We start from the raw sequence: 72,089 nt of genomic DNA on the forward strand, positions 1-72,089 counted from the left end.
TCTTCTGATTAGGAGTTCATTGCTATTTATTGTTGACAGTTTGAGGAACAGACTGACCTATCTGGTGCATCCAATTTGTCCTTGTGTTTGATGAGAAACACTTGTCTGGATAACAATATGCACTAAGTGGCCTTGGGTGCGATGAGAAGCATTTGTGGGGCCTGCAATGTGCGATGAGAAACGGCTTTGTGGCCTCCTACTCCCGGGAAACAATACACTCTTTCCCATGGGTAGCAAGTACTTACAGTTTAAGCAGCTCTGAATAAGGCCTCTTGTTCAGGGTGTCAACCCAAAGGGTAGCGTATTGGGCAGGGGGATTAGACCCAATGGAAAGAAGAGACCCTTTCTCTATCAAAATGCTTATGGCGGGCCGTATTTTAGAAAGCGTGCAGAAAACTGCCTGCCTTCAGTTGATGTACAACCGCCTGCTAGTTCCACAACAGCCCTCTCCCATGCAGTATGTGACAGACCCTGAAAGGTTACATCCTTTAATCAGGGGATTGTCTGATGCCTTGAAGCTGTATGCTGTCCAATTACAAGACCAGTTGCAGTCCCCAGCTGAGACAGAGGGGAGGACCCCCAACACAACTTGGGAAAAAGTAGTGCAAGAATTAATAAATTATGGGAGACACATGGGATTCACTGGCCAGGAGGAAACAAAATCTAAACCAGCTATTAGAAGGGTCGAGGGAAATGGGAAAACAAAAGCAGTAATCTTGAATAATCCGCCACAACCCCAGCCCAGGGAACGCTGCCGCAACACCCTCATAATAGGAGATAAATATTATGGATGGAGGGCATTTCAAAAGGAATTTCTTGTGAAGTTATGCATGGTTTACCCACTACCAATCCAGAAAAACTGATAACTAATTGGGGCAAGATAAAAGGGGATTCTCTCAAGATATCCTTGGCTCCCCAGACTCGGATACTCCATTCACTCCTCTCAAAGAGCCAATTACCCTGAAGTTGGGAAACCCGTCCTGCCATCCTCAGTGAGCCGGAGGATGGCCGGTGGAAATATCTGAGAAGGCTCACAGAGAATAACAGTGGAGATTTACTGATTTCCCTGGGCCCTTTCTGAACACCTGTTACCTTTTTAGTAGATACAGGAGTGCAGATGTCAGCTCTGTAAGTGAGTGAGGCCAATCGCTGTGGCATAATGGCCGATAAAAAGCAAATTTGGGTTACAGATGTGTTTGGAAATTCCCGACCCCAACCAACTGCTCGAGTAAAATGTTGGTTGCCTGGGAACAAATCCCTGACAGACGTCCTTATGATATTAGGGGATTTACCAACAAAAAAATTTGGGGTTTGATTTGTCAGAAGGGCATGCTTGGATAGATTCAAAGGGAAAAGAGTGGATGTTCAGCCTACTGACAGTCTCAGTATGATTGTTGCAACCAGCACCTGAATTGCCTCCCTCTAAGACTCTAAATGTTAAACCCTATCCTCTCCCTCCAGGAGCTAGAGAAGAAATTAACCCCATTATTTCAGATCTAAAGGAGAAGGGAATAATTATCCCTATATGCTTCCCCTATAATTCTCCCATTTGGCTTGTACACAAGCCGAATGGCAAATGGTGGCTAAGTTGAATACCGGCACCTGAACACCAATCCCTTAACCGCTGCTGTGCTGAATAGTGAAACTGATTGCAACTATTCAGGAACAAGCCCATTTTGGCAGCTATTGATGTAAACGGTATGTTTTTATGGTTCCCTTGCAGGATATGGACAAAGACCATTTTGATTTTACCTAGGAAGATATAGAATACACGTTTACCCATCTCCCCTATTTTCATTCACCGACTATCGCCCACTGTGCTTTAGCACAAGAGCTTGCCCAAGTTCCCCCCATGGAGGGAGTTAAAGTACATCAGTATATTGATGATGTGTTGATTGGTGGCCCTGATGTCTCTGTGGTGGGACAGGCTCAAAAGGATATAATTATCCATCTGAAAAATTTAGGAATCCAACGGAATAGATACAACTCCCATCCTCTGAGGTAAAATTTTTAGGCATCTGGTGGAGGTGAGTGATAGTGTGTATTCCTCCCTTCAACTTTAATTACCCTAACAGGTGAAAGTGCCTGGGAACAAAAAGGAACTTCAACATGTTTTAGGCCTATTGGTATACTGGAAGAAACACATTCCAGATTTTTCTATCATAGCTCGACCTATATATGATCTAACAAAAAGGAGGACCTCTTTGGATTGGACCCCCATCCATGACAAAACCTTAAAACCGCTGAGTTTTGAAGCTGGGGTACAACAGGCCCTAGGGCCAATCTACCTGACCAACCCTTTCCAAATCTGAGTGGGGCCTTGTGTAAGGAACTGTGTTAGATTTTGTTTGTCTCAACATTGCTGTTGCACCACCACCATTTCCTGGCCTCAGCACCCTGTTGCCACAGAGGAGTACGTTCTAAAGGAGACGAAGTGTCCCCGACAAAACCACGACATCCACCTGAAGCTAAATCGGGGTGCGGAAGACACACGGGCCAGCATGACCAGCGCCTGGGCATCCATGCATGGAGGACCACGGGACCAGGAGCCCCATGATCGGGATGAGACGTGCAGGCTGGCACGAAATGGGCAGACTCTTTGGAAAAGGTCGAGGGGACTGGGACAATAAAAGGACTGTGTACTCCTCCTTCGGGGCGCACCTTCTTCGACACCTGTTACTTGGAGCTGGGACCTCAGCAGAGCTTGGAGTCACCATCACCTGCACCGAGCCCGAGCCAACGGAACATCGCTGGATCCCTGGCGGTGGTGGTAATTAGCTGCATATCTACCATTTTTCTTGCTTAGGGATTCTGACTTTCCCCTTCTTTTCCTCTCCATCCTATCACTATTACTAATTGTTACAGCAAATAAAGTTCACAAGGTTATACAGCATCTGACCTCGTTTGTGTCTTAATCTCACTCTTGTGATCGTTTAAGAACCCTCCCCGATATTGGATCGGGACACCTTGCCACCCATGGGCTTTCAATTCATATGTGGCAGTGTGGACCCAGAGGTCCCACTTGCCCCACTGAATTTTACTCCCAAAGTTTCAAAGATGCTGAAAATTGCTACTCTACCTGGGAAAAAAGTCTATTTATAATCAATCTAGACTTACAGGAGGCTGACAAAATTATAAAATGGCAATCAATTAGTCTGTGAGGGCACTTCAAACTCCTAAAGTTGGTAACCACCAGCACTCCACCCCCTGCTGGAATAGCACAAAAGGAGACTGTGAGAAAATGGTACACACAAATAGATCACTGTTGTCATACCCATAAGATTGAGGAGGGAACACCTAAAATCCTCCCCATACAAGAACCAGCAGATGTTAAGCCAGATGAGAAACCCCCTTCCTCCCCCATTAAGCCTGCTCCCCAGTTTGAGCCTAATTTAAAGAACATATGGTTTACTGATGCATCCTCTAGAAGAGAAGGAAAAGCACAGAAATATTGATCAGTAGCAGTGCATGTTGATTTGGGAGACCAAGTTGTAACTGAGAGGGAAGAAAGTGCACAGGTGGGAGACCTGATAGCAGTATGGAGTGCAATAAAATGGTAAGTGGAAAACAAGGATCTGTTATACATTTATATGGATTCCTATTGTTATGGAGGCTCTCAAATAAAGAAACAACCACCAAAAGTTAAAAATTTATTGTAACTAGCCCTCCGCAACTATTCAATTAGAGGTTCGAATGCCTGTGAGAGAACAGAACAACTTCCTAGGGTTTAAGGACAACCCAAAACGCTCTATCACTCACCTAACAAGTGAGGACTCTCAACCTTGAGGACATGCTCAGGGCAGCGTCCTGACCCAAGTCACCTCAAGGAGTTTCCCTGGGTGCCATCCCGACCCTAGGGCAGGGTCCTTGACCGCAGCATGCTGCTCCAGGGGACAAGGTCAAAATGGCTCCTCGCGGGGACTCCACTGATACCCAGGCCAAATCTGATCTGCGGTGAAAAGAGGCTCCTATTGGCCAAAGGCCCCAACTGCCATGAAGCCCCAAGAACAAAGGCAATCAGTAGCTGCTACACTTCAGCAGCCAAGAAGCCCTGTTTTCACTGGGCGGGTGCACCTGCCACACCTATGCAGCGTTTAAAGGGAATGGCTTCCCTTTTAGGAGCAGAATGAGTGGGAAGTTAACCGGGTGCCAGTATGGCAAAAGGATAAATGGGAAGAAATTCTGGACATTGCTAAGCATAAGCCTATCTTAGTGGGGTTGGTTGCAGCTCATCAGAAAGGAAGTAATCCAGCTCACCTTGTTAATAACTGAGTGAATTCCCCAACTCGCTCGGCAGTGATGGTAATGACAGAAGAAGGAAGAGTAAAGAAGTGGGAACCCCTACTAGAGTGGTTGCGTGTTAAATGTGGCCACTTGGGAATTAAAGATCGTTTTAGAGAAGCACCGAGTTGAGAATAGCTGGTGACCTGGGAGCTATGTGGTGCTGTTATTTCTGCATGTGGTCAACGTCGGACATGTCTCAATCACCGTGACCCTGACCCTCCACTTCATCTGAGGGATAACAAGGGTCTATGGGAAACATGGCAAGTAGATTACCTAGATCCTTTCAAAAGGACAAAATTGCACAAAAGTTATCCATTGTACCCATGGCCCTGGGGCTCCTGCAGAGACATGGTACCTCACAGAACTTAGAATTCTCATTTGAGATACGTGTAATGTTGGGGATATTCCTCTATGGGATTTAAAAAATCTGACCCATGTTGTAATAGGACAACGAGGAACAAAAATGGTGGTATCCTAGAAGCATGTGGAATACCTTTCATGCACCCTCCTGAAGTAGAAGCAACTACAGATAAGAACTCTGATGCCATACTTTTGTCACTACCTGATCAATACAGTTGTAAAACTGTTCAGTATGCCCCTCCCTATGGCCTAGCCTGGGGATGCTCTGTGTAAAGATATATATGCATTTGAGAGTCCTTGAACAAGCAGGGCTGAAGTGCACAGGTGGAATACCAACCATGTGTCCTAAGAGGATTTTTCACTTTACCCCACCTCATAAAAGAAAGCATAAGGAAAGTGATAAACCCCAAGATTGACTTGATTGGGCTATACATGGAGATGAAATACCCAGTTATTATACCTGGGGAATGAAAATATCTCTGATGTTAGAAAATATATTTACCTCATATGTAATCCTTAAAAGACACCAAGTTGTCTTGGAAAATATTACATGGCAAATATATGTTTTAAGTAATTGGACTCAGTATGCTTTTGGGAAAATGGATACTCAATTACAACAGGTCTCTAAAATGACATTGCAAAACAGGTTAGCCTTAGATATGTTGTTATTAAAAGAACATGGAATTTGTGGTATATTGAATCATACTGAAGAAGAATGGTGTATTCACAACACCACTACCTCAGACTGAAGAAGCTCACGCTAAAATGAAGGAAGTTGCTGACCAAACTGGAGAACTATTCTATGCCATGCAGTCCAAGGACTGGTTTGATAGATAGAGTCCAAATTTGTGGCCAGGATCAATCCTAAAATTGTTGGGACTCACCAGATGGGGAAGGTGACTAATACTGTTATGTGGATTTTTATTTTTGATGATTGGCTTGGCAAGAGCTCAATGTATGATTAACAGTTTGGTCTCTTCAGCTTCTTCTCTCCTTTCACCCTCTATTTGCTATGCACCGATCGCCGCCCTAGAAGATGAACTCTACAGGAATGAGATTCGACCAACAAAGTTTGAGCCACAGAGCAATGTGAGAGACTGAAAGAGTTAATGTCTCAAACATTGTGGCTGGGAGGGGGGTCGATGGCACAGGATGCAGGGGGCGTGCCAGAAGGCAGGTAGTTCCGTGTTGTCAGGCAAGATGACTCACAGAGTTTATTTGAGGAAGGGGCTTCACGACCACCCAAAACACCCCTTATGTCCACCCCCCACTACGCAAGATCAAGAGTTATATAAGCCGCACAGGTGTTTGAGAGACATGTAAGTCCTCAAAGGGGCATGACTGGTGTGATCAAGAGGCGGCAACTGGCACCTGAACACTCACTCTTTCTCACCTCACATGTAAATAAGCCCAGGAAAGCCCACCCTTTTCCTCACCTTGTATGCAAATAAGCCAACCTATTTAAAGAACAGCAAGCCATAGCACCGTGCGCACCCACCACCGTCTCCAACAAGATCAGGAACTGGGCCAGAAGACATTGCTGGAACCCAGGGTGGTGATCCAGATCTCTCCTCTACGTCTATTTTTCTATCTTTCTCTCTCTCTTTCCGTCTTTTATGTGTTACAGGCCATTCAGCCCTTTATAGAATAACAGGGTTTAATATCCACTGTTGAAAACTGTTTACAGAGCTTTGAGGTCTAATTAGCTTTAAAAAGGTTTAATTGGCTTCTGTTAAAATAAGCTTCTGCCATTAATAAATTTTCCAAGGGTATCTCGACTATCAGAGTGGATTGTTCAAGGCAGCCCTCTCCGGCAATAATTGGCATACCTATTAAGAGATAAGTCCCGCCACCCTAGGCCCTCTAATCTTTGAGGACCAGCTAGAATGCAAGGGGATTTATCTCTTGCTAAATTAATCTGTCATCTTGAATGCAACACTTGCAAATCGTAAATGTGTTTATTGGACGTGGAAGAGGCAGATGCTGTGGGACTGCAGCTGCACTAGGGCCAGCCAGGTGCTCGCCTGTGCTTCTCAGGGTTGGCTCCTAAGAAGTGATGGGTATGGGAGCCTGCTGGGAGGTGGCGTTGGAGGGCCCCAGAGCTTGCCCTGCCTCTGTGCACTGTCAGTCTCTGGAGGTCCCTGTTCCTCAACCTGAGGGATGGCTATCAGTGGGACACTTGTGCAGGTTGTAGCGCTGCTGCAAGAACCGTTTTTGGTCCCTCTCTCAGGCCATCCTCCTGCGCAGGTGGGCGAGCAAGCCGAGCACATATTCCTCATACTTCTTGTCCTCTCGTGGCAGGTACAGCAGCTTGTTCAAAAGCTGCTTGCAGACTGGGCATTCATCTTTCTGCTTGGACCACCGGTCAATGCAGTTAAAGCGGAAGCAGTGCATGCAGTAGGCCACACAAGCTGTCTTTTTGATATTTCTCAGGCAGATGGGGCACTGGGGATCTGCCGCTGCCTCTGCCAGCCCTGCCTGGGGTGGCTGGCTTGTGCTGCTGTCCCTTGCAGCAGAGCTGCTCTCCTCCATGGCTTTCTTGGTACCTGATGCCATGTCCTGCCAAGAGAGACATGCAAAGTGCTGGAGCTTGTCTGGTGCTAGAAGTGGAAAAGCCAAGGAAGCCCCAGAAGGCTGTGGGAGAGGGGAGGCAAGGGCCTCCCAAGAGCTCTCCTTGCAAGCTGGAAAACATCAGCCATATCCCTGTGGGCCAGCTGGCCAGCCAGCCCCAAGGGCTGCCCTACACCCCTGCCTTCCCACATAGGCTCCCCTAGGCAGGCTGCCTGCCCTGGACAAAGACATGCTGGGGAAACCTCCTGCCCAGGCACCAGGAAAAGGCAAACTTGGACAAAGGGCCCTGGGTAGGGGGAGCACCTGTGGCTCTGAGGGGGAGAGGCTCCAGCTGGGGCTTGGCAGGAGCTGGGGCAGGGCAGAGAGATGTGGGGACAAGATGGGCCCCTATGTCTAGACCCCCTTGTAGGTGGGCTGTAGGAAGGAAGGAAGGGATGGGGAGCAGGAGGAGAAGCCTGCTGGGACCTCCTCAGCAGCTCCCCAGTGCTCAAGCCACATAATACAGACTCTGGTGAGGTGCACCCTGGGTGAACACCTGAAGCACCTGAGCCTTGAGCCCCATGCTTTCCCCCAAATGTCACCAGATTAGCACAGCATACCTGCAGAAGCCCATCTAGTACAGCAGAGAAACTCAGAAGAATCTAGTACTGGGTTTGCTTGTGTGTGGCTGTGGGGTGGGTTTTATAACAGGATAAGGGGCTACACCTGTGGCCCCTATAAGAGGCTTCTCAAAGCTCCCTGCCTCTGGCCAAGGCTGTGCCAATTAGCAACAGTGGCTGTGTCTCTCTGATAACTATTTAAGAAGGGCAACCTAGAGGAGGAGTAAGAGGCAACCAGGGTGGTGATCCAGATCTCTCCTCTACATCTATTTTTCTATCTTTCTCTCTGTCTCCCTCTTTTATATGTTACAGGCTATTCAGCCCTTTATAAAATAACAGGGTTTAATATCCACAGTTGAAAACTGTTTACAGAGCTTTGAGATCTAATTAGCTTTAAAAAGGTTTAACTGGCTACTGTTTAAATAAGCTTCAGCCATTAATACTTTTTCCACTGACTGTTTGGTGTTATGTCACCTCAATTTAGTCCAAGGGTATCTCGACTATTGGAGTGGGTTGTCCAGGACAGCCCTCTCCAGCGATAATTAGCCCACCTATTGAGAGATAAGTGGTTTCTGTTTCAAAGACACTGAATCTAAAGGCTGCCAAGACTTGAGCCTTAAAATAAAAGAGCAGATATGCAGAGCTACACCAAACTTCCACCTATCCCGCTTCTGAGACATTAGTGCGTACTTACAGAAAGAGTGGAAAATATGAGCAATGGCAGAGGGCTCTTCCAACAAACTCACTAACCTTTGTGCACTCAGCATCTTGGGGACTTTCTATTGCTTAATGGAGTTTTATTCCACAGATTTGTGTAATTGCCTTCTAAACCGCTTGTACTTTTGAGCCAAAATATCCCGTGGAAACAAGTTCCATGATTTAATGACAATTTGCCTGGAAAAACACTTGCTTCTGTTTTAAACTTGTTACCTGATCATTCCATTTAATGCCTCCTCTTCTTGCATTATAAGAGAACAGCAAGTAATGATAACAGGATTGTGTTAATTGCTATCGTATAGTTCCGTTACCTCAGTTACCTCTCACATACTCAAGACATTCCATGACTGCTCATCCTGGTCTCCATGTTCTACTTTTTTTTGTTGTTGTTGTTAATTACTTCCTTTTTGACATGGGGATGAGAACAGCATAGAGACTTCATGGATTCATGATATGTTGACATAGTATTTTCAACTTTTTTCTCATGTACTTATTTTCTAATAGTTTCAGAATTACTGTTTTCCTTTTTAACCACATCTGAGCATTCAGAAAACTATTTATACAGTTTCTAGTACCTTTCCTGAGTAGAAATAGCTAATTCAGTGTCTATAAACCCATTGACTAATTAGAATTATTTTCCTATAGATGACCTATCTTCATTCATCAACACTTTCAGCTGACATTTTAGCATTCACTAAAGTTCATTATATTCTTTTATAGCTCTTTATTTTTTTGATCATGCTGAAGAGCATTTTGTAATAAACTTTGTATCTTCATTATTAATACCCCTCCAGATAGTTTCAACATATTGCTTAGGAATATTCTAAAAAGCATAAAGCACAGAAATGAGAGGAAATGTACTAGTAATGGCTATTCATAAACTGAGTACTTATTCCTTCATTTTGTTTCCAGTTATTTGGTTAACGAGTTCTTAATAAATATTATATTCCTAGCTCAGCATGTGAACAAAATCTTTCCAACTTCAAAGTCTGTATGGCAGAAGGGCATAAAGACATAAAATTACTAGTAGCTGTCTATTGAGCCTGAATCCATAGCCATAAAAGTTGACAGAAGACTTTCTACTGCTCTGTATATGAATTGGATTAAATACCTATAGTGCTATATGTAAACATTTTAACACTGAAATTTTGAAAATACAATGACTTCAAGCAATACTTTTTACATGAACCTGATGTGGTAGCCAGAAACCTGTCTACCGACAAAAGCTGATATATTAAGCTTATAAATTCATACCTTTCTAACGGATGAATCTGTTTAAATTTAAAAAAATCTTGGTATTTTGAAGCCTGTTCATTAAAAGAAAAACCCCAAACACCTAAAACTGTAAGGGATGAAGTATCTTAATTTTCAAGTCAGCTGAGAAACAGTCAAGTCTTCAAAGGAGCAAAAATATATTACTATATTTCATAGTGGTGACTACTTTTGAAGAAATTAAAGGTTTTGTAAGGTTTCTAGGCTACCAGGACAAAAAAGTGGAAAGGAAGCATGACATTCTACATATAATTGGCTTGGGCTGGCTAGAAAAAGTAATTTTAAAGAATATGTGTTGATTTACTAATCCCTATGTAATAAATAGAATCTTGTGTATCTTAGTTCACAGTATCCAACATTCCTCTTAAAATGCTGATATTTAATTTAAACAAAACAGAGCTTCAAAAGAAAGTCATATAGAGAAATGCTTTCAGGTTAACAGATGCTACTTTGCTAAAAGAGAACGTCTATTAAATTGTTGTATAACATACTATAGAAGATAAATTTCACAATATGCTGTATTTAGCAAGTATTTTGGTTGTTATACACTGACAAAATACATACACAGCAAACAAAAAATGGCATTCAAAATTAGTGTTTATCATTATAGCAAACTGGGAACGTTCTGATCCTGTGAACAGCTTGTTACTTAGGGAACAACTGAGGTATCAGGGAAGACAGTGGCTTGACCCCAGTAACACGTCGAAGTGGAAGAGGCACTTGCAGGGTGAAAGCGTTAGCCGTGCGCAGCCGCTTTGAGCTCTCTGGCGCACAGCTTACTCTGGATGTGCCGCTGGGCTGCTGTACTGATTTTTTCATGGTCTGTTAGTAGTCACAATCTTTACTTCCACACTACATTATCTCAAAATACTCCATTTGCACACATTTGGTGAACTGAGAAGTAAGCAGTTCTACAGTACTTCCGTGGAACTGAGCTCTCAATTACACCTGCCCGACGACGGAGGGCTGAGGGGCCCAGCAAGCTTTAACGAAGCCACGCACGACGCTAGTGTGGAACGTTCAGTTTCCCGAGGGAGACTGGGAGCCGTCACCGGGCGCACCTCGGCGGGCAGGGCGGCCGGCTGGGCCTCGGCCGCTAACGGCCCCGCCGCGGGCACTTCCGTCCCCACCCGCCGCAGAGACGGGCGCGCGGCTGCCGGCCGCCGGGGCGCAGCTCCGCGAGGGGGCAGGGTGGGGTCGCGCGGTCACGTGGGCCCGGCGGCGGCGCCCCGCCCAGGCAGCGCGGCGGCGGCGGCGGCGGCGGCGGCGGCGGAGGAGGAGGCCGCTGTAGGCGCGGGCCGCCGCCGCCCCCAGCCCGCTTCGCACCCGCTGCTCCCCTGTCCCGGCCTCTCCGGGAGGATGGTAGGAGCGAGATGAGCCCCGAGCCGGAGCCGCCGCCAGCCCCGGCTCCGGAGAAGAAGGAGGAGGAGGAGGAGGAGGAGGAGGAAGCGGCGGTGGTAGTGTCGCCGCCGCCGCCGAGTGAGGGCGGCGGCGCCAGGCGTGGTGGCTGCACCATGCTGGTGAAGAGGGTCGGCCCCAAGTCCGGCGGCGGCAGCACGGTGAGCGCGGGGCGGAGCTGGGAGCGCTGATCTCGGCGGGGGGCGGGGGCGTGCGGGCGCGGTGCGGGCCGGGCCGGGCCGGGCTGGGCGGCCCATGGCGGCCGGTGCCCGCTCTGCCTCCGCGCCCCGCACAGCGTCCCGCGGGTGCCCCCGCGGCCCTAGAGCTTTCTGGAAGTTGGGGTGCGGCGGGGTGCCGGGCTTCCGCTAACTAGAGCTGGCGGCACCTCGGGCCGGGCCGGACCGGCTCTGGTCTTCCCGCCGCGCGCGCGCTGCCTCGTCTCTGCCAGCCCGGGACATTCGTTACATCCCGGGCAGAGGCGACATCTGTAAGCAGGTGGTTGTAAATAAGTTTTTCTTTTAAAATATATAAATCCGAGGTGCTTGGACGTAAAGCTTAGTTTTCCTTTGGAGTTCTGGGCGGTGCCTCTTGGTGAACTGAAACCGTTATCGTGCAGTTTTAATAGTTTTACTGCGCTTTCTGTTTCGTTTCTTCCCACTGTGTTAATCATTAAGACGTCTTTGTGTGAATAAAAGGAGCTGTGAAGTGGTCTGTGTGCTCACTTGAAAGCATCTCTGGGAAAGTTGTAAGTGTGGCAGTGGTGTGTAATTACTTCCCAGCAGAAACTACTTTTGAGTGGCTTAAGCCTTTCCCTTTGTACGTGCATGCTTGCAAGGTGGCTTAAAAACAAATCTGAGATGACACTCCCTGAGCTTTCATCAGTAGGTGGGGATTGGTGACTTGTTTCAGGCAGGATCGTTCCAGATGAGACGATATAACCAACCCTATTTTGTTGATGGTGAGCCCGGAACATAAGATGGGAGTAGAGGAAACGAGGGGAGTGCTCAAAGTAACATTGTCATTGACTGTTTTTGAAGGGGTACAGATACAACGCTAGAAGTCTTGCCACGATAAATCTCTTTTGGCAAGTTGAAATCATGTAAGTTGTATTTGTAACCTGACTTACTAGCTATTAATATTGTCTTAGCCTATATTCATGTTCCGGTGAATAATGTATTTAATATTAGTTTACTCACAAAATTGGATATGCTGAAAGCATTGCTTATGCAAGACGTTTTATAATGTTGAGTTTGTGTCAGGGAGCTGACATCTGCTACATGTGTCACGAACCCTCCCACAGATAAGCATCATCTGCTGTTAGAGAGAGGATAGTTTACTGTTTTATGTTAATGTGAAGTGAATGAACTTCTAATATGTTTAACTGAGTGTTAATAGTGTAGCATTAATGTGATATCATGCCTGGAGCTTAAAAATGTAAAAAAATAATCTTGAAAACATCTGTTTGATATCAGTAGGTTCTTTGTCCCTTACTCTTATCTGATGCAGGTGTTAAGGTACTTCTAGAGTGTGATTAACCCAGGGAAGATGTAAAAAAATGTTCTGTGGAATTAATTAGTGAAGTTATGTTATGTAAATTAATTCTGAAGTGACTGCTTCACGCTTCTTGTAACAGATCACTTCTGTATACGAGCCTTTCAGTTCTCTTTTAGAAATGGTTATGTCTTCCAAAAAGCAGATTGGACTCCTTCAAGAAGTGCGACTGATGTCTGCTGTATTTGCTGTTCTAGGTTTGTGTACAGCAGCTCCCATTTAGAACTAGATATATATGATGCAGTAACCCAATTGGAAGTCAGAACAGGAAGGTAACTTTAGAAGAAGCCTGTTAACTTTTTAGTTAAAAAATGTAAGCTTTCAATTCTATCTGGATGATGTGGTGAAAGAAATAAAGTATGTCATTATATAGAAGAAAAACAGATTAATTTAAATGAAGAGGAACAGATGGTAGTAAATGGAGGGTATGGGTAGAGAAATTTTTAAAAAATCAAAGAACTTTTGATTTCTTTACCTTTGAAGAAGAGTACAACTCAAATGGAAAATAAATCTGTAATTGACAAAGGCACTAACCTGTTTTTTTATTAATAGATGAAATGTGTGATATAGTTGGATTAAGGATTGAAATAATGCTTTTGAGTACTTCAAATATTCTATCAGTTTGAAAATTTAGATTCTCAATGACATAAATTCTTAATTTATGAAATTATCTCAGGTTTTGCTTCCTGGGTGGTTTTTTTGCCCCCTCCCTCCTAGTTGTGCCCTTAAGTGACTTTGTGTTCCCATAATACATCTCCTATAAGAAAGAGACATGGGGCTCTAGCCTTATCTTCTATACATTGGTATAGCAGTAATACAATTATACTTACATCAGCTTAGGGTGTCCTTCACAATTCCTGACTGAACAGGCTGTTTCCTGCTTTGTTATTGCAGTTCCTGCACCTTCCCGTGATTCTCATGTGGCTGTCACATTGCCAGAACTCTCTCTGCCTAGACTTTATTGAAAGAGCTTATTCAGACTTAAATCAGAGACCAGATCATGGCTTTAGATGTAATTGCAGAGATCTCATTCATATCAGTGGGAGCACATCTTTGGCATTTGAAAGTGGAAGCCTGCCTTTTGGGCTACTGCTGCTGAAGAAATGAAATTTTGGTTAGCTGCTGCTTTGGTCTCTGAAGGTTGTTTTAACTTTAATTTTTATTCTGATTATTTTGTTACATCAGATTGGTAGGACAAAGTGGAAGAGTATGACCAAGTCTATCAGGTTGCTCGAGGCTTTCTACCTCTACCCCTCCAGCTTGAGAGTAACAAGCTTCTGGTTGTTGATTTATCTGTAGCTAACTTCACCCTGTTGAATGCATTGACTTCACTGAATTGAACAACTCAAATGCTAAACAAATGACTCTATGAATTGAGTTACTGGCTCAAAACTGATAAGAACAGTAGTATGTTTAGGTAAATCCCACTGGAATTAAACCAGTTTCTGTTGGCTGTATCACACCAATTTCAGTGATCTTCAGCAGTTGAAGTAAATGATGCTGTGGATGTTTTGTTACTGGTTATGTAATCTTGTTCCACCTGAATTATGAACACGGGTAGTATAAAACTTAGCATGACATTCAGAAGATTCATACCACGTACTTCACTTCTATGCAACTTATTGTCAGTAATGCCATGCTAAGGAAGATTTTTAGTAAAGTACGGTACCGTACTGTCTAAATAAAGTGCTTCTAATGGGAGAAGTCCACACACCTATGTACCTCTTTGAGAATCAATCATACATTAGTTTCATGTTCTTGGACACTATAAAACGCCTCAGCTATGGTGAAGCTGAAGACCGCTGTGTTTTTTAGAAACATAATGAAAGCATTCTGAGGGTTAAAACTGTTCATCTTGGAAGTTTGCCAGCCATTATTCATTAAACTGTTTTACACAGCAAAGCACAACTGGTATACACCCAAATAATTGCCAAAGGTTTTTACCCTTACTGCTAGCATTTTTCTTTTTAATACTTCATTAAAAATATAGCATAGTGAAACTGAGGCAGCATGATTAGATGTTACGAGACTTTACTGAAGCACCTTCCAGTCCATTAAGCTGGTTCCTTAAATTTCTTGCTTGTAGGATTTTAACTGAATTGCTAGTTGACAGTTTAGCTATTAAGTCCTTTGTGGAGCACTGTTTTTCCTGTTAAATCAGGATAGTTAAGAGATGAACAGTGCTGCCTTCTCAGGGTTGCCAATATAATTCTGAATTTTCCCATGTTAAATTAACCTGAGCCTGAACCATTACCAGGAGTGATGAGCTGCTGTCTTTAAAAACAAGTCACTTTTGCTTATACTGATGCTTAGAGGGCACTTTTGCTTTTCCGAGTTTGCTGTTACTGATCCTCCAGGTTCTAGCAATCTGGAAGGTTTTGTGTTCAGAGAGAAGTATGCTAGGCTAGAGCAATAGAACCTTAATTATATAAATAAGACTTGATATTTTAATACTGAAGATCCAAACTTAACCACTGGGCAATGAGCTTGAGTAATTAATTGCCTGTCCCCTGGAGAAGCATGTGAATTAACTAAGCAGTCTGTGCTTTTTAGAGGAATTTCTCAGTGTCGTACATTCTTCTACATTTTAGGAGGAAAACTTCGGCAATGGATAAATCAGCTTGCAATTTGGTGTACTATAATATGCTGTTATATATTATTTCTGTAAGAAGTAGTTAGGCAATACAGTATTGTCTAAAGCTGAGCTTTCAGCATGTGACAGTGTGTATGGCAGTTGTTCTCTTTCTTGGATGCTCTTCCTACTCTTGATGGTGTCAGCCTCAAAGACTGAACCAGAAATTATATTTTCATGGTTTACACTCCTCAGAAGATTTCTGCTTTGTAAGCTTGTCCAGTCTAAACTTAAACAGGAATGTGTTTCCAGCAGAAAAAATGATGTGGCAAGACATTTTAGACTCTGGGAGTAAATTATGTGAAGTGCCATACAATTTAAACTTGCTGTCTTGGGTCCTGCTTTACTTATTTTCTTGTATTTTAGCATAAGGCGGCAGTGACAATTGTTTTCACACCCTTCATGTCATTCCTAGTTCAGTAACTCCCAGCTGTATCTTTCTGCAGATGTTTTGACTGCAGCCTGGAGGAACCTACTTCAGCATTCCTCCATACCTTTGGCAATGTTCTTTGTCCTTCTGTGGACCTCTTTCACTTGTGCTTCTGTAAAATAGACTGTTCAACAATGTGTATTGCTTAAAGCTTCTGAACGAAACAAGCAGTCATGAGACAAGAGGGAGAATCCGTACATAAATCTGATAAAAATGGTAAGAACACCAGAGGAAGAGGGTTGGCAAGGCAGGCACATCACATGTTTATGCAGTAGTATAATGAAAATCTTTTTTCTAACGGGGTGTATCTTTGCATATACTTTTGTAAACCACTGCTAAATGCTAAATTGGTGTCTTTCATGGAACTGTTTTCTCCAGGACCACATTCCTAAGTAGTAGTCATCCTATATGTGGAATTAAAATTGTTTTTTCATGTTTGCATGGTTAATTTTATCTATATTAATTTTAATGTGCAATTTGATTTGTTTTACTGATTCCATCAGCTTCTGAAGTTAAGAGGGCAATGGTGAAGAACATTTCTAATGTGAATTGTGTTTTGTCATCAGTGAACTTTGTCACTTTGCTTTTACCCTTTTTCCAGCTCAGTTATGAATGTGTTGAACTACATAGGCCTTGGATGGAGCACTGGGACTCATCTGGTAACTTCTCTCTGCTGTGAAAACAGGATTGTTTTGTGTGTTTTTTTTTTTTTTTTTTTTTAAAATTGATCCTGTTTCGTTTCTACTTTTTTGTATTTTACTTTTTAATTCCCATGAAGAGTTTGTACCCTTTTCTGCTTTAAGCTCCTTTGGTGAGCGTCTTTGAGTATGTGTACTTGAATTTTCAGAAGGCTTAATAACCTGATCTCCCTTATCCATACATGTTCTTTTGAGAACTGCAGGAATTTTTTAAGGCAGAATTATTCTTTACAGAATCTGCACAGGCTTTTGCATTTTGAATGAGTTGTGGTTCTGGTACTCTAGACCTGTGGAATATGATTTAGCCTAGCTTTTCCTTGAGAGAGCGTGTCACGATCTTACTGTCCAGATACAGGTCTGCTTAAGGTATTTCTTTTGCAACTGAAACACAGATTTGGGCAATGTATAAAATGAATTAGTTATGATTTACATTGTAGCTCACAAAGCACACCTAAAATGCTAAAGGCTGTGGAAAGAACTTTTACTTGTGTTCAGTGTATTTTTGCACTGCATACATGTGGGTTCGTCCACAATCACTTGGTGATAGCTTCATGTGACAGGCAGCTAAGGTCTTCAGGGTGCTTTTTGCACTTGAGTGAATTCTTGCCAGTTCCAGCAAATGGGGCATTTGTGGGGAACAGTTGGAATTAAGGTGGTTCCTAAATAGTTCTGTTTGAAAATTAAAGACAATAGAAGGTAAATATGCAATATGCCTAGGGAGCTACCTGGGTAATATGTGTGGAGAAAAGAGCATCCATAACATAGTGAGATGTATTGGTGGTGTAATATATTTGCGCTAGAATAAGCTAAAATGATTAAATAGTGATGTAGTGAAGCATACCAGCAAAATTTTGCATTTGAAATGATTGAATTTTGGGGGGAAACAAAGAAAATAGCAGTGAAGATAAATGTGGAAAGGAAATGCAGAGTCTGAATGTTTCGTGCATGGAAGCATGTTTCTCAGTGTTTTACTGATTCTGTTCTTTGTTTTCTTGAAAACATGAGAGTTTACATAGTGGACTGCAGTGCAGGTGGTTGTGTAAAAAATGTACTTGTAGCAGTTAATTTTTGTGGGGGGAAAATGTTTCTGTAGACACTTTTTTAAAAGAGTAAGAAAACTCTTCATACTAATGCACTTGAATGTTGGTTTACATACTATAGAAGGACAGTGAGTGCTGTTTGCGAAGTTGTCTCTGTGCTGGAAGTAGAACAAGCAACTGGCAGTCTCTCTTGAGAGTCTCTACTGCTCTGTGGGACAGAATTTCACAGAGGGGGGGTGTGGGGGTAGAAAGGCAATTACTGTGATTGTCTGTTGAGAAGTTCAATTTGAGTTTGTTACTTACCTGAGAGATAATGGGATTTTTTTGACTGGAAAGGTACTTAGGGAGATATCTTCCTCTTCAGGGCAGGATCAGCTGTGAGGCCTGAGCAGGTTGCCTAGGGCTTTTCCAGTTGGGTATTGAAACTCTTCGGATGAAGAATGGGTGTCCAGCTCTGTGGGTGTTTGAGCTCAGAGGGCAACCAAGGATCATGCAGCCGCTCACTCCCCCCTTCCCCTCCAGCACTGGGAAGGAGAAAGTAAAGCAGAAGGCTCAGGAATCGAGATAAGTACAGGGAGGGGTGGCTCACGCTTTACACTCACAGGTAAAAGACAGACTCGTTAGGGGAAGAAAAAAAGAACATATATTTAATACAGACACTAACAACAGCACTTAACAGACAGAGTGGGACAGTGAGAAGCATTACGTCTTAAAAACACCTTCCCCCCACCACTCTCTTCTTCCTGTGCTCAGCTTTGCTCCTGATATCTTTACCTCCTCTCCCCCAACAGCACAGGGGGCAGGAAATAGGGGTGTGTGGTCAGTGCTGCTGCTTCTTCCACCTTGGACTGGGGCAGGGGGTGGAACTTTTGGCAATGTTCCCATTTCACAGGAGACAGTTCTCCACAAACTCTGACATGAGTCCCTCCCACGGGCTGCAGTGTTTCCCTAGCTGCTCTGGCATGGGTCACCCTTGCATGTTGCAATCTTCCCAGTGCTGAAATACAGCAGCGGGGGCTTCTTCCCACAGGGTCCCAGCCTTCTTCAGGCACAGTCACATGTTCTGTCATGGGGCCCCCCACAGGCCGTAAATTGACATCTGCTCCGCTGTAGACCCCCATGGGGGGCAGCCCTGCCATCTCACCACGCGATACAGGTGAGTCTCTGCTCTGGCTCACCTCTCCCCTTCCTCCTTTCTTCCACTGACCTTGGTGTTTGCACAGATGTTCTCCTCTCAGCTCCTCACAACTACAACTCGTCCTCCCAGGTTCCCCTTCCTAAATACATCATCACAGATGTGCAGCCACCGTCGCTAGTTGGCCTGGCCTTAGTGCAAAGGTGGGTCCGCTTTGGAGCCGGGGGAGCTTTGAGAAGCTTTTTACAGGGGCCACTGCTGTAGCCCCCTCCCCTGCTACTAGAAACCACCGCCACTCACTCAAACCCAGGACAGTGGGCAGTGGGCTCTGCTGCTTCACCCTCTTGGGAGGAAAAAAGAATCCTGTTATTTATCCATTTGAGTCTTTTTTTTAATCTACCTATCAGGTCTATATGGACCTCACTGAAATGTAAAAAGTTTGAAAAAGCGCTCTAGAGGACTTCAGGATTTGAACGGTGAGAAGTGCTTTTGCTCTGAAATTAGCACATTACTTAAGAGAAACAAACAGTTAAGCATGTTTGAAATCGGATGTTAAGGTGCTTTTGCAGCCATTCAAACAATTTTAGTTGTTAAATTACGGATTTGAATTAACAGATAAATAGTTACCTAAAAGTTGTGTGAATAAAAGAGTACTGTCAATTCTAGCTTGCTCTGAAGATCTGGGACTGGCTATAAAATTGCGTTTTGCTGTGAAGTATTTTATGTTGAATGGTACTAGCTGTCCTTCAAAATGTCTAAGGTTAGGTATTCTTACTGATACTATATTGCAATTTTTTTCCCCCTTTCTATGAGCAATTCCTTGCCAGCTGGATTTATGATCTTGGTGTCTTCTCATGGGTTTATTAATGTTCAACAGCTGTGTTCTCCTTTTAAAAAAAAAAGTTTGTATTGCATCCCAGTAGTTCTCCCTGTTGTCTTCAGATTAACTTTTGGGTTTATTCTCCCTCCAATAAAGGCAGAAGAAAAATGGGTTTTAGAATTGGGAATGGGCAAAAAAGAAGCATAAAAGGAGCAGAAGTGTAAAACTGGAAAAATAGTAGAACTTTTGTTAGAACTTTTAGGACTTTGGATTTTATAATGACGGCTGTAAACTGTTATTGTTAAGTATTTGAGATTACGTAATGTTTAGCTCATTATTCTTTATGCAAGTGTAGTAGCTTGACCAGCAGCTGCATTTGAACCAGTCATAATGTTCATACATAGTTTCTCAGCCCACACACTGGGCTGTCATGTGAAGGTCTGAGTGGGTAGAAAATAAGCCCATAACAGATTTTAAGACTTTCCTGAGGGCACTTAATTTTTAACATTAACACTTTAAAATTTGGGGGCAAGGGATGATGAAAGCAACTTGTATGTTGACCAGATCTGCGCTATTTCTGAAATTCTATTTAAATCTTTTTAAACCATAAAGAATTCAGTAGGTTGTCCCCATATTGGCTAGTTCAAGAAACCTAAAGCACTTTGTACTTCAAGTTTATAACCATTTTTTGCATGTGTCTCAAGTTCATACTTTATGTAAATTGCATGCAGTTGTATTCTGTTGCAAAGTATTTTCTCAATATATAAATGAGCCACACCCATTAATTCTGGGGTAGCTTCATCTTAAAAGCAAGTGTGAAGTATTTTTAGAAAGCTCTTTGATTTCAAAATAAGTAAAGAGTTATTGTAAGACAAGAGGGAATGGCCTCAAGTTGCGCCAGGGAAGGTTTAGACTGGATATTAGGAAGCATTTCTTTACAGAACGGGTTGTTAGGTGTTGGAATGGGCTGCCCAGGGAGGTGGTGGAGTCCCCATCCCTGGAGGTGTTTAAGAGTCGGGTCAACATAGCGCTGAGGGATATGGTGTAGTTGGAAACTGCCAATTCTAGGTTAAAGGTTGGACTAGATGATTTTCAAGGTCCTTTCCAACCTAGACGACTCTGTGATTCTGTTGCGTTTTTATCAGTGGTCCAGGCTGTGTATGTGATAAGTCATAAGCTGTTTTCTTTTCTTGAAAATAACTTGATGCTTGACTAAAAATTGAAAGCTCTTGTGATAAGAGTTTTTAGGACCTACAGAAAAGATGGACATCCAGAAGTAACTGTCTGCATTGGTCCGTTTGACAATGTCAGTGAATTTTCCTGTTTGTCTGATTTTAGTTTCCTGATACAGCCATTTGCACAAGTGTTCTTGAATTAATCTAGACATTTAGGGCTCTGTAAAGAAAGCTGAAAATCATCAACTACAGCCTATGTGGATCATAGATCAGTAGCTATTAGTATATCTGATGTGGAATGTTTGACTTAATTTTGACAGATGCATGTTCCTGTCAGGATTTAAATTCTACTTTTCCACATTATGTCTTGAATCCCAAAGGCTGTAGAGATTTCTGTTTTTTTTAGTAGTTTGGTGCAACTGTCTGTAAGCCGCATGGTACTACCACAAACGATTTGCAGACTGTTTTAACCTCCAGGAAATACTCATTTAGGCACAGTACAGCAAAAATACTTTTCTTTCTCAGAAGTTTTTAAATGACTTCCGAGGAAAAAACCATGTATGTCTTTTTGAGTATGTATGTACATCATCTTTCTGGTAAACCATGTAAATCTTAAATCAAATTTGCATTATTAAAAAAAAACCCAAAAAAACACTCCAAAAGTTCATTTTTAGTGGCATTAGAACTGTTTGCTGAATGCAAACCAGAGGGTTTTGGTCCAGAATCATGTTTAGTGATATAGAGGCAGGGGAGAGATAAAGGCAGGAGAAAGGCTGGGCAGTCCCTTACTCTCTACTGTAAAATCTGCCTTTTCAAGAGGAAACCACTGTGGAAGGTTCTTCAGACTTCAGTGTAATCTGTGTTAAGTGCTAGTCTGACTGACATACATCTTTGGGAAAAAAGGCTCTTAAAATTGTTATCCTATTACGTTATGTGGAAGTACTTGCAGACTTCTTACATGAGGAAGATTTTTTCGCCCTGTAATCTTTGGAGTCTTTGCTATTTAGAGATTAAAAATTGCATGCTAACCTACAGAGAAATGTTAATGCTTGAAAGTCATCAGCCTCCCAGAGACCATCTTTGATCTATGGTATTACCATATTATTTCCCAGGAGAAAGAACTGCTTTCTTTAAATCCTCAAGCTTTGAAGCAAGTTGCAATGTAGAAAATAGTTTGAATCTTATTACCTAGAAAAAGTGCTCTCTGGGTTACTTTTTGTTTGCTGCTATAGGTTTTGATAAACTCTGATAGGTTAAAAAAAATTTATTAGAGATCTGGGCACTTAGACTGTCCAGGCAGTAGGGATTTCTTTAAAAACTCTACTGTAGGCAGTTAGCTTAAATGAATTTTGTAATAACAAGTGTTTTCTAAACATATAATTCCTACCAATCTAGATGAAAGGTACTGAGCAGGGGAGAAACACCAAACGCATCTCAGCTCTACCTTCATTGTAGTCTGTCTTCTTTTTTTTTGGGTTCAGTGGGAGAGCCTGAGTTTTGTGTTCTCCTTACTCTCTACTTGCTGAAATGACACAAACTGGTTGATATTTGTGACTGGATGATGTCTCTTTAATTGAATCCTGCATTATTAGATTGCTCAATGTGCAAGAGAAGTGTCCTTTTAAATTTTGGGTAAATTTCAGGTATGTATGGGAGTACCAGTGAGAGCGCTGTACTGCTCCTTTCTAAGAATTGCCAGTCCTGTGGGAGCGTAATGGCTTTGGCTTGGCTAGAAACACTGAAAAACAATCTTCTACAGGACAAGTGTTAGGGGAAAGGGAAAGAGTAATTTTAGAACCTAAAAACTTTGTAAAACAGTTACTATGGCAAGGGGCACACAGAAATGAGAAAAAAGCAGCAGTTCTGGTTAAATCTGCTTTACCCAAGGGTTCTTCCTGGTTCGTCTAAATAAAAAGATGCCAGATCTTTCGTCTGGGATCCAGTCCTTGAGTCTTGAATGCTAGCAGTTTCACAGCATCATGAGCACTGCCATCATTTGCTAATTCTTCCTGGGATTACTTGTTGACCAGCAGAACAGCTTCTGGGTCTCTAGTCTATGGGTGCATGCAAGCATGAAATCAGTTGGTCAGCAGCCACAGAAAGCAGTTGTACAGACAACATAAGCTGCCCCTTCCTTTCTCATACTTTGACAGTTTCAAATACAAAAACTGATGCTCTTCTGATTATGTACATTGTCATATTTCAGTTGTACTAGTGATGTGAGCTTCATAAAATAGATCTGTTTCGTTGTCACTTGTGGATGTAGTGGGGAGAGTTACCCTGTTTGTCACACTGCTGTGGAAGAGTTGTGAATAGTGCTCAAGGGGAGGAAACCTAAAGGCATGCTGGAGGTGAGAGTAATACAGGCTGATGTGAGGAATGTGCACAAATAGCTCTCTTCGTTCAGCAAGAGTTTGAGGGAACAAACTTGAGAAAGTTCCCTGGAGTTCTTTAGTAATTTTGTAATAATTGTTCTCCACCCTTGTTTGGCTTATTATTCCCAGGGGATTGGTAGTAGGTCATCCTGGAAGCTGGTTATGCTCAAAACATGTTTGTAAGAGATATTTGCACATTTAATGAACTGGATGTGTACAACCCTGCATGTGTTTTTCTTTCTTAGCAACAAGGTATTGGTCGGCCAAGCGTTTACCATGTAGTGGTGGTCATATTTCTAGAATTCTTTGCCTGGGGGCTCTTGACAACTCCAATGCTAACGGTAAGTATCTCTGTCCGCTGTCATCTTGGCAGTAACGACAAAAGTTAATTTGCTAATTCCTAGGGATTGGGGTTTTATTTTGTTTTACACTGTTTACCTCATTAACTGAATTCCAGGAGTCTTAACATTCAGCACTGCACAATAATAGTATACTAGAGCTGAGATCTGGACCGCTGAAAGACCAAAAGATAGCGAAAAATAAATTAGCAAAATGCTGTACTAATATTTTAACTTTTATTTGCCTTTTAGAGTAACATCAGTTTAGTGTATTGATGAAAGTCTCTCTGAAAATTCTGGCTTTTTTTAGGACTTAATAGTTCGATTCATCTCCCAGTCATAACAATTGAATAAACTATGCATCCCATAGTAAACTTTGCATGTGACTGTGAGCTGGCTGTTTTGCTAGCATGTAACTTGAAGTAAAAATAAAGGCTTTCATGTAAGAAATGGATTTTATAAGTATATAATCTGTTCTGGAATGCAGTTATTTTCCAGATTAATAGATAATTTGAGTGTTTGGTAATAGGATAGGAAGCCTTTCATCTGAAGATATGGGTCTTATTCATTGAAATCAGGCCTGCTTGAGAGAAGTCATCAAAAGTCTGTTAGTCCAGTTTTTCATCAAATAATACCTGAGAGCACTTTGAATACATGATGAGCAAGTTTTTTGTGGGATTGAAAAACCTTGGAGTTAATTATTTCCCTTCCTCAAGCTCCATATAAAATGACCTACATAACTCTTGAACAGTGTTTGTCTAGCCTTCCTAAAGACAATCACCGATCTTTCTAATGTAGCTTAATAATAAAAAAGTCCATATAAACAGTTAACAGATTTCCATAAAGTAGGTGTCTCACTAAATGACCATCCTGTCCTGATGTCTTGCCAGTGTCAAAATAATGAAAATATGGGGAAGCTTGCTGGATGGTCTTTCTTGGTTTAGTTTATTTTCCTTTCCTTTTTTTTTAACCAAAATGCTCAACTTCTGGTTGCTCAAGCTTGACACTTCTTATTTAAAGAGGTAATGTGCAAATAGTAATTCTTACAGTCTTCAAAAAAAGCCCACTTTAATAAAACTATATGTTAGGTGGGTTCTTCAATAGTTCCTCAAAAGTGTACTCCAATTGAAATAGTTCTGTATGACTTTTTTACTGTTAGTCACATGCAGCTGGAATGTTAATTCTCTTGTAATTAGTATTTATCATTGTACTGTGTCTGATGGGAGTGTTATGAAATGCCCCTAATGTAAAGCTAAGTTATTTAACTGAAGTTATGTGGATTCAGTACAACTGTGGTCTTGAATGTCTTGTATTTTGAATGTTGTGTTCCTTTCTTACATGGTCTTGAACACTTAGGAGGCTGTTACATTGGACTGAAAACTTAAAGCACTGAGTTACATATAACTTAACCTTACACAGGTGTAAATGACTTCTGTGTTCTTGGGCGTGTTCATCTTTATTCCTAATCAGTTTTGCACACACTGAAAGGATGCTGTTTGTTTTAAATAATTTCAAATCTGGTTTGATACTTTGTACTCTTCTGTCTTGTAATGTACTTGTGGTAATTTACCTTGGCCTGCTGATCAGCAGTAGTACTAGAAGTCATGTTGAGCTTTCTTGTAAGCTAGGTTCAGCCCCTGAATTGCCAGCTGCCCACTCTTGCTCAAGCAAGTTAGTCTGGTAGAAAGGACAGAAGTGGAAATGTGATCAAAACTCACGATCACTCAACTTTTTTGTGGTCCTGTCGTGATTCTCCAGGTCATTGTCAACATTCAATCAGATTAAAATGTTGTGTTATTATCAAAAGAAATTGTATGTATTTTGTGATAGCTGAGATTATTTAAAGTTCATTTTTTAGATTACCTTTTCACTTCTTTTGGCATCTGCCAGCAAAACTGTAGTGTTTGTTACATGACATTACACTTAGAGAAGAAAAGATTTAAAGTCTTTATATGGCCCACAAAGGACATTTTGTTCACAGACTGCCCAAAGCTTATGCTCTTTACTCTTATTTATGGACTTGTAAGCCAATATTAGTAAATCATCATAAGCAATATTAATCCCTTAATGGCATATTCTGTCTTCAATATAATCTTTTTTTGAAGATGGAAATATTTCTATCAGTAGAACTTGAGTAAGACAGCTGCCTCTTCCAGCTTGTCAACTTGCATTTCTCTTGTCTCTAAAGTAACAGAAATTAATCTCGAAAGCTTGAAACAGTGTCAGGTGTAGTTGCCTACCAGGAAAAGTATTGGAAAACACTTTACAGAAAGATTGATTAGATTTGACTCTGTGAGCTTCCTGCTTGTTTGCCTTTTTTTTTGGACTTGAAAGACATCTGCTTTTAGAGCTCTAATTTGAATGCTGACTTTTTTTTTCCATTCATACCATAAAATCAGTGGTCAAATTGCAAAATTGTTTTAAATGCCTAAACAGAAGATGACACCAGAAGGAAAAGGGGTTGTAAATAAGCAGAATTATCTGACCAGTAGTTAACATGGGAACAACTACCTTTATTAAACCCATAATTTGAGAAACTCAGTCATCCTTGAAAAATGATGTTGATACTTTTCAGTGACCCTAAGGTATTGTTTTTCTTCAGGCTAGTGGCTTTCTCAACATGCATATAGATAATGTTTGTAGTTATTGGCGCTTATCTATAGATTAAAACCATAAATTAATTTGGAGTGTGTGCATACATGCTTTGACCATTGCAATAACTTTTAAAATCAACACAGTAGCACCTGTGAGGCCTCTTAACTCTCTTACATATTTATGGTAAATCTGTTTAGTGTAGATTAACATGCTTGCCCTTGAATTAAGGTTGCTGGTAAAGCACCTTAAATGAATTCATAGCTGTACTTAAAGGATACATGGAACACTCAGAACTGTTGCTAGTATTTATAAACATCTACTTGTTCATCAGAAGTGTTTCTGACTACTGAATATTTGCAATTCATTCAGAAACAGTTTGCATAGTGTCTTTTGGGGCAGTTGTGAATATAGTGCTGTTTATTTCTTGACAGAGTAAGTTAACTGAATATCATTTTCAATTCTAACCAGTACAGTGATTGAGTCAACCTTTTGAAGGAATTATCTGCCTCAAATTCTGTGATTTGTACCACCTGGAGATGCTTTCTGCTTACATTGATCACCTTTCTGAGCAAAGTACCCTAAACCAAACTCTCTGCAGTACAGTGTGGTCTGTGCCAGCAAAGGAATTTATGCCAATAAATTGATACTAAACCTTGTCAATATTGTCTTGTGAAGACAAATAAGAGTGTAATTCTAGGATAAGATACTTTTTTACAAGACCTAGTAGAGCTATCCTGTTTTACAAATCAAATTTAGTCTCTGAGTCAACATTGTCCTGTCTCTCCTGATTCAAATAACGCTTTTTTTCCCTGTCAGGTCTTACATGAAACATTTTCTCATCATACATTTTTAATGAATGGTCTTATTCAAGGTGTTAAGGTAAGATTTTTTTTTTTAAAACTTCTGACCTAAATATTCTGTGTGTTCTTGTACTGTAATTTGTATCTCTTGCATTCTCCGTAAGAACATAGAAAACACTGAGAATGTGATTAATTCTTATACCATTTTTTTATTTTAATGGTTGTGGTTTTGGGCTCAGTTCAAATTTTACTGCTAAATGGCAGCATCTTGAAACAAGTGGAATATTTCTCAGAAGTTTAAATTCCTCTCATTTGAATAGGTACCACTTGTAGCTATTGTAATCTTAATAAGGATCCTTCTGAGAAGGAAGCTAGCTTTTTAATGTCTGCTTCCTAATGTTAGATGATTTATATCAAAAGCAGGTTAATGCAGCCATGATGATAGCACTGAGATAAAAAATGAAGCACCTAAACACCGTGATTTTGTCCAAGACGTGATATAAAAGCTAATTTTCAGCAGGGTTGTTTATTCCCTTCTGCCCCAGTCTTTTTTTTATCAGTTTTTGAGCATTCTGTGATGGTCAAGAGATTCAGGGCAGTTTGTAGCTTGCTCATACCACTGCATTCATACAGTGGTCATGCTGGATTGTTGCCACAAAAAACCTTGCAAAATATCTCTAGCATGACTAAAACTCGAAAATTTCTTTGCCAACTGTCGTACTGAGAGGCTTCAAAGCACTTAGTGTAATTTCTGTCTAACTCAATTTATAGCACCCAGAAATTATTTAGCTTTGTATTCTGTAACAAATCTAAAAAGTTGGTTTTAGCTCTAAGAATGTGACCTCTTTAGGATGGGCTTGCTGTCTTGGTATTTTTCATGGTGCACCGTGCACTGTGGAAGCTGGGGTGTCTCAAACTAAAAAAGGAAGTTAATTTTGGATTGTTCTTTTAGAAGAACAGCCTTCATGTTCCTCTTGGTGTTTTCTTTCAACTCTGTTCATAGTGCAGTGTAACTATGGATATCACTTAAAAGCAGTGAATGGAGGGATCCCTATGTATTTTCTACAGACCATATCTATAGAAAAGCACATTAATATCATGGTCTAAATGCATGTATTGCTCTAACAGGTGTAATAAACAGGGGAGCACAGACCAGAGCAAGATTGGACTTCATTGTGCATTATTTTATCTTAAATGCTGTTTGTGAGACATCAAAAGTGTTTTGTGTGACAGCAAGACATGTTAGTTCATGTTCTACTGAAATCTGACTCGAAGGAGCAAAAACATTAATTTCAACTGAGTAAGGCATCTAACTTTCCTAGGATCTGGTGGTGTGGCTTTATAGCTTTTGCTCTCAATTGAAATCAACCTCAATTGAAATTGAAATATTGAAATCACTGGAATCAGAGTTGTTTATTAGGATTTGACAGAACAGTGATTTAGTACAGTAGTCTACACATATGTTAAACTTGAAGGTGACTATATTTGTATATCAGAAGTCAGCTAAGGTCAGCGGAAGTAGAATTCTGGTGTATTGAGGTGCTTACAGAACCATGTATTTACTAATGTTTGGATTTATGGCAGAGTTGAATTGATGAGAGAACAATATACTAATTAGGAGGAAGATGTGTCTGTTCTGGAGGTTTTGCAGTTAACAAACGTGTGAAAGGCTTTGCTTATTTTAATTCTTCTCTGTAATTCAGAACATATTTGAGGCCTGGATTCTAGGACTTTATGAAATGCCGAAAAAATCTAGTATTTGATTCTTAGTCAATTTTTTCTATGAAAACACTTCCTGTAAGTCAGACTTTTGCCACTGGAATATAATTATGGTGTTCTGCTGTCTCAAGTTGTCAAGCTTGCTCAAATGGTCCTTATAGTTCTTGCAACGTACAAATGTCCTATACGTGAAAACATGTAGTATAAAGCGGTAAGTGTTCCGTTTAATTTGTTTCAGAAAACAATTACCCAAAACTCTCCCTTAGGACAGTCCAAATTAGAGGGGAATTTGAGTTTGGGATCTAGCACTAAGTCTTGTGATGGAGGCTAAGAAGATGTCCTTTGTGAAAGTAGACTGATTTTGGAGATTTTTAAGAAGCTTTTGCAATCTGTGGTACTTCTATATTGAATCCAATTATCTTGAAAAAATGTATCTTTTTTTAATGCTCTCAGGTTTAATAGATTCGAAACAAAACATCATAATCACAGAAAACTAGACTAGAAGAAATTGTGTACAATTTCACTTATGATTTTGTGTTTTAATTTCAAATCAAATTACAGTTTTAGCCCTTTTTTATATTGTGGTTAAACTTGGAAATACAAATATAGACATATTAATTGTTTTTATTCTGTCACAGGGTTTTTTGTCCTTTCTCAGTGCTCCACTGATAGGTGCTCTGTCAGATGCGTGGGGAAGAAAATCTTTTCTTCTTCTTACAGTTTTCTTCACCTGTGCCCCAATTCCCTTAATGAGAATAAGTCCATGGTAAGTGGTACCGACTGTAGTAGCAAGTTTGTCAGTACAGCAGAAATTGAATCACAGTAGTTCAGGGAAGTAGGAGAGGGACAATAAGACAAGAGGAAAGCCACTTTCCTTTCAAGTTGTCATTGAATTATTCTGGAGCTTTTCTGTTTAAAATGGGTTAAAATTGTGTAAAAGTAGAAATTATGGAATGTGATTTAGTTACTGTATTCACACAAGTATAACAGTAATTGAAATCGTTTGTCATCGTTTTAAGCTCAGCTGTTAATTTTTATTTTCCCCTGAGGACTGACATTGCTGTAATAAACATTTTTAAAGCTAAATGAACTTCAGAATTTATTGACTACTGAAAAGTTTAATTGCTGCAAACGAGATCTTTTAACTGTTTGATTAGGCAGCTTTGAAATCTTAACTGATTGGCATTGACTTGGTTTCAGTTTCTTTTATGTTTGTTATGAAATTTAGGAGGATTACAGAAGAACTTTGTGTACACTCAGTGCATTCAGAGTTCACCTTCTGAAGCATTATATATGATAGTTTATTCCTTAACTGGTTGAGAAACTGACTGCTAAGATAGTTCCTTTTTCATAACTTAAACTTGTTTCAGCTTTGAGAGTGTGAAAATGTCCTGAAGGTGCTGCTGCTTCTTTTAGGCTGATGTAAAATAAACAATAGAATGTAAATAATTAAAGTGCTGTTTTCCAGTGTTGAAGTGAGACTGCACAATCAGTCATTTCCAGTAAATCTCTCTGTTAGTTCTTGAGGAACACTTGTCATAGCTTAAATACAAATTTGCTTGATTAGTAAGAGAAAAGCAAGAGGTCTTAGCTTTAACTTTCTAATTGTTGCTTTTAAATCATTAGGTGGTACTTCGCTATGATTTCGGTATCTGGAATCTTTTCTGTTACCTTTTCTGTAATATTTGCCTATGTAGCTGATGTAACACAGGAACATGAAAGAATTACAGCCTATGGACTGGTAAGATATGCTAAACTTGAAGAAAAGGTCAGATTATGACTTTTGTATTGAATTTGTGTTTTGATGCAGAGATTGTTTCCTGATTAATGTAACAATGTTGATAGAGAAAGGAATGAACCATGCGTCAAGGCACTGTGTTAGAGTTTGGGAAATCTAGACTTTTGACTGATGCACAGACTCAGTGCTTATTGGAATAGAGTAAGAATTTTGACTTTACCTACACAGAGGACATGTGTAACAAAACATGTTTTAAGTTTTGCAGGCAAAACAAGACATGTTGTTAAAGGCAATGCAAGTTATTTAAAACTGGCAATATCTTCCCATGACCTGTAAATTGTACTTTTAGTTTATGTGATTTCTTTTTAATACAGAATGGCTTTTTCTATAGTCAAAACAGGCAGGAAGGGCAAAAATGCATAATGCAGTATTTTTAGTAACTTGGACATGACCTTTCTGAATCAGTAAGAGGAAAACGATTAGTACAAACTAACCTTTCCAGTAATATAATTCCTGCTTAGTTTGCTTTCCTGGATATCTATATTGTTTTAGGTTTTGGAGGCCCATTGGTAGATTCTCTTAGACTTTGAACATCATTTATCCTTTCATCCTTTGTGCATCTGTTTTCATTATACAGATATTCATGGACTTGATTTTTGGCTGACTGTACTGTACTGTACTTCGAGCTCTTAAGGTTTCCTCAGATGTTGATTTAACAGTTAAGAAAACAAAGGACTTGGTTCTCTTGAGCCAAACTTGTGTGTATTGTAGCAGAGCACAGAACAGGTTTAGAAGTTCTGGAATTCCCACTTTATTTCTTCTGCCTATAAAGAGGACCATAAGTATATTTGGAACACGTATTTGCCTGCCTTCAAACAGTTTTTTTGTTAAACATCTTGATCTAAAATTCATGTTAAGGTCTGTATCTCTTTTTAATCAGTTTGTTTGTTACACCTTAGGATTTTTTTTCTAGCTTGGTATAAAGCTACATTTCTAGCTTGTGTTCTTACTCTATAAAATAGTTATGCAGAGCATTTTTGCTTTGGGGACTGGAAAAAGAGTAGTAATTAAAAGGTCCAAACAAACTAGCTTTATTCTAACCTTTTCTGATGATTTTTGAGGTGAAATTTACCTACAGCACTTGATTTTTCATCATGTTCTGCTGTACGTGAATACAGTATGTGATCTGTTAGTAGCTGCATGTTATTACAACGTAGTATTAAGCAATACAGTTGTTGTTGAAGTTGTTGTCATAGCTAATGATTTCCTAGTTTGCTGTGCTATCCAGTGGTAGCTACGTGTTTAAAATGCAAACTGTTAACAAAGGCATTATGTATTACTCTGGTATTAACCAGTGCTGAGGCTCAGGTTCACTGAGGCAGGCATTTAAATATGCTGAAAACTTTTTCAGTGCAATCTAATCAAATTGGAAAACAAAAAATGGTTTCCTTTGAGCCAAACTTGCTCTTTCACTGCAAATCCTGTCTTTTATGGTGGGCTGTGGAGGAGGTTGGAGAAACTTTATTTGGACCCGTATTTACTATCATAAGTGATTTTTTTTTTTTTTTTAAAAGAAAATTAATTTTATTGAAGTATTGACTGGTGTTTTTTTAAAACCATAGTTCTGTGAAGGGGTGGTGGTGTTGAGCAAGTTACTTCATTTTTCTGCAGTGGCAAAATAACCACTTCGACAAGTTTGTAAACTGTTCTTGTGCATAGGTATCTGCCACCTTTGCAGCAAGTTTGGTAACTAGTCCTGCCATTGGGGCATACCTATCTGCCAGCTACGGAGACAACCTTGTCATACTAGTGGCCTCATTGGTGGCTGTGGTGGACATCTGCTTTATCCTGCTAGCTGTACCAGAATCTCTGCCAGAAAAAATGAGACCTGCTTCATGGGGAACTTCGATATCATGGGAGCAAGCAGACCCTTTTGCAGTAAGATGTACTTCAATAAGTAATAAATAACGGATGATTAATTAATAAGTAATTGCATTTTGTAAGCTTGAAAAATCTTTAATCTTATTGGTAGCTTGACTATTCAGTATACCATAATCTCTTTTCTCTGCACTTGCACAAAAATATCTAGCTACAGTTAAAAACCAAAACCAAACCAAACTTTGTGGATTAAATGATTCTTGAATTGGAAAAAATGTTCAGTGTGAAATCCAAAGGGAAAATGCTTTACTTTTCTAACTTACTCTTTTATTTAAGAGAAATGCTGAATTCTTAAACTGCTACACACCCCAAAACCTGATATTGTAAGACTTTCCCATATTCATTTTGTTCTTTGTACCTTTGGTTGGCAATATCTCTCCCCATTCTTGAATTCCACTTTTGGTTGTATATGATCTCTTTTTAATATAGAATGGGTCTGTAAAGCCTGATTTTTCTACAGGCCTATATAGGAAGGGTTAAAACATCATGCAGTCTTTCTAGTAACTTTTTCCCTTATTCACTCTTAGTCAGCTAATTTGTGTTTGTGTTATACCTTGATATCTTAGCAGAGGAAAGAGTGATTGTTCTTCATGAGATCCATCCTGCTGGGAACTGGTTGTGCATGTTGAGAGAGGAGTGACATGGTTGAAAGACTGCAGTTAAAGAATTTATTTTCCGCAATTTATTTGTTGCTTAAAGTGATTCACATTATGGGTGAACAAGCATAAGAAATGTACAAGGAAAAATACATAGTTTGGGAAGAGAAACAGTTGTAATGAGGCTATATTATTCTCTAGCATATTTTAGAACAGATTATTATGGAGATAATATGAAGATACTATGAAGAAGATACTATGCATTTCCCTAAATATTATATAATGCTATTTTCAGTGAATACTTGTAATTTGGCACTGCACAGTAGCTTCAAAAATCAAATGGAAACTTTGCAGAAGAATCAGATACCACAAACCTTATATAACAGGAAGTTGTTTCTAACTTAATTTTCAGTTTAACTGTTTCCATGGGTAATTTTTTCAATGTGTATGCATGAGTAAAAATGGATTTTAAAAAAGCAAATCCACCTTTTGCTTGCTTTATGCTTTCATTAGACTTTGTATAAATGTTCCAATACTTGTTTTGTTTCATTTTACAGTCTCTGAAGAAGGTTAGGAAAGATTCTGCAGTTCTCCCAATCTGCATAACAGTGTTTCTCTCCTATCTGCCTGAGGCTGGCCAGTATTCTAGCTTTTTTCTATACTTGCGACAGGTAAAATGCTGGTGTCTTCACATCTTAATAAAGATGTTTAAACAAGTATTCTGTAAGACCTATTTCTTGTTGAAGACTTTGCTCAGAAGACTTCTTTCTGGCAAAATACAACTTTGAAAAATAAAGGCAGGGTACTTTACTAAGCCAAGAACTCAGTAACACTTGACTTCTGATGCATAAACCCTGCCATAGTTTAAGCACATGATCATAAAGTTAAGCAGACCTTTGTTCCCATTCAGTGCAGCAGCTTGTATGTCTTGAGGTGGGATCTTGCTGGTTGAAGAGCTGTTGTGTCTGTGGGAGGTGACAGAGAACTTTGATTTCCAGCTACATGACTTCCTTTGTCTCCTTTTTTTAAGGCAGTTACTTTTTCTTATGTTGGTTTTATGGCAAGCAGTTGAGTTAAGGATTATTCTTGGAAGTGGACACTTCCTGTGTGGATTTAGGTTATTAAACAGGGACCCCTGTTTTTGACGGAGATAACTCTTTGCTAGTGATTGTCCTGGATTGTGTTTGTCATTTGTTTTATGCATTTTCTGTTTCTCTTCAGATTATAGGTTTTGGATCTGCTAGCATTGCGGCATTTATAGCTGTGGTAGGCATTCTGTCTATAATAGCTCAGGTAAGCTTCATTGTTTTTAGTGTTTTATTAAACAGTACAAACTGAATGCCGAGACACACTCTTCTGACTTAAGCTTGTTTATAAACTTCTTACATGGCTCTAAAATGCCAGTGTATCTTGCATTAACTAAAGGTTACATTCATATATAGTCTGTATAAATGTCTTGCTTTAAATTGGCTTTCCTTAGAAATACTGGACCTGGGCATAAGAAGTGAGACTAAAATTTGCTAAGCTTGGCTCAGTAACTTTACTGAACTCTGGCTTTAAATGATTAAAATGATGTAGGAGATTGGTTACTTAATGCAAGGCCTTCTGAAGGGGAAATGTGTTACTTACTTTAAGCAAAAGTCATGCTGCTTGCATCTATTCAGTTGGCTCATGCTATAAAACTTGGATATAAATGGTGCAGATAGTGACATGGTCTGTCCAGTGTTACTTAGGCGCTGCATTGGAGGCTGAGGAGCTGTGAGGCCCTGGTATATTGCTTTCATACCTCTTAATTGGCAACAGTGAGCTGATTTTTGGACAGGCCCTTTATACATTTTAGAAATCAAACAGTTTTTATGATGTGATCTTCAGTATCTTTATGGGTGCAGTTTGTCTTGTTGCCTATCACAACAGGAGGAGGAATGACACATACAATGTGCTGTAACCTTGTTGCCATCCTTAGCAGAGTGGAGGTCTTACTGTTTTGATGTAAACAACCCATTCTTCAGTGTTTACCAGTTTTGCTTGTGTCAGTTATGTCCTTCATTATCAATTCAAGTAATTATTTTAATCTTTGAGGTTTGTTCTGATGCTGTTACATGCACTCACGTTTGTCAACCATACTTTATTCAGACTAGTGTTTTTGCTAAACATCTCTAAAATGGCTGCCCTTCAAGTTCATAATATTCAGTCTTAAAATGAGGAAACTGCATTGATTCTTGAACTCTTTGAAGAGTGCAGTTTATTGAAATAATCTTTGCTTCATAAATACTGATTTGCGTTGGCACGTTTGATATCTCCAGAAAGAACTGATCACATGCAGATAGTATGACAGTATTTTTGCTATTTAGTTTTCAAACTACCTTTGTCTAAGAATGAGAAACAAGAAGACTAGTATGAGATGTACATGAGAGAGGAATTGTGCTCTGCTCTGCAGTTCTTCTGGTTCCTTTTCTCTGTCTTTTCACTGGTGTATTGCTGAGTTTTTCATGTTAAAGAAAAATGTGTGCTCTGTTAATTGAAATAAGTTGTCCGTATGGACTTTTAGGAATAGTCTGCTCGTTGCCATGAGTGTATTGCTGTTGTATATGAATTGGGATCTCCTTCCCCCTCAGCAGTAACGCTTTTAACAGATGAAAAAAAGTGATCTTGCATTAGGTTTAGTTTCTGTGTGCAAATAAAGAGGTTGTATCAGTGGTGTAAAGAGTCAGCAGAAAACGTAATTAAAGATGCCTAAGAATTGGCCTTGGCCAAATTTCAGTGCATGTGGTGAACTTGGAAAAGCAGTGGGATTTACTTGTTGGTTTTAATTGTAGATTGGGATAGTAGTTCACCTGTCCTAAAGAGATGACTTTTCTGAGCTAACAGTCCTTTTTTTTTCTAGTATTTGTAGATACTGGTTAATACAGCCCATATCCAGCCTGTACTATCTCAACTTGGTACCAGTATTTATTGTGGAACTCTCTAGCCTGTAATGAAGCAGAATTGTAGAGGTGGAAATGAAAGCCTGTTTGCAATAGAAACAGACACTGAGATGTACTGTCCATGGAGAATTCGTACTTCCTGATGTCCGGAAGTAGAAACCCTTTAACAGTTAAGAATATCTGTACAAATGTTGATGTGACTAGTCTGCATTTTGGATGTAATTACAGGGGAAGTAAGAGCACAAATAGTGTGAATTTCCTCAGCAGTTGAAGGGTCTTCTGAATTACTTTGTGTAGAAGGAGAAATTATTTTAGCAATCTGGCTTTTTAAAATAACTTTTGGATGAACCAATTTCTCTTGCAGACTGTGTTTCTCAGTATCTTGATGAGGTCTATAGGGAACAAAAATACAGTTCTCCTTGGCCTTGGCTTTCAAATCCTTCAATTGGCTTGGTATGGTTTTGGATCTCGGTCTTGGTAAGCACACATTTTCTTAGGTACATATCTGTTAAGGAACTGATAATGTTTTTCCAAGAGATTCTACCATTTAGTTCTGTTGTAATGAGTATTTAAATGTTCTGTGAGTTAAGCATTCTCATTTGCATTATGCTGCCAAAGTTTGATCTGTATTTTGCACATGTAGGAATGATAGAATTTTCCAGGTGTATAGTGTAAGTTACAGACTAACAGCCCTTTTGAAAAAGGAGTCTGCACCATTTTGGTCCACTGAGCTTTATGACTACAAATGTGTTTAAAACTTTTTCTTAAATTCACAAGCTAGTAAGTAGTATGTTCTCTCCAGTAATTCCACTAGATCCATTCTATCAATCAGTTACTAGATCTCTACCTTTTTTTCTAACATGCCATTCTCTTACTGTAACTATATTTGGTCTTGGAAACTGTATAGAGCTTCTTTTGTTGGAATACTGTAAGTGAGCTAGAACTGTAAGCTGGAACAGCTTTTTCTTTACAAAGTTTGTCCTACTGACAGTGGTGAATGCTTCTTCTTTATCAGAGCACTTCCTAGTGAGTTATACAAGTTTGAGAACTTCCCCACTGGGACAGCCTTTGAAATTGTTCCTTTGTATAGCCTTTGGAGAGGGAAGGCCTGAGCATCACTTCACTCCCTCTCCCCTCTTTTCCTCTGCTGTAATAGCTAGTTTAGAACTAGCTAGTGTTCCAGCAAGTTCAGGGTAATTTGTGGGAGGGGAGCAGGAAGAAGGCCCTGACTTTAGGTATTTTAGTAAGAGTATTTTTGGAAGGACATTAAGCCTTGTGGCCCTTTTTGGGGGGCTAGGGGGTAATTATATGGACAGTCTCATTTTTAATTCAAATTATGTATTTAATGTAGGATGATGTGGGCAGCAGGAGCTGTAGCAGCATTGTCAAGCATTACGTTCCCAGCAGTCAGTGCTCTGGTTTCACAAAATGCAGAGTCAGATCAACAAGGTGAGTATTGAATGAATTTTTGTTTCAGCATCAGACTGCTTTCTTGGATGGTGAATCTTCTGTTTAGAAAGCAGAACTTATCTAGGTGTATTTTTCAAGTATGTTGATGAGTAATGAGTTTCTTCGGAAGTAGCTGTGGAAGTCTGCCAATCTGTGTACAGTGGAAGGAGGTATACCAATTTGTAAAATTTGCATTGCAAAATACATAGTTTCTGTCTGACCATCTACTTCTCTTCTAGCTTCCTGTAAAAGTACTACAAAAGCAACAAAACCAGATGTGGTAACTTTCATGTTTTTCCCTTCCTCTTTCAATAAAAGTAATGTTCTCTAAGTAGATAGTGAGGATTAATGTAACAATACCATCTTTTTAATGGAAACTAAACCCACATTTTACCAGATTAAAATAAACCTCTACAAGAAGCTCTATTCTGTGTGGAAAAGTTGATCCTATTTGCTATAATACTTCAGATTTTCAAGAAATAGAAAAGAAAGCTTGAGTAGATAGTTATCTGAGAAGACAGAAGAATTCATTGGTTTTGAAGTGAAGGGGAATGAACAATCAGAAATAACTCTTTGTTTAAAATGAAGTGAGGAAGGGAGTCATTACAAAGTATAACACTAGTGTATAATAACTGAATTTAGCATTCTCTTTTAAAAAGCCTGCGCATATAAATCGTAAGTATCAGTCTTGCTTTAACATTGTACAACTTGAAGTTAAGTGCAGTTAATAGGGGGAATATAAAGGAGGTGGTGCAGTTCTAGAAGCAAGATTTTTATTGAAGTGTGTAAAAGACAGTATTTTACATGGCTCTTTTTGTCATTCTCCTCTCCCACATTTTTGTTTCTAATAGAGACATCTAAAAGAGTTTTAAAATACTTGTTTTCTATTTATGTCATGAATTGAATAGCTTAGTTAAGTTGGCAGAAGTCCTTGATCTTTCATTTTACATAGAGGAAACTACTATTAATAGCTCAGGCATACAATAGTTTCTAGAGTGAAGTTTTGCCACCTAGTGGCACAAATACTTTAAGCTTACATGTCAGCCTATGAGGGAAAAAAAACTTGGACAACTTTTTTTGGCACGTTTTCTTTCCCTCCATTTTACAAGTTACTGCCTTAAGAAGGAAGGGGATGTGATGACTACTAATACTGTAAAAATAGCATTCCGTAGAATCTTAATCTGTAGGATCATCAAAAAACTTTTTATACTGTTGTCACAATCACTTAATGACGTTGAAACAGAAATACACACATACAATTTTGATCAATCAAGCTTTAAAAATAATCTAATCTAAAACTGCAAGCAGTCTGGTATTGTGAATTTACTGCCCCGAATAAGTTACTTGGTACTTAAATAAATCCTCATTTTAGACTAGTGAGGGGAAGAAATCTGTTATAGTTTGTGCATATTTTGCAATAACAACTCTCAACACAAAGATATATTACTCTAAATTTCACTTGAAAATAAATGGAACAGGTACCACACTTAACCTCTGCTTTCTTCATTGGAGGCTTTGGGTGAGGGTGGAAGAACTCTAATACAGAAAATTAGACTTGCACATAAATTTAGTCACACATATTCAAAACTCATATCGCTTCCAGTAGTATGCAGGTACAGTCACAGAACTATGGTCGTGCAGAGGATTATTTTAATCCAGTAAAGTTGTCTTCAGTGTATTTCTTAAGATCTTAGTATGTAGAAATAATTATGCAATGTGGTATTTTGGAACAGCCATTAGAATACAGTCAGAGCTGTTGGCTCTGAGTGTTTAGTTCTTGATTTTAAAAAAAATCCTACTCTTTTTTTTTTCTTTATTAGGTGTGGTCCAAGGAATAATAACTGGAATAAGAGGTCTGTGCAATGGCCTGGGACCAGCACTGTATGGCTTTATTTTCTTTCTGTTTCATGTGGAGCTCAATGAATTGCCACCTGATCAGACTTCTGGAAAAAAAGCAGTGCAAGATCCCAGTGATGAGGTAGGTTTAAAATTTGATGTGAAGTTTGTAGTGCAGAACTCATAAGGGTAAAAATCTGTCATTTTTAGTTGATTTAAAATCTTGATATATCTAATTGTTGAACTACTTGATGCTCACTTGTCAGCTTTATTGAACTATTAAGATAAGTCATAATTTAAATTTGAAAGTAAATATTTAGATTTACAGTAGTAGTAGCTTTGGTTTCAGAGTTCTGATGGAACCAGTAAACTTCTTTTGATGTAAATTACTCAAAATGGCTGTAATCCTTAATTACAGTGAAACATGAAATTTTGACAATAGGAAGGTCATTTTTGGTGACTCAGTAAATTGTAACAAGTTTTATCTTTTTACCTCACAGCATTAGGTTAATTATTTGTGTATACAGTAATTCAGTATACAGTGGACATAGGTATTTTCAGTGGCAGTAACAATACTGTTCATCACCTTTCCTCACCTGTATGAAACTTGGGGGGGGAGGGGAGAAATCAATACTATACAACATTTCTTTGGAACTCCCTTCAGTCTTTCTTTTATCCCTTCCATCTTTGTTTCAGGTCTGCATTTTTGTCTGCTTGTTCTCTTCTATTTGGCTTCCAAAATACCAAATATATGCTTACCACAGTTTGGAGAGTCTTACTGAACCCCCCCCCCCTTTTTTTTTTTTTTTTTCTGCTTGATTGCTCTGACCTCTTCAGCTACAATTTCATTGCTTTTTCAAAATGCTAAGAATGGACTTTTCAGAGAGATGATGATCTCTTAGTTTGTTATTAAGCTGATTAATACAGAAAACAGATTAGCTGAATATGTAAATAACTGGCAGCTGTTACTGTGGAAGCAACTATTTGTTGTTCATCCCCCAATCCGTGCATCTTTCCAGGTATTAACTGTAGCCAGTGCTTGAACATACTGCTCAACTGTGGTGCGTATGTTGAGGTGCTCCATAATTTGCTCAAGTGAACTGAGTAGTTTTGGAGTAAGGAGGCAAACACAAGTTTTTTTGTTGTACCAAAAGGAAACTGTAGTAAAGTATGCAAAAACCATCATAATCATGATTTCAGGTTTTCAAGAGCTTTGTCATGCTTCCACTAGTTAAAATTTCGCTCTTGAACTCTGTATTTTAAAGCATCAAATCAAATAAACTTTTCTTGGGGGCAGGAAGTGTGTTGGCTTTTTGACCTTGTACACAAATTTCTGTATGTACAATGTAATTTCAGTATGTTCTGTTACTTCAAGAATATCCATGTGGGTTTTTTTATTGAAGTAGTCCAGATGTATTACAGTGGAGAACTGACTGTTCCAGTAAGTTATAAACTAGTCAAAAGTTCTGTTGTGGAATTTTCTACAGCTTGTGGTAGAAGAAATTCCTGCACTGAAGCCTAATGTATGAGCTTCCTTATAAAATAATGATTTTTCTAAGCTGTAAGTGTAAACTGAACTGTCCTTGTTTTCTTGAAAACCTACTTAATAAGTAGTAATTTTTTAGTTAGCAGTACAGCAAAATCGGTATTTGCATAACTAAGATTGTTTTTTATTCTAATTTCAGTGGGACAGCTCTTATATTTAATTATGTATGTACTCATAAGCTTTGTTAAATGTCTCTAATTACATCTCTCCCTGTTAGTAGTTACCAGGCACCTAACATGTAAAACTATAATTCAGGAAAACAACAATACAATTTTTTTCCTACTACTTATGTTCAAGTCTAATCTAACAGTAGGAAGGAACTCCACAATTTAAATATTATATAGCTTTAAAAATTGATGTAAGTAAAATGAGTGGAAGTGAAAACCAAGGAATGCACCAAGATTAGGCAAGGCAATTTACAAATGTATTACAAGCCTGTTTTACAACACTAGTACTGGTACCTTGGATTTGCAAGGCCCAAATGCAAGCTACCTATCTCTTGATTTTGTTCCGTGTTTGAAATTGTTAACTAGGGAGTTGCTTTACAGATATAAGAGGTTTGAAAAAATGTTCTTTTGATTTTATTAAATGCTAATAAATGTTCACTGAGAAGTGTTTTAATGGTCACGTACCTTGTTATAAAAAGTTACTGAATGTCTGGAATACAGTTAGTCTGTGACAAGCATTGTTGTTGAAAGAACGCAGAGGGAGCCCAGCCATCATTTAATGCACAAAGGCTCAACTTTATTAGTACTCACACTCCTTTTATATCTACAATAATCAGTTCATACATATTGCAAAAAGCGAGCTCCTTATAGGTTGCTAAGGTTAGATACATTGGTTGCTAAGGTTAAATACCAATCCCTTCCCCTTATGATTTCTGCAAGGCCTTGTACATAGTCTTGCTTCTGTTCTTTGTTCTTCTTTGATACTTTTCGGTATTTTCCCATCACGTCGCCGTTGTCAGCAGTTCCTCGGTGCTATGCCCTTTCTCACGTAGCCAGTTGTTAGCAAACTGCTCCACATCTCCCCCGTTTTCTTTTTGCACTTGTGCTAAAAATATTGCAGAGGCAGTCTTCTGCAGGGCCCTTTGCAGAAGACTGACAATACATGGCAACATCAAAAGTATAACCACAATTACCAAGATCACTACCCCTATAGACTTGATCAGAGATATTAACCATCCTGAAAGTCCCCATTCTTTTAACCAGCTTTCAATCCCTAATCCATCTACACAAGTATGTCCAGGGGGAGCTCAGCATCTCTCCGACGCACTTGTCCAGAAGTAATACGGTCCATAATCTGTTGTAGCACTCGCTTCTGTTCTGCTGATAAAGACACCACCTGTGCAGGGTCATTTCCTTTTAACAGTGGTCGTAATTGTTGTAAAAGTTCGTTTGGGATGCCCACTATAGGTTTTAGCCATTGTAAATCTCCTAATAGCTTCTGAGCATCGTGCAGTGTTGAGATTTCAGGATTAATTGTCAATTTTTGTGGTGTTACTATTTGTTTCATCAAAGACAATCCCAAATACTTCCATGGAGCTGTTTTTTGTATCTTTTCCGGTGCAATTACCAATCTTTGCTTTGCAAGGGTGTTTACAATTTCTTTTATCTGTGTTTCTGTAAATGGTTCTTTCTGTGCAAATAATATATCATCCATATAGTGATAAATTATAACATTAGTCCATTTTTGACGTAATGGCTGTAAGGCTGCATCTACAAAAATCTGACATAAAGTTGGACTATTTCTCATTCCTTGTGGTAAAACTGTCCATTCAAACCGTTGATCTGGCCCTTCTCTATTTATTGTTGGTAAAGTGAAAGCAAATCGGCGCATGTCCTTTTCATGAAGTGGAATCGTAAAGAAACAATCTTTTAAGTCCACAATCAATATAGGCCATTCATAAGGTAACATAGCTGGATTCGGCATACCTGGTTGTAAAGCCCCCATTGGTTCCATTTGTTTGTTTACTTCCCTAAGGTCATGCAAAAGTCGATATTTGCCTGATTTCTTTTTTATGACAAATATCGGAGTATTCCAAGGACTAGTAGATAATCTTAAATGTCCTTGCTGATATTGTTCTTGTACTAGCAGGTGTGCTTGCTCAAGACTTTCCCTTTTTAGTGGCCATTGCTTTACCCATATTGGATCGTCAGATGTCCAAGTTATAGGGATCGGGAAAGTCCAAGCAATGGCCATTAGAATAAATGGTGATCGTTTGTCAAAACTATTCCCATTTGTGCTAACACATCTCTTCCAATTAAACAGTTTACCCCTGGAGGTAATTGCACTACAGCAAGCACCGCTGTGACTGTTTGTCCTTCAATTGTTAATTGTAGGGGCGGCGTTCGATTAGCTAAAGTTAAACCACCCACGCCAGTGATGGTGGTGGTATGCTCTTGTAACGGCCAGCCTTGTGGCCAAGAAGAAGGCGACAGTACGCTGGAATCTGCGCCTGTGTCTAACAACCCTTCCACAGTTATTGCGTTACCTTGAAATGACAGGTGAACAGTCTTTCTGGGTCTCGTACTCAGATTCAGTGTTAGCAGGGTCAGGCTTCCTGTAGATCCGAAGCCTTTGTTTCCGCGACTCTCTTCAGTCACTGGTCGTATTGTTTGAGTCACTTGTGGCAGGGGCACCAGCTGTGCAATCCGTTGTCCCTGTGCAATCTTTACTGGTGGATTCAGTGTATATGCCATAATATAGATTTCACCTTCATAATCTGCATCGATAACTCCCGGTAAAACAAATAGTCCACATTGTGATGCCGATGATCTTCCTAATAATAAAGCTCCCATGGCTCTCCCATTAATAATGATAGGTCCTCGTACATTCGTAGATATTGTTTGAGGATTATTTGTTAACAGGGTAACATCTACTGCTGCTGCCAGGTCCAACCCGAGACTTCCCCGGGTGGCGGGTTGAAGGACTGCGCTGTGGCTGCAATTTTCGTCGTCGCGCGGCGGCCGGCGAACGCGCTTCGTGTGGAGTTTCCCGACCGTCTGCGGCAAGCCCCCTCATTATGGGAGTTGGATCGGCAAGTTTGACACCATACATTTCTGGCTGTACAACTCTTTCGTACATGCCCTGGAGCTCTGCATTGGTAACACCGCAGCTGCCCCTTTTGAGGTGTTTGCACTCTAACTGTTGCCGAAGTCTGGAGAGGCGCAAGGGCTGCCATAACCTGACTTTGAGTAGCCTGAGCCTGTTCTTTCATTCCTTCCCCTAATTTCTTTATTGCCTCTACAAGAAAAGCCTGAGGTCCAGTGGGTATCGATGACGCCTTTTCAAGTGCCTCCTCTACAGTCCAATTTGCCCCTAATGTATTCAATAAACTCTTTGTAGCAGGATTGCCATTTTGCAAAATACATTGTTTTAAGAGAGCACCCTGCATGTAGATAGGTACTCTTGCTCTTTCAATTGCATTTACCAACTTATCTACAAAACTGCCCAAAGTTTCTTCTCTCCCTTGCTTAATTCCCATATACATTGGAACTCCGCCTGGCTCTTTCACTTGCTCTATGGCTTCTCTCACTAACCTCATTGCCTCTCTCACTTTATCCGGACCGAGCAGTGCTTGAGCTTCTACTCTAGCATAAGGTCCTAACCCCATTAATTCATCCATTGTAATCCCTTGTAATGGATCTCCTGCTTGCCGCTGTATCGCTACCGATTCTAATACTCTCACTTGCCAATGCGCATTAAACAACAACCACTGACTAGGAGAGAAAATTAACTTTGCTATACCCCGACAATCTGCAGGCAAAAGAAGTTGAGTGCTCCAGAGATAATCTAACATTTGACGAACCGGTTCACCAGTAACACCATAAGAACTCACTGTAGAGCGCAATTGTGACAAAAGCTTCCAATCTAATGCCGTAACAGTAGCATTTATTCCACCAGCTGGGTTCGGCTGAAACTGAACTGGAAAAGCCATTGCTGTCGCCATCTGAGTCATCGCCTCATCCCCTTTTTCTAACCCCTCTCGTGCCAATGCATTCCAAGCCTGACACCTTTCTTTAGCGATCTCTATCCCCAGCCCATCTTCTGAGCCAGGAGTAGAATTCTCGCTTTCCGGCGTCACAGTGTGGCTGGACGCGTCAGGGCTACTCAGGGCGGGGGCGGGGGGAGCGGTAGGGAGAACTCATTCTGAGCTTTCCTGTCCCGTCTCTTCGGAACGTAAAGGTGGTAAAACAAGCTCACGAAACATAGGCGGTAATGGCCACCTAGTTTCCTCCTCCCCATATCTGGTGTTTTTCTCTTTTGCCGCAACTGCGCTCTGTGCAGCTCTTTTTTCCGCCTGATACCTTAGCAATTCATTATGAACCATCCTCCATAACTTTCCCAACTTTTTTGCTGTCTTATCATCGTTCAATGTTAATTCCCATAACTTATCTCCAAATTTTCGCCATTCCGATAACTCATGAACTGCATGTGGATTAATAAAACAACCTTGCTCTACCCCATAAGCTAAAAGCCCCTGAAGATCCTTTTTTACATCTATTCCCTCAACCCGGCATTGTGTCAGCCAGGATGCAAATAAATCATATGCTGCTTGCCTGTCCATACCTGAATTTTTCCGTTGCAGCCTTTCCAGGTCTCGGCAGCACGTATCAGCAGGGTTCACCTCTTATGACACCCAGGGCGCGGGCCTTTTCTCTTATTTCAATCGCCTTTCGCCGTCCTCGCTGCTTAAGGACCTGAACCACCTTCACTGGTCTTTATCCTTCGTGGCGCCTTATACGTCCTTTGGCACGTATCACGTCGGGGTCACCACTTGTTGAAAGAACGCAGAGGGAGCCCAGCCATCATTTAATGCACAAAGGCTCAACTTTATTAGTACTCACACTCCTTTTATATCTACAATAATCAGTTCATACATATTGCAAAAAGCGAGCTCCTTATAGGTTGCTAAGGTTAGATACATTGGTTGCTAAGGTTAAATACCAATCCCTCCCCTTATGATTTCTGCAAGGCCTTGTACATAGTCTTGCTTCTGTTCTTTGTTCTTCTTTGATACTTTTCGGTATTTTCCCATCACGTCGCCGTTGTCAGCAGTTCCTCGGTGCTGTGCCCTTTCTCACGTAGCCAGTTGTTACCAAACTGCTCCACACATTGTTAATTTTTTTTTTGATGCTTAAGTTTGTATTCTACACCTGCTTGTCAAAGCTGTAAGTCTATAGGAAATCAATTGAGAATGCGCTGTTACTGTGCTGAACCTTGATCAAACCCAGTGTGCTGTTGAGTTAAAACCAGTTCTTCCTTTGTTCCACTACTGTAATACTGGGTGTTACTGCAACTACAGGAAATAGATTTTAAAGTTGTTATCAGATATAGATTATTTATATAGGTATTTTGGACAGAGTGCTAAAACAAATAGGTATAATGGTTTTGTAAACCTTCATATGCAAACAATAGTGACAGGAAAGTCTACAGCTTGAACTTAATTTTTTTCTTTTTTTGACTTGCCTTTAAGTATTCATTTCTGTTACTGTAGAGGACTTAAGAATAGGATTTTACTGAGTGTTGCTTTTTTTTAATACTCATGGAAGTTACCACAGGTCACACTTGTGATTCTGTTCTGTCAAAGAAAAAGATCTGATGCACCTATTCAGAAAAGATTGTGTATCTGCTCTGCAGAGCATAAGTAGTAAAAGTTAAGCATATCTGTCTTAATTCCCACTTAAATAAGCATTTTCAAAACTGGAGAGCCTAATGAAGAGGGTGAGGTTGCAACATTGTAATTATCTACATGGAGCGCTTAGAGCAGACAGTGCAGTCAGAGGCTGTGTTTGGAGAGTAATAATAACACTTGGCAATGCAGTGAACAAGAACTGCTTTTCGAAGCTTCTTACTCCCTTCAGTGAAACTGCAGTAGTGGAATATTCAAAAGCTGCTCAGATAAATCAGCCATTATACTACAAATGAGGATATTAATTTATGGGAGTTTATTACATTCTTTAAGTACTTGCAGGCTTAGCACCACTTGAAGATTTAAATTATATTGTTAATGTAAATTCTGTTCATGTGATTCTATACTTTAAATTTAGAGACTATCAGCTGAAATATTAGGCCTCTGCTTGTTACAGGAGTTGAAGCAAGGGAAATATCCTGTTACTGTATGCTTAATTTCAGCTACTTTCCCATTTCATATTAGAATAACTTCCTGCATTGTATTTGGTGGGAAAAAAAGGTACACTGGATTGACAAATTTCACCTTCTCATTTTTATTTAGTTGGCAAAAATACAGAACAATTGTTTAAAAAAAAAAAAAAAATTGCTGGATTGCTGACACTTTCGCTTGTAGAGCCTTGTTATCAAATTTAGATGGTTTAAAATTGGTTTTATAACATTTCTGGTGCTTGTTTTTAATTGTGGTTATGTATGGGTAAGCTGTATTTTAAATTTTAAAATACACTGATTAGAAGCAAGAGAACATAAGTCCAAATATGAAGTTATCATACATGCCAACAACCTGTCTCTGCAGTGAGAACAGTATGTATTGCATAGCCTGCTGTTACTTTCTTCATGCATGTACTGGTTTTTGGAGATGTTTGTCTGTGGAGCTAACTTGATGCTAAAGTATGTCAGCCATGGAACTAAGTGGAAAAAGTGAAGTTAAGATAATTTATTAAGCATTTGTACTTCTGGATGTTGACACCTTATCCTATTAATCTTCAGAGGAGTCTTGCTGATTTTAACAGTATGTTGCCTAAAGAAAAAGAAATTACAAAGAAGCATCAGTCAATGTCTGTTTCATCTGCTAGGTAATCCTATTGTCAGTTGATAGTTTTGTGCATGTTTCTGTTTTTTAGATCAGTGTGCAGATCGAGCGAGGAATTCTTAGGGATTGTAGATGCAGAAAATTCATGTTTCAGTGCATATAACTTGTTTGCATAAGCTTTATAGTCACTGTAAATACATCTCCCGTTATCTCCTGCCTTAATGGTGTAGTTGTTAATGCAGAACTCAATGTCTAAAACTTCATGAAATCTTTGATATACTTGTTTCCCTGCAGAGAGCAATCATTCCTGGTCCACCCTTCCTGGTTGGAGCATGCATTGTTCTTCTGGCTTTTCTAGTTGCGTTATTGATTCCTGAGCACAGCAAAGCCAGCGGTACCAGAAAACAGAACAGCATCAGCAGTACTCTGAGTAACAACCTAGACCGAAGCAGTGAAGAGGACATTGAACCATTGCTGCAAGATAGCAGAGTATGAAGGCTAACTTCTGAGGAGACTGTGGAACAAATTCATGCACTGAATTGTGGCTCTGGAAGCTTGGTGGGACATACAGAGTATCTGGCCTCTGAAAGGAAGGTAGCTGTGTACAGGGAAGGTCACATGCTGTGCAATACTTCAGGTTGATACCACACTTGCAGGAGGGTTTGTTTAGCATGGCAGGTCACAGCTAGGTGTGATTCTACCCAATACTGGACTGCAAATGCTACATCAAATCCTGGTATTGAGTAGAAATCTGAATATACAGACATAATGGATTTTTTTAAAAAAGTTTGAATGTTCAGTTCCCAAAGTTGTATGCAAAATAATCAGATTTGAAGCAGAACATTTGCTGCCACCACTGTTAGAGGTTGGTTTTTGTTTCTTATGCCTTTTGTCTGCATGTCTGCCACGTGTAGGCCTCATGATGTGAGAGGGACTGAGCTATATAGTTCTGGTATCTGAAATAGTGGTTATCAAGAGAAGTAATTAAATTTCCTGAAGACACATTCTCAAGTATTATTTAGTAACAAGAAGTCCAGTATTTACCAGAAAGCAATGATGAAGCTGAGATGACTTCTGAGGGTGTAGAATCACATGTCACAGTCATTACCGGTAAATGAAGGTCATATTGAAGTCTGAAATCCATGTTCTGGAACGGTCAGTTCTGAGCAGTTAAAGCAAATCCAAATGGCACCTGAGGGCACTGGTCACGTTAATGTTTTGCTGATAAAATATAAAATTTTAGTTATAAAATGAGCAACATCAGAAATATGGACACTCCTGACTTCTGAGGCAGCAAAAACAGTGGGTGCCAGAGCAGTTTACATCAAGAAATACATGTATTTATTGCATTTTGTCACTTTATCTGCCATATGAAATAATCTTTCCTATTAATTCTTTTCACCCCTGCCTTAACTGCTACTTAGTGTTCAGTTATTAATCATATTTAGCCTTCATATCACTCTTACCTGCTGAATCTCATGGATACATCATATCAAATTTTCTTTCTAAAAGATACTTTAAAGGAATTATGGCTACAAATGTACTAGTTTTTAGAGACATTTTATGAAAAATACACAGATTTATATGTATTTTGCTGCAATGTAAATGGACCATTAAACCCAACTTTAATGAAGTACTCTTATGAATTTTTTATATGTATGCAATATATGTAGATATTTGTAAGGAGTTTTAATTTTTCCAGATGGGGTGCTGTGTAAATCATGTATTTATAAATGTAATGAGGGTACTGACAGATATACAGTTTTTTAAAAGAATTGTGTATTGACTGAACAAATTTTAAAAATATATATTTTGAAACTTCTTCCACATTGAGCAGAGATTACAAACCTTTTATACTATGCGGTTTGGTTTTTAAGTTAATAAGCTTCCTAATGCATAATAAATCTACATCTTAAGCTTTTTAGGTTTCCTGTGTAAGTGTGTGTTCTTCCAAGTTCACTACTGTGTCTTTCCTGCTTCAGAACAGAAGTGGTTTAATCCTGCTGCTGGATTACAGTACCTGAATTCCTGCTGTACTGTTCTGTTGTGTCTGTGTTGTCAAGCATGGTGAAAAGCATGCTTTGCTCAGAAGTCCCTTTGGTGTCTGACAAGGTGTCCACTGGGATAGAGAAGTGGAAAGAGCAGAAAGGAGTCAGTTTAAAAACAAAAACCAAAAAAAGGCATTGGTGATATGAAGAGTACTACAGAATTTAGTGGAAGGGAGTCAGTTTAAAAACCAATTCTTGATCTGAACAGTGTTACGGAATTAAGATGCTTTTTCTGACGAAGCTTAAGTGTTTCTTTTACTTTAAATTACCTAAAATTCAAGCCTGGGCTTTTGTGCTGGATATTTGTGAGAGATTGAAATGTAGGTGACTGTCTCAAAGCTTGCTTGTATCTGCAAACCTCAAGGACAAGCTGCTGCGGCCTTTGGATTAGTCGAAGGAATGTCACCCAAGGAAGCAGCAGTGTATTGAAGGATGCACCCCCCACTCCCTTGCAGTTGCATTGTCAGACTCCTTAGATAAGTCTCCAAGGGGCAGACATGGACGGAGCGAAACCAAGTGTGGCTCCATCCTGTAGCCATTTGTGGCTCTATTGTGTAGGCCAGACACCATGCATGCATTGCTAGTGAACTGACAAGAGGTGAGTGTTTCTGCCCTAGAAGCTGGGTTATTGCTCCAGAAGCATGAAGTCAGCAAAAACCTGTGGGACCAGTGGAAAAACTACAGGTTGGCAGATATGCTAATCAGCTGATAACGATGAATTTAAAAGGCAACAGAAAACTTTGCTCCGTGTTCACCGCCATGGAAGCCAGATCCCTGTGCACCCACCACCGAAGAACTGAAGACTGAGGACCAACGGGACGCCGCTGGATCCATGGTGGTGACTATTCTTGCAGCCCTATCCTGCATCCTTGCTTTATTTCTGTCTTTTCCTTCCATTCTGTCCTATCGCTACTCCTCTTCAGTTTTAATAATAAAAACTGTTTTGGGTGTATGGCATTTGACCTCATTTGTGTCTTAATCTCACTCTTGGGATCATATTGAACCCTCCCCCAACATTGGATCAGGACAATATTTTATTTTTGCTTCAGGTCAGATGGCAGTCAGGTTGGTTTTGCATGATCCCAGTGTAGAATGTTTTAAACTTGATATGGAACTTAAGAAATCATACAGTATGTTAGTGTTAAAAGTAGCAGGTGTCAAATTTATTACTGCTAATACTGTTCCAGCAATGGATCAAATTTTGAATTTTTAAAGTAGAATCATAGAATAGTTTAAGGATCCTTTAAGGGACACCTTCCACTACATCAGGTTGCTCAAAGGCCCATCCAAACTGGCCTTCAATACTTCCAGGGAGGCGGTAGCCACAGCTTCTCTGTTCCAGTGCCTCACCACCATCATCATAAAAAAGTTCTTCCTTGTGTCTAATCTAAATTTACACTTCTCAGTATAAAACTGTTGCCCCTTGTCCTGTTACTACAGACCCTGGTAAAAGATCTTCCTTTGTCTTTCTTATAAGCCCCCTTTGTATACTGAAGGGGTCTCTCCAGAGCCTTTTCCAGGTTCAACAACCCCAGCTCTCTCAGCCTTTCTTCATGGAAGAGGTGTTCCAGCCCCCTGATTTTTGTGGCCCTCCTCTGGACCAGTTGACTTGTTGACTACCAAGTCAAGGGCTTGTGCTGGGAAACCCAGAGCTAGATGCAAAAAAATATTTTGAGCATGCACCCAGACACCCATTTATAAATCACATACATGTACTACTGTACTAATAGAGTACATTATAAAAAAATTTATAAAAGGGAAGAGATTAAACAAAAAAGTTTATTAGTGGTATAAAGTACCCTTTTGCTCTCACTAGAAAATTAGTAAGATGCTGTAGAATATGCTTCACTGTTTTTTGAAAATCTTGGTTTAACACAATGGTATAGTGATTCAAAGGTCTGGTTCTAAGTTCAGTTTATTTTGGTACTTGGTTTCAGTGGCTGTCATTGCCGAAAAAGATGCCTCTCAAAGATATATAGATCCAAATGGAAGAAGTGTGTTTCTGCCTGTGTTTACATTGTTCATGATGTTCATTGTTCAATCCCATCCACCAATTATGCAGAAGTGTTTGTTAGCGTTCAGCTAGTAAGTTTCCATCTTCCCTGATGTCAACAATCAGTTGCCTTCTTGCAAGGTAGCTGGAAGGTCTTTAATTTTTGTGGTTTTTAACAAATTGATTGAAAACCCACTAAAACTCTTCATTTGGAGGATTTTTAAACAGGTTAGAAAATGGTTTCCAAGTTGAAGTGTACAGGTGTGAGAGTTTTTATAGGTGACACCTTTGCACTGCTTTTCGCAAAAAACCCCATGGTGATGGAAACATTTCCAAATGTGTTTTCAAAATGGTCTCTCCATATAATGAGTTTCTTTAAAAAATCATTTCTCGTTAAAATATCACCTTTACCTTGAAGAGGCAGATTAAATGTTTTTATTTTTCTAAAATATCGGCCTAGGTAGTGTAGCACTAACAGGCCTTTTTCATCACAGAAGACGTCAGCAGATTTGGAACACTTGCTTGTCTTTCTGTGAAAGAAAAATGTGTACTCATCTTTTAAGTTTGACAACTGTTTTAAGCACTTTGCCATGAGATAGCCAGTGAACGTTTGCGGTACAAAAGACTTTCATGGTCACGCCCCATCTCTTTCCAAAGTATTATAAAGATTCTAGTATTGAAAGGTCTTGTTATAAAATTAACCACATTGATGGCATCTCTTAGCACTTTTTGCGCTTCTGGCTCTGACTTACTTGCTGCACTAGCTTGCCCATGAGTGATCCAGTGAATGAATTTCACTATTACTATAATCTTATCCTGAGATCCTTTTTTTATTCCAGTCAAAGCAACCACTCTATCAGTGGTTACACTTGTACAGTTTCTCCATAAAACATAATTTTTATTAAAGAAGCTGTTTACTGTTGAGAATATATCTTCTCCAATCCTTTTTTCTTTAGTATCTGACAAAAAAATTGTTCATGTATTTCATCATTTAAAAAATCTAGCAAATACCATAAACTGAGACAGGTTAGGAACACTTGTACTTCATCCAACTGTATAGACCTGTCAGTCTGACTTCAGTGCCAGGGAAGGTCATGGAGCAGGTCATCTCGGGTGCCATTAAAAGTCATATAATAGACAACCAGGGGATCAGGCCTAGTCAGCATGGGTTTATGAAAGGCAGGTCCTGCCTGACAAACCTGATCTCCTTATATGACAAGATGACCCGACTATTGGATGAGGGAAAAGCTGTGGATATTGTCTACCTGGATTTTTGAAAAGCATTTGACACAGTTCCCCATAGGATTCTCATAGGAAAACTGGCTGCCCATGGCCTGGATGAGCGAACGGTCTGCTGGGTCAAGCACTGGCTGGATGGCCGGTCCCAGAGAGTGGTGGTCAATGGGGTTAAATCCAGCTGGTGACCGGTCACAAGTGGTGTTCCTCAGGGCTCAGTGTTGGGACCATTTCTGTTTAACATCTTTATTGATGATCTTGATAAGGACATAGAGTGTATCATCAGTAAGTTCGCAGATGACACCAAGTTAAGTGGGAGTGTCGATGTGCATGAGGATAGGGAGGCTCTACAGAGAGACTTGGATAGATTGGATCGGTGGGGCCAACGTCAACGGGATGAGCTTCAACAAGGCCAAGTGTCAGGTCCTGCACTTGGGCCACAACAACCCCATGCATCGCTACAGGCTTGGGGAGGTGTGGCTGGAGAGCTGTGTGGAAGAGAAGGATCTGGGGGTTCTAACTGACAAGCAGCTGAACATGAGCCAGCAGTGTGCCCAGGTGGCCAAGAAAGCCAACGGCATCCTGGCTTGTATTAGAAACAGTGTGACCAGCAGAAGTAGGGAGGTGATAGTCCCCCTGTACTCTGCACTGGTGAGGCCACACCTGGAGTATTGTGTCCAGTTTTGGGCACCTCAATACGAGAGAGATATCGAGGTGCTGGAGCGAGTGCAGAGGAGAGAAATGAAGCTGGTGAAGGGCCTGGAGAATAAATCCTATGAGGAGCAATTGAAGGAGCTGGGACAGTTTAGCTTGAGGAAGAGAAGGCTGAGGGGAGACTCCATCACTCTCTACAGCTACCTGGAAGGACATTGTTGAGAGGTTGGTGCTGGTCTCTTCTCACAGGTTATTAGTGACAGAACAAGAGGGAATGGCTTTAAACTGCGACACGGGAGGTTCAGACTGGACATTAGGAAAAAATTTTTCACCGAAAGAGTGGTCAGACAGTGGAATAGGCTGCCCAGGGAGGTGGTGGAGTCACCATCCCTGGATGTGTTTAAGGTTGGTTTAGATGAGATGTTGGGGGGAATATGGTGTAGGGGAGAACTTGTAGAGTAGGGCTGATGGTTGGACTTGATGATCCCAAGGGTCTTTTCCAACCTGAATGAATCTGTCATTCTGTATAGGAAACTTCCCACACCCCATAACTTGGTCTAAATACATGCTTCTTCAAACCTTTAGCAATGCTTTCTATAAAATTTTGTAAAGTACTAGATTGGGTATTGTATGACTTTAAACATTGCTGAAAAAAATTCTAAAGATTTGTCTTCATGTCCTTGATGGTTAGTTTTTAAATACCCTGCTAATGATGATGACTTCATACTATTATTAGCTAAAACCTAAAGGCACAATATATGCTTAAACTGGGGTTCATTGTTAGTGATAGTGGATGTGAATTTGTATTTCAAATAGTTGTCTTGATTTTTTTGGCCAACTTTTTGTCAGTCTGATTAGATTGTCGTTGATACTACCATGCAAAGTGATTGATGATGGGTTCTTACTAGGAGCAGAAGTGTCAGCTCTGCAACTTTCTTGTTTGTTTGTATTATTAGTACTACCTTCCATCTGCAGTTTTATTTTCAGGAATCTTTTTAAGCCACTTGGTCATTTCATAAGGGTTTTGTTACAACTAGATAATATAATCCATAGATTCCCTTAACTGGGCACATGTAAACTGCAATATGTCACAATACACTGAAAGCGAATGAATGAGTGAGGGTGCCACTGTCAGCCCCTCTCTGTGTGGTGAAACACTCACTCTTCTCCAAGGATACTTCTGACATACAGACCAAATGAAGGTGCCAGTGTCAAGACATTAAATGTTAGTAAAGCTTGATTTCTTTCTTACATTTTTAGATAAAAATAAACAGAAATTCTAATATTTTCTTCTTGCAACCCAGTGGATTGCCTTGCACACCCCCAGAGTGTTCACCTCCCATTTGGGAGACTACTGCTTCAGAGCATGTTTTATTGTAGTGTAAGAATGTGCAGTAACAGTAAGACAGTGCCACATTTCCTCAGGGAGGTTGCAGGCATGCTTCTTTAGGGCAGCTGCTGGTCTTCACTTGTGTTGAGCTGTGCTTGCCTGCCAGAGAAACAAAGTTCTAGTGGTTGTGGCACAACGTATCTTTCTTCTTTTTTTCAGGTGAAATCCAACATAATCTTGCCCCCACAAAAGCAGGGAAGGGAAGAGGGAAGAGAGATGAAAGATCTGTAATACTATGCTTAGGATACTTGTTTCCTTTTCCTCTGTGTGGAGATTTTGCACTGCTGTGTACACGCATCTATCACAAAAATATGATGCTACTGTACTTTGTTTATAACATACTGGGATATTGTAATAAAACATTGATCTAGTGTGTTAACAAGTGTGTTAACCAATCTGTTATAAATACTGGTATCAGAATGTCTTCTAACAAGAAGAGAATTTGATCTAAAAAGTTGTTAAAAAAATCTCCTGCTCAGACTTTCCTGTTGATGTGGTCCAAAAGCATATAGGATCTTCCAAGCTTAATTGGCTAAGCTCAGACACTTCCCAGTCAATCTGAAAATGTTTGGAAACCAGGATAAGAAGACAAGCAGAATAGCTCATTTTTCATATGATTGAGGAAAACGAGCATGATTTCTAGTCCTCTGTTTATTTGCATGCTGTCTCCTGTGTTGTGTTTCAGGACCTTGGTGGGAGGGAGATTGATCCACAAGTAGATGGAAACACTTGAATCACATGAGGATGGAAGATGTTGGGCAAGGTTCAAGATACACTCCCAGGCCTAACATTGCTACTCCCTGGCCCTTGGCAGTCTGTCTATTTTGTGTTGATACAAAGGTGTCTTTCTCTTATGTATTGCATATTCAGCATCAGCAACTTAAAGCAAAAGTGTTAAAATCCTTCCTTAATTTGAAAGAAATTGCTGGATCAGTTGCTGAATCCCTGAGAAGTACAGAGCTGAGTAATGTAAAGGCAATCAACTGAATTAAGGTGCTAACAATTTTGAAGTCAGAATATTTTTTATAACCCTTGACTTTGTTGGTAGGAAACAATGGCCACTTCTGATTGCATACCCAAATGAGAATTTAGGCTTATGGATTTCAGAAATTTGCTTGTATCTGAAGTGTCCCTTAATTGCAGCCTTATGTATCCCTTAATGCTTTTTGTATGAATATAATTGTGTAAGAAACAGGCTGTAAAGGAAACTGTGCTGCTAGGTCTGCTCCATCTTAATGAAGGCAAAAATCTGCTCAGAAGGACCTTATTTAGTGATGATACAACAAAAACTGACAGTGAACAGCAAGCGAGCAATACCAGCCATGTCAAATGACTTCTTCACATGTGGGAAGTATTGATGCTCTTGAAAACTTTGCTGTGGTTGTATTGTTTTGTCCAGTAAATCTGACTTACAGGCAGACTTTGTCTTACAGGCAGCTATATTTTCTTTCCCTTCTCCTCCTCCTAGTTTTGATAAAGAGTATTTTTAAACATATTTTTACGCTTTGCAGAAAAATACTGCAGTCTTTTCTGAAAGTGATGAGTTTTCTTTTGTTAGAGATACTTAATCGCATATGGAGGTATTAGGTGTTGGAAGTGTGGGAAAAGCAAAACAATGAAAAATCTGCAAAACACACATTTCCTTGACACATGGTGCCCAGAACAAACACAGGATGGGATGAAGATCCAGGGATTTGTGTTTGCTGTGGCACCAAGGAGGAATGCGAAGCGAGGTGGAGGCCACATGGTCCCATTCTTTCACTTATCTCCTCTCAAGGACTGTTTTGCAGTAGTCTGCCACCTTGTCTCTCACCCTTCCTCTTCTCCCACAAAACACAGTGCACCCCTCGCACCAAGGAAAGTGCTGTGATGTTATTCAAGAGATAATGGCTTGAGCACAGTCCCACCCACTCACACATAAATGATAAACTATCACACTATGATAAATACTACCCCAAGTCTGTACCTAACTGGGAAGGATGATAATCTGACACCAAATCGGAGGGACAGATCAACGGGTTTGTGCTCTTGCCATTTCCCACCCCCCCCAGCCCCACCCCCCCCTCCGAAGGGATGCCTTTTGGGGATATTCCCTTGGCTACACCAACTGTGTGTGTGTGTGATTGCAATCATCTTCCTTTTTGTGTGCAGTGCTATATAGCCAACCTGCAGTTTGTGCATTTATCGTAGGCAATCTTAAAGAATCTGTAAATGTTGCATAAAAAATAAACCATACTAGTCATGAACCTGACTGCTTCTGTTGAGTGCAACCAGACCTACAGCATATGGGCTGTTCATGCACCTGGTGTCAGGCCTATAGTCACGGCCCCAATTGACATACCTATTAAGAGGTAAATCCAGCTGCCCCTGGCCCCTCTAATCTCCGAGGATCAGCTAGAATGCAAGGGGATTCATCTCTTACCAAATTTAGCCCCACCTTAAATGCAACATTAAATTAGTGTCATGGACAAGATTGCCGTGGATAAACTGCTACAGGATCATAAGTGTGCTCCATCCCTCATAGGGGTGGAATGAGCCCAGAAATTTTGGAAAGATGAGGATAAAGTAGTAGAACGAATACTGCAGTGTAAGAGTCAGCAAAAAATAAAATTAGGAAAAGGTAAAGCAATTATTTGTGCTGTCTTGGGGGCTTGTTTATCATGCGCATAACAGGAAATCAAAAAGTCACCCCCCCCCCCCCCCCCCCGACAGATTGCAAATGTAGAATATGAGTCTATGGAATCAGAAAATAAAGTACTTAAAGCATCACTGTCTTTTGAGAGAGAGACACGGGGAAAACTGGAAAAACGAGTAGATGAACTTTAAAGTAATACAGAACTGCTGGAAAAGCTATTGGCCGCAGCTGGGAAATGAGAGGACCGGCTGCAGGAAAGGTTCGATAAATTACTTGATCAAACATATTCCAATTTCATATCAGTCCAACACATTTGCAAAGTAGCCTGCTGTGATGATACTGAGACTTGGGACAATTGGTGTGATGACAGTGATTTAGGAGAAGACACTGACTTTATTTCAGAGCACATAAATGTTCAGCCAATAATTAAGACTGAGTTAATTAGTGATGGAGATGTGAAGCCACAGACTACCACACGTACCATACCTTGGTCCCCCACTGAATTAGCTAAATTACAAGAAAAATATTCTAGATGCTCAGATGAAATGGAAGCAGAGTATGTGTGGTGAATTTCCCTCACGGGTAGAGATCGAGTCTTGTTAAGTGAGGAAGGGGCAGAAGGTTATTGGGGACCTGAAGTTTTCCTAAATACCACTCCAGGTGATCATAATTACTCAATAACTACTTGAGCTGCTTATTGGGCTGGAGGTATAGACCCGCAGGAGAGAGGAGATCCTCTCATGATTACGACTTCAGGATTTTCAGATCTAGAACCCTCTGTGCAAGAGGCAGCATGCATACAAGCAATGTATGAAAGGGATGTATTACGTATGCTGGCTCCTACCAATGCGGCCAGATTGACCCCTCTCATTTGTGGCCTTCCAGACAGTCTGAAAATATATGTATCAAATGTCCAAGATCGTATTCATGCTCATTATGCCATGAATGCTGCTGCAGCAGCAGCCCAGCCACCTAGAGAGCAACTTCACATACCTACCTGGAGTGAATTTGTTCAGGAATTGGTGAGCTACAGGTGCCACATGGGGTGGATTGGACCAACCTCAGGGAAACCACCTGAGGGTCCCTGGCGAGTCCGTCAAATTCAGGCTGACACACAGAGGCCAGAATCTAAAAAGCTGTTTGATCCAGATCAAAATGCTTTATGGTGACAAGATCTAACCTTAGGAGCACCACGCTACCTTTTAAAGGGCATGACTACAGCTGACCTCCGAGCCCTGGTTCGAATATTAGAACAAAAATCAGAAATTAACCTAGCCATCTGACTGAATGCAGGTCCACGCCTGCCAGAGGTGCACCTTCAGCTCCCCAGTAGGACTTGTTTGATTAAAAAGATTCCCCAGCAAAAAATGTGCATTCCCGGGAAGGGCAGTGAGCCACCCTCCCTGGCAGGTTTTAGCTTTACAGTGGCTCTCGAACAAATGTCGTGACCCAATTATTAGTATCCCCATTGGCCCAAGGAAAATTTGTGTAGATTTTCTTATTGACACAGGGCACAAGTGTCAGTAATTAATAAAGAAACTGCAGAATATTTAAATGTAAAACCTTGCCATCGCCAAGTAGCTGTTACAGAAATTGATGGCATCATAAAGAAATGTCCCACTGCAAAAATTACTCTGTGGCTTCCCGGGGAAAAAAGACTGACCTGAGCTGAAGTTCTGGTAGGAGCTGCCAGCAGTAATATTTTTGGATTCTACCTATTGTATGGCAGAGTGTGGAAACTCCCTGATGGATCAGTACTTTTAGGTGAACCTAAAAGTATCAATTTGTTAGAAATAGCTATACCTCTGCCCCCATCAAAAATCACTAATGTTAAACAATACCCCCTGCCATCAGCTACACACTGCAGTATTGACGGGGTTGTTGCAGATCTAGAAAAAAGACCTCAGGGGTACAAACATTCCCCCACCGTTGCTCACAAAATTTTAGCAGACATTTCTCATTTGCCAAGTATAGCAGTATATCAATACATTGATGATATACTAATAGGAGGGGAAAATCCTGATGAAATTAGGCATGCCATGGAAAATACACGGCAAAGATTGACAGCTTTGGGACTGCACATTCCATCATCCAAATGTCAAAGGCCAGCACGAGAGGTTAAATTCCTAGGAGTCTGGTCGATTGAAGGAGCTGCCTCTGTTCCCCTGACACCTTAGAAAAAGTAGAAAATGGACAGAATCCGGCTAGTAAAAAAGAATTACAACAAGTTTTAGGGACTTCAGGTTACTGGCGTAAACACACCCCTGGCTTTTCAATTATTGCCCATCCTTTGTACAACCTACTCAAAAAGGGCAGATCATGGGAGTGAACTGAACAACGTGAGATTGCATTAGATTTACTGATTAAAGGCTTTTCCAGCAATTAGGCCCTGTACACGCAGGTGATTCAATCCACGTTGAATGGGGATTCAGTGAATACGGTTCCCGTTGCAATCTATGGCAACGAGGACAAGAAGGACCAGAGAGACCGTTGGAATTTAGCTCTCGCTCCTTCAGTGATACTGAAACCAGGTATACAGATCTCGAGAACGGTCTGCTTTCACTGGTACGAGCCCTGAATCGAACGGAACAAATAAAATGGGAACAAAGTGTAATTATCCGGGGACCTTTCCTCCTTCTGGATATAATCCAAAAGGACACAGCGCCACCCGCTGGTATTACCCAGAAGCCAACAGTCTGTAAATGGTATGTTTATTTGGAAAGCATTGAGATCATGCCTATTACAGAAGGTAACATCAAAGTATCTAAACTCTAAAAGGATATAGACAGCAATCTGCTATTTCAAACCCCACCAAGCAGACCATCTCCCATTAGGGAGGCACCTCCATTAAGAGAGGGCAACAACCTTAAAGGGGTATGGTTCACTGATGCAACATCCTACAGATGAAATAATGAGTGGATTTATAAGGCAGTGGCACTGAACGTGGCTACAGGAGACAGGCTAAGTGGGACAGGCAAAGGGAGTTCACAAGTAGGAGAACTCAGGGCAGTCCTACTAGCAGCACAGCATTGTGCCAACCATATCTATACTGACTCATATACAATATTTAGAGGAGCAACAGAGTGAATAGGTCACTGGGCAGTTAACAATTGGCAAGTGAACAGAGTCCCAGTCTGGCAAACTGACAGCTGGAAACAATTGTTAGAAATAGGAGAACAGCAAACATTACATATTGGATGGGTGAAAGGACGTGATCAATCAATGTCAATAGCTGCTCGATTTAATCAACAAGTCGATAGCCTTACCCAGTTGTGACAAGTGGATATCGTGAATGATGATCATGAATGGGAACACTTGCTTGAGTGGCTACACATAAAACGAGGCCACACTGGATGAGCCAATCTATATCGAGAAGGTATAGGCTGAGGATGGCCCGTTTTTGTTAAATTATGTGAGTAAACAGTAACTGCCTGTTCACACTGTCGCTTATGGCTCAGCAAAGATCATCCAAGTAAAGCACCTCCCTTACACATTCGGGATTGGAAAACACTGTGGCACACCTGGCAAATAGATTACATAGGCCCTCTACGACCCTCAGGGGGAAAAAATATATCCTGGTGGGAGTAGAAGTCATCTCAGGAATTACCATGGCCACAGCTGTTACTGCTGCCACTGGAGAAAATACAGTCCTTAGTCTGAAAGAATGGTTTAGTACCTTACCCCTTCCAGAAGAGATTCAAAGTGATAATGGGACTCACTTTTCTGCTGCAACAGTACAAGAATGGGTGAAAGAGGAAGGTATCCACTGGGTATTTCATACTCCATACTATCCCCAGGCTAACGGTATCATTGGGAGAACAAATGGCCTGGTTAAGCGATTTGCTAAAACACACGACACTGGATGGCATTTACGACTCTCCAATGCCATCTATCAGTTAAACAATCGATGGAGTGGAAATGGCTGTCCCAAGATGAAAGCTTTTCGTGTTACAGCTATAGCACCACAAGTGCATAAGAAACCTGGAGAATATCCTGTGGGTATCTATGCAGGACAACTTGTGTTAGTCAAGCCACCACAGATTGGAATGGTAACAATGGTACTAATCACTCCAAAGAATCTCTATGCTTGGGAAGAAAAGGACAGTTCTGGGAAAATCCTTCGAATCAATACCAGATGGATAATGTCCTCTTTCTAACCCACTATGCGCTGGTTAGATAGAAGCAGAGCCATTCTTTCTTTTGTTTTACAGATTACCAGTACCCCAGACAGATGTTGAACAACTGCACCTGGAGTGAAGGATTCCACTATACTAATCTCGAATGTCCACAAGGATTATTAATTTTTATGTTTGGTGTGATTCTGTATATGTGCTTGTAAACGAAATATTTTTGGGAATGTAACTTTTAGTTGTGAACAAGGATGTCAGTTGCAAGTTCCACGTTCACGTGTTTAGTTAGATGATGTCTGTAGTTAGGATTAGCAAACATGACATTTATAACCGGTATTGGAAAGATATGTTTTGGCTTAACATGCTTTTGTGTGTTATGGATATGGATGGCACCCCACCTGAATCAAGAAAACACTAGGAATAAGAATAAGTGAACTGTACCTGTCCAAACCATCCATGGCCTAGAGGATAATCTGGTTTTAACCTTGATGAAGGGGTTTGCAATTGCCCTCAATGAATCCAGTATTACTGCTTGCTTGCCCCTACCCAAATCTGTGGAAGATCCCCTTCCCATGAGTATTCTTCCCACAGATACAGCAGGAATACAGCAGATACAGCAGATACACAGTCTGCTAAGACTGTGGAACACAAGTGGTATCATCCACATAATAAATGTTTATTCCTTGGACAAAGAGCAAGTGGCTGTGCAACCTGATAAGCCGTTCAATTTTTCTACCATTGACAGAACACCCTGTACCTTTTATACAAAGAACAATATAACTCTCCCCTGTAATTGGATCATATGGAGTACCACAGATTTGCAGCCTTGGGGACGAGCAACCAACATATTACAATAGAATCCACCTATAAAAACCTCCTGGTGCATACAGTGGAGTGAAGGGCAAAGCTGCTCTAAAAGAAACGGCCATAGTCGTGATTGTTCCCGGTTTGGGTCTGACGGCAGCCTCCAAGGTTATATACCATTTGATCAGAAATTCTCTTTTGCCTCAAAATCAAATGAATCAGCATTGTGGTCTTGCCAGTACGTAATAAATTGTTTTAGTTGGAAACAACATGGTTGGGTTAAATACTATTGGCCAGTTTACATCACCCTGAAAATGGGCTGTCTGTGCCAAAATCATAGCATAGCTTACAAAATGGTCAGTGCAGAATTTGCACCCCGTAAGCACCTCCCACTAGCTACAAGAGTCCATGAATGACAGCTGGCTTTCAAAATTTTTCAGTTCATTTGGACTTGGTATTACCGGTTGGATCCAAAATTTGATACAATATGTGTTAATGTTCATTATGCTTATAATTGTCATTGTATAGCAATAAGTTGTATAAAATCAACTATAATGAAAACTGTTAATGTAAGAATTATTCAGCAAACTAACTATATCCCTTTAGAGGAGGAGAACCCAATCGATGTCCCTGCTCCTGAAGACCTTAATTAGAGACCACATTCAAGTGTGTGGGTGTGACTATTGTCATGGGGTGGAAGTGTTTGGTGTTGGAAGTGTGGGAAAAGCAAAACAATGGAAAATCAGCAAAACACACATTTCTGCGGGAGATAAGGACATGCACACGACCAACGTGATCAAGCAATGCCGATTTTATTGTAGTTAAGCAAGCCTTTTATAATGTCGGTGAGAATCACATGATATGATCACATGACATAATTCTTTCTGATTGGACAGTCAGCTTTGCACATGTGCCTTAAGCTCTCTTCTGATTGGATGAAAACTGCCACATCGACATTGTACAAACTTTCTTCTCCGCCCAAACCCACACCCTGAAGTTGTTTAAGTTCCTGCGATCTTCCTCATTCTTTTCGGGTCATGTCTTTGCCGAAGCTGAGGCTTTACCAGTCTTGCTCATATGCAGGATTGCTCACATGTCCATTTTCTCGCAGGAAATCCTTTAGAATCCCCACACATTTCCTTGACACATGGTGCCCAGAACAAACACAGGAAGGGATGAAGATCCAGGGATTTGTGTTTGCTGTGGCACCAAGGAGGAATGCGAAGCGAGGTGGAGGCCACATGGTCCCATTCTTTCACTTATCTCCTCTCAAGGACTGTTTTGCAGTAGTCTGCCACCTTGTCTCTCACCCTTCCTCTTCTCCCACAAAACACAGTGCACCCCTCGCACCAAGGAAAGTGCTGTGATGTTATTCAAGAGATAATGGCTTGAGCACAGTCCCACCCACTCACACATACATACTATGATAAATACTACCCCAAGTTTGTACCTAACTGGGGAGGACGATAATCTGACACCAAATCGGAGGGACAGATCAACGGGTTTGTGCTCTTGCCACCACCCCCAACCCCCCCCAGCCCCCCCCCCCGAAGGGATGCCTTTTGGGGAGATTCCCTTGGCTACACCGACTGTGTGTGTGTGATTGCAATCATCTTCCTTTTTGTGTGCAGTGCTATATAGCCAACCTGCAGTTTGTGCATTTATCGTAGGCAATCTTAAAGAATCTGTAAATGTTGCATAAAAAATAAACCATACTAGTCATGAACCTGACTGCTTCTGTTGAGTGCAACCAGACCTACAGCATACGGGCTGTTTGTGCATCTGGTGTCAGGCCTATAGTCATGGCCCCAATTGGCATACCTATTAAGAGATAAGTCCAGCTGCCCCTGGCCCCTCTAATCTCTGAGGATCGGCTAGAACGCAAGGGGATTCATCTCTTACCAAATTTAGTCTCATCTTAAATGCAACAGGAGGTGTCTGCTGTATGGTATGCAGGTACCACTTTTGACAACTTGATGTCTTTTCTCACTGCAGTGATTCAGACATCCCTGTGAAAAATGGTGAAGGAAGAAAAATGACAAAATTGTTCTAGTAACAGACTGAAGTGTTAAGTACCGAAGAAAAAATGAAACACACAGGTCTAAGCATCCTTCCATGTTGCTTATAGCTCCAAAGCAGTTTTTTCTTGATGTCTTCTTTATGCTTGCATAATAACTGGAATGTATTTGGTAATCATTGGCTGCACTTGTAACTGGCTTACAAAAAGCTGCAACATCAGACTTTTGTAGGCTTGCTCAGCTAGCCCTCCAGCCTATCTACTTTGTGCTCATGCTTAAATGCATTGGGAGTTTTAATTCAATGCAGCTAGTGATCCCAGAAAGTTTTAAACATGCACTTAAATGCTAGTAGAATTCTTGAAATACAATATTTAAAGAAGTGTACAAAAGGTGTACATTTTATATTTTTGTTAACACTGAGAGAGAAATAAAATTGAAAAGGAAGTTTGAAGAATATAGTGGCTAGACTACACCATGTAAAGCCAATTGCATTCTGTAGATCCTTGTCAGGCACACATTTTGACCTCTGGGAGAGGTTGCAGAGCTCTGTGCAGTCCTTAGAGGAAAAAAAGTGTTGGCAGAGCTGCTAATCTGCAATCTTAACTGAGTGGTTAAGGATTTTATGTTCTTGAACAATGTGTTTCCATTTTTCCTCAAGATGCAAGCTTTCCCTGCCTGTGAATTAGCTTTCATTTTTCAAACATGAAGGCATGTTTGGGCAAATACCTTGGGAAATATGTAACACTGAAAAATCTTAATGATTATGGAGCCAAGTATTCTAAAATAAATTGAGATTTTTTTGTTTTTAATACAAACCACATAAAACCATAATATATGGCACGATCAAGGGAAAAGTTCAATTTTTAGTGTTTCAGAATAATTCTGAAATTATTTATCTGTATATGAAATACCTCAGCAGCACAACAGCTGCCCTTCCTGAAGATGAAAGCAAAGAAAAATGTGATAAAGGTCAGACTGTCAGAATATTGTGAGCACTTCCTAGGGTAGAGCCTCACCAAGAGTGGGCTGGTACCACCTTGACATTACAGTATCTGTCAAAAGGAAAACAACTCATGACTATAGGCAATAACTGAAGGTAATAAAGCCAACCCATTTGTCCTATTTCTCCTATCTCTAGGGGGGATAAGACATCAAGCTACCATGTAGCAATAATATTAAAAAGTTCTGCCCAGGTGCCTCAAGCAGCTGGTTGAGGTCTTGGTCTTTTATTTTATTAGGAAATGCATAAAGGTAAAAGCTTATCTCTGTGGAAGGAGCCCAGGGCAAATATCTCTGAATTTATCTGTTTTTCTTCAGTGTTGAACATAGTTATATTTGGAAAATGGGCTATAAAATTGGAACAGGAAAGATTCCATGTTTGTCTTTGGAGATGATTTTTTTAAATTTTATTTTTAAATAGGATGTTCATTTTTCCTTCATTGGAGAGACTCCAAACTCAGCCTGAGATTTTAAACTTGTGCTGTTATATTTCTATCAAAATTGCTAGAAATGCTGACCCATCTAAGGTGCAGGGTAAGTGTAATAAAAGTGCATTTGAGATAGCACAGGATTACTGTAGAGAGAGAAGGAAAGAAAGCAGCATGACCTCCTTAACCAACTGAGTTTTCAAACCCCATAAAAATCTCATGCAATAAGCAAGCTTTATCTGGAAGTTGATACAACAAAGATTAGTACTGGTTGCAAGTAAGTTTTGTTAAAATCATTCAGGTAAAAAGTGTTTTACTTGTAGTAAGACCTAGCTTCGAGATGAAATATTTCTGACATGCCATTGCTCAATGACTTTGGTCAAGGTTGTATCTAGAATATATTCAGATTTAAAAAAAATAATCCTGTGAATCAAATGTAGTAGGAAAACCTGCACACCAAACAATCTCTGAAAACTGAAAAACTTGACCTTCAAAGAAAAGAATTCAACCCCATCTCACAGACCTATTTTCTCATGATACCCTGGGTGTAACAAGCTTTTCCAGTATTTATTCATCCTCTTAGAGGAGAACTTACAGCTTCAGGTACCTTGTTCTTTAAAGCTGGGAGAGCCCAACTGCTGCAGTCCCTAGTGTCCATTTTGCAGATGATTCCGGTAGGATAAATTTCCTTAACACCAGTGCTGTAAAAATGTCTTTTGTTTATTTGTTCATGCTCCAATATTTTTCCCCCCTGAGATGACAATTCTTTTCTGACCATTCAGAAGATTTCTAGTAGTTGGTACGTGACAGTCTTTAGCAGCAAATAACCATGCTTGAATTGGAGTGTTCAGATGCTGCTTGTCAGAGGAAAGCTAGTTTAATCCTTTCTTGTGTCCTTTTTGTCCTGCATAAAAAAGATCTAAAGGAAGGGGTGTCGCAGCAGTGCTATTTAGAGCATTGTATGTCCTGGTCACTTAAGCCTTGACTGCATCCTTTCTTTACTAGCCAAGATTCAGATGATTAATCCATTGACAGCAGGGGCTGGAAGTGTGTCACATTGCTAGTTGCAGCTGTCTAGAAAGACTAGTGTAGTAAAAATATCAGGAAATCTTGACTTTTGTTGTAACAGTGTTAGCCTTCACATCATGGTCTCAGGAGTACTTCAAGGTGTAAGTGTCTTTGTAAAAAGATTGTACCACTTTATTCCTGAGTAGAATTAGTCATAGAAGAAAATCATGGCTGAGAAAGTACTACATCCATCCACAAAACCCACTGCTTTGTTTGAGTTCCTGACGGCACTGAGCTTCAAATATTTGGGTAAAACATTACACATACTTCTTGGATGTTAGTCTGAGACCTTCTTGTCAGCTCTTTTAGAAAATACCATGCCTGCATTCTGGTAAAAGGCTATTGAACAATCTAAAAAAGCTACGTCTGGCATCTGTCCCAATTCAATGTTGGGGGAGGTTTCGATATGATCCCAAGAGTGATACAGGGAAATGATTACTTGTTTTGAGATTTATTTACTTATTTACTTACTTATAGCAACTTATAGTATTTTTGAATATTGCTAAGAATCCTGCTTGCCCAGACTGTTCTCTGGAATTTTACCAAGGACTACTGTGTCCATCAAAACAAAGCAGTTTACTGTGAAAATCTACCAAGAACTGCAGTGTTCAGCAAAATACCATGTTTCTGTCTTTTGGGCTCTAACAAGTTGGGTCTCGGTAATGAGTAAAGATAGCCATATACGGACGGACTGTAGAAGTTCCATTGGTTCTCTCAGATAAGATAGAATGAGTAAACCGGCTGAAAACACTCCTGTTATTCAAGAAATTGGCCAAGAGAATCTGCGCATGCTCCAGGGAAAAGGACAAGGTGAGAAAGACTACCAGCCTTCCTCCCAAAGACCCCCGGAGACGCCCCCCAGGAGGCAATGCGCAGACGCAAAGAGAACATAAACTGCTGACACCAGCCTTTCGAACTAACCCAGCCTTACTCATGCATATGTATGTTTGTGTTATGTAACCCAATGAATATGTATATCCACAGTCTATAAGTTTCTGGTAAAATGTGCGGTGGGTGTGCAAGCTTTGTGGAGAAACCCCCTTGCACCCCGGCCGGAGTAAACATACCTGCTCTATAACTCTATTTCGAGCTGTAGAGTCTGTTTTCCACAAGTCAAGAGCAAGATTAAGACACAAACGAGGTCAAATGCCGTATACCCAAAACAGGTTTTTATTATTAAAAAAGTGAAGAAGGGTAGAGATAGGACAGAATGGAAGGAAAAGACAGAAATAAAGCAAGGATGTGGGATAGGGCTGCAAGCACAGTAACCATCATGGATCCAGCGGCATCCCGTTGGTCCTCAGTCTTCAGTTCTTCGGTGGTGGGTGCACACAGATCTGGCTTCAATGGTAGATGCACAATGAGCAAAATTTTCTGCTGCCTTTTTAAGTTCAGCATATCCGCTGATTAGCATATCTGCTCACCTTTAGTTTTTTTTTTTCTCTGGTCCCACAGGTTTTGTTGCATCTGGCTTCAGGGCAGGAACATTTGCCTCTTGTCAGTTCATTAGCCATGCATGCATGGGGTCTGGCCTACACAACAGAGCCACAGATGGCTACAGGATGGGGCCAACTCAGCACACCTCTGCCCCTTGGAGGCTTGTCTAAAGAGTCCGACAATGCAACTGCAAAGAAGTGGGGGGGTGCATCCTTCAATACACTGCTGCTTCTCTGGGTGACACTCCCCAGACCAATTCACAGGCTGCAGCAACTTCTCTTGGAGGTTTGCACAGACACAAGCAAGCTTTGAGACAGGCATATGACATTTCAGTCTCTCACAGCATCACCCTTCAACTCAAAGGACCACAAAGAGCTTTACCAACTGGATGCAAACTTTGTTTCTAATGCTACATAAGACAACCCCCAGTAAAGGACAGGCTGAGGGAGTGAAGAGTCCTTGTGTTGATGACTAAGAATCCTCACCTACTCATGCACAGTGCAGTATAGGCTCTGCTGTTTGTATCTCACAAATGTTTTAGTAATCTTGAATAGTTGTCTTCTGTCTGTTTGTGTACCGATTAGTCTGGATTTCACTAAACTGAAACATTTTTTTTTTTCAAAAATAATTACCCTCTGTGAGTAGAAATGTATGTGCCATGGAAACATATGATGGAAAGTAGAACATGTTCCTGTTTTGTAATTAAACGTGGCAAACAGTGGGATACCTTTGGAGAGAACCAGCTGTTGTGTTAAATGAACTTGTGATTGAAAGTAGTCAGACAGGAGGAGCCATGCCTCTGTGGTGTTAACAAATGGAAACAAACTAAGATAATTAATCTAAAGAATGTATAGAGATTTGTACCAAAAATATTAAGATTGGTATGACTGGACAGAAGAGTGTCTTAAAGCCTTAGAACCAGCCAAACATGGATATGGTATGCATTAATTGCTACAGAACGCTGCAAATAGTTTCATTCATATGACCTGATAGAAAGAAAAAAACCCCTGAAATATTAATGCTGACAAGGTGAGAGGTCTGGAGCCATAAAATACTATATAGGAAAACAAAAGAACCACAAGTCTTGGGCATTTTACTCAAAGTTTACAAGGGGTGAGAAAAGTTACAGAGGTGAAAGATCCCAAGCAGTGTCCACACTGAAGGACTGTAAAAAGCACATCCCCCCGTCAATGTGTCATAGTCAACCAAAAAGAAATCAAGATATGCAAGTTCTGAGTAGACAGTGTTCCTTGTCCTCCATGTCATGCCAAAGCGATCCCCGCTAGACTGCTTAGTCACATGCCTTGGTGCTTTTTAGTATGCAACTGCATGAACAGTGTATCTGAGACCACTTTGTTAAATGAAATTACCTTCCTCTTCTGTAACATCTTGCACTGAATTTTGCTACACTAATTTTCCACAAATACCCTAGTGATTTAAAAGCCCTGCCGTGACTGACAGCATTTTAGTAGAGTGGGTGGTGGCTGGAGAGTGCTTTGCTCTGTGTCTGCAAATGCAAGTGGTGTCACCAAGCAGGAAGACTGTCAAGAGGATAATTTCTGTGGTGGTAATGCTAGTTCTGAAACAGTTTGATTTTAGTGTCTTTCCATTATCTCAGGCAGATGAGCTAACCATGCAACAGCATTACAGAAAAATTAGGAATGCTGCTCTCTGTGCAGAAGTGAAGCCTGCATCAAGAAAAACTCTAAGTATAATAAAAAAGAAAGCAAATGTATGTGTATTGATGGTACTTATTGTTGGAAGGAGGAAAATGAGTCCCTCATCAGGTATTGGATTGGGATTGAAAATTGGGAGCCAGGATCTGTGAGCCTTTGGCACTCAAAAGTTTTTATGCTGTAGAGAGTGAAGGCTGTGGAGAGGGTTATATAAAACGTTGTAAAAGTTGGACAGTGCTGGCAGAGCACATTGTGATCCAAGAGGTGACAAATGTGCTAGGCTTTGTAGAGTCATGGACAGCACTGAAATGGTGTGACCGTCAGCCTGAGAGCGCTCCTCTGCAAGCTGCTTGTAGCTGCACAAGTTAGTAACTAACAAGTTGGTTATAAAAGTGTTGCCAACATCTTTTAGCAAGAAAACAAAAACATAAACTTCCTGTAATTGAAAATGGCATAGGAAGTCATGAGGCTTACAGCTAGATCACAGAAAGACTGAGGCCACCATGTCTGACCCAAGGGGAAAGCTAAAGCTACAGAACATCCTTGGGCTGGAGGAGAACACATATGGGGCACTGAAACAAGTGCATGAAAACATAAGTTAAAAATAGGCATTTCTCAGCAGCTGGATACTTTTTGCAAATATTTAAGGAGAATCTGAGAACTGAGATGAGCTCCATGGTGCACTGTGATGGTTAGCAAAATCTAAGTCATCCCTGGGCAGTTGCGGGGATGACAATGACCCAAGTAGAATTATTAACTCCACTGCTTGACAGCAAATCTGCTTGTGCCTTGGGAGGCTTACATATGCACTTCACAGTACCTGACACTGCTGAGGCTAATTAAATAATCTGCTAATGAACAAGGTTCTTGTGTGTTTGAAGATTTACATTCTGTTAGTAGTGATGATCAATGTAACAGAAGCATGGCTTTGTGTTGTTTACTCAGTATCTTTTGCTATATCTACATTAGGAGATCATTTGGCACAATAGAAGGGGATCAGTGGTTGAAGTCTGGTCCTGGACTTCTGTTTCTGTTTACAGTGGTGGTTCAAGGCATTTACTCTGAATTACATCTAGCTTGGTCCCCTGGGCCAAAAGTGTCCGTCACACACGTGGTTTGGAGATAGCTAAAGGAAAAAGGTTTAAGGACTGGCTGGATGTTCTTTAGAGAGAGGCACCTGGTACAAGGCCCAAGAAATCTCTTCCATGACAAGAAAACCACTCTGAGCAAAGACACTGTTAAGTAGTGAAAGGGCTCAAACAAATAAATTTCTGACAATCATTGATTAATACTAAACTGTGATACATAAAAGCTTTGCTTGTATTTTACTTCATTTGTTTCAAAGCTTTGCTTGTGTTTTTTGTTTCCCAGGGACTCCTTAACTGTTTCCCTAGACCCCTTTGTCTGCTTAGATCTCCCTATGTAAATCACTGAGAGCAGACTCAAAGTCTTCAAAGGACACTTGGGCAACTCCTAGAATGGGCAAACTGAGATAAGGGGGACTCAAACAAAAGGACACAGAGATTCTATTATAGGGAGGATGATCTTGCTGATTTAGGAAGAAGACACCTGGACTTTACATCACAGCCATGCTCTGGAAAGAAGGTCAACTACCGTGAAGAAGACTACTTACTTCTTCTCTCAACCACCAAAGACCCTCACTCTATTTTTACTAGGCATGCTCGGACTATATAAATGAATTCCAGGAACTCATTATCATAAGACACCCCTTTCCAGGAAATCTAATGAATATGTATGATTTGTGTGTATGTAAACTGATGTCCCTTGCTAGTTCTTGGGAGCCCTTATGGTGGAGAATCCCCAGGGTGACCCCAGTACTTGCTTAACAGTTATATTGGATTCTGACTGTTGAGTCAATTTCTTTGTTTCAGTAGAGACAATTAGGGGATGTGTTTCAAAACTGCCGTGAAAGAAGTAGGTAGTGCAGATGAAGCCTGAAGGGAACAAATTTTTCTTTGCCTGCTTTAATTGCTCTTGCAGGGTAAAAGGTGAAATCTGTCTTGTTTCCCCTTTTTAAAGACACCCCCTAAATTAGGGCTTACATCACAGGTAGTGGATAATTTTAAGGGATTCTGAGTTAGGACAGATATTCAGTCCTCAGTAGTAGCTCTGTGCCTTTATTGACAGATATGTTCCTCTAGGGATACTCATGTGAATTTTAATGGCAGCACAATTTTCCAGACAACTGTGGACTTGGTCCTCAGACTCAATTTCAGTTTGCACCTTGTACTTACCCTGGCTATCAGAATCGTTTGCAAAGATGCCTGCTACACTTGTATTTATCCACGC

The 72,089-nt window shown here is 40.3% G+C and overlaps 1 protein-coding gene across 1 annotated transcript; it reads left to right on the top strand.

Moving 5' to 3' along the window:
• Positions 1-11,064: 11,064 nt before the first annotated feature.
• Positions 11,065-49,187, top strand: MFSD14B (major facilitator superfamily domain containing 14B). The gene is made up of 12 exons (XM_074813837.1): positions 11,065-11,362; positions 23,303-23,398; positions 26,807-26,869; positions 29,148-29,275; positions 30,136-30,250; positions 31,967-32,185; positions 33,339-33,452; positions 34,003-34,074; positions 36,070-36,182; positions 37,057-37,154; positions 38,975-39,132; positions 47,558-49,187. Exons 1-12 carry the CDS (start codon positions 11,177-11,179, stop codon positions 47,756-47,758), a joined length of 1,563 nt encoding a protein of 520 aa, XP_074669938.1. The 5' UTR covers positions 11,065-11,176; the 3' UTR covers positions 47,759-49,187.
• Positions 49,188-72,089: the final 22,902 nt, after the last annotated feature.

This window comes from Strix aluco, chromosome Z (assembly GCF_031877795.1).
Source record: "Strix aluco isolate bStrAlu1 chromosome Z, bStrAlu1.hap1, whole genome shotgun sequence".
NCBI classification, from domain to species: domain Eukaryota; kingdom Metazoa; phylum Chordata; class Aves; order Strigiformes; family Strigidae; genus Strix; species Strix aluco.

Coding starts and splice junctions, on each gene's coding strand:
- MFSD14B (XM_074813837.1), top strand. CDS start 11,177: ATGAGCCCCGAGCCGGAGCCGCCGCCAGCCCCGGCTCCGGAGAAGAAG. Junction 29,276..30,135: donor TTAATGAGAATAAGTCCATG/GTAAGTGGTACC, acceptor TTAAATCATTAG/GTGGTACTTCGCTATGATTT. Junction 32,186..33,338: donor AGCAAGCAGACCCTTTTGCA/GTAAGATGTACT, acceptor TTCATTTTACAG/TCTCTGAAGAAGGTTAGGAA.